At 58.5% G+C, this 70,744-nt stretch overlaps 2 long non-coding RNA genes across 3 annotated transcripts in view; both read right to left on the bottom strand.

Annotated features, from left to right (window-relative positions):
- The window catches only part of LOC140603443 (uncharacterized), a 7,000-nt gene extending 4,998 nt beyond the window's left edge, over positions 1 to 2,002 (bottom strand). Inside the window, exon 1 of the long non-coding RNA XR_012006430.1 lies at positions 1,481 to 2,002. This is a non-coding gene — a long non-coding RNA (uncharacterized lncRNA). The remainder of the gene's footprint in view (positions 1 to 1,480) is intronic.
- A 13,052-nt stretch (positions 2,003 to 15,054) lies between these two features.
- LOC140603920 (uncharacterized) lies at positions 15,055 to 34,173 on the bottom strand. Of its 2 annotated transcripts, XR_012006932.1 has the most exons (4): positions 33,316 to 34,173; positions 30,030 to 30,555; positions 16,247 to 19,736; positions 15,055 to 16,113 (listed from the first exon to the last, which is right to left on the bottom strand). It is a non-coding gene; the product is annotated as an uncharacterized lncRNA (long non-coding RNA). The 2 variants fall into 2 exon arrangements; XR_012006931.1 differs by having other exon boundaries at positions 15,055 to 19,736.
- Between the last annotated feature and the right edge of the window lie 36,571 nt (positions 34,174 to 70,744).

Here is a 70,744-nt window from a genome sequence, read left to right on the forward strand (position 1 = left end):
TGTCCCAACATCATATTTAATGATCACTTTAAGGGTTTTAATACTAAATAACATTAATTAAAATGTTTTATTTTATTTTTTAAGATTTTTAAAAAAAATTTATCTATTCATGAGAGACAGAGAGAGAGAGAGAGAGAGAGACAGAGGCTGAGACACAGGCAGAGGGAGAAGCAGGCTCCACGTGGGGAGCCTGACGTGGGACTCGATCCCAGGACCCCAGGATCACACCCTGGGCTGAAGGCAGTGCCCAACCGCTGAGCCACCAGGGATCCCTATTTCTTTAATTATTCACTGAGGTCCAGGCCCATGGGAAGGAGCCAGGCCTCAGCCAGGGACCTGTCCTGTCCCCTGTCTCGGTCACTGCTCCCGGGGTCACCCAGGCTCTGTGATAGGCGGCTGTCAGGACACCCCCAGAAACAGCACAAGCCAAAGCATAGTTCAGGAGGCTGGAAGTCTCACTCTTGATGCCTTGGATGTGATAAAGTAAAATAACATGCGCGGTGTTGTACTGTCCTAGTGCATAAAACCTGCCATGGTCCTCACAGGTCTCATTTATGCAAGGACCTAGGGCCATTTGTGCAGAATGAAAATATGTTAGCATACTGTTAGAAATAAAACTTTCCTTTTTTTTTTTTTTTTTTTTTTTTTGCTTATTTCAGCAAACAGACCTTAAGCTCCGGATTTGCCCTAATTTCTTCCTTCTGTAAAACCTTAAAGATGATGAACTCATTTATTTAAGAACTGTATTCAATTTCCTTATACTGGTCCGTCGGTACATTTTCCATAACCGTGAGGGTGTGCATCCCTGTGGTTCTGTCTCCTTTTCCTCTCCTTGTTTGTGTGGTGCTCCAAGACGCTCCCTTCCTCTCTTATGCCACAGGGTGATGCATTTTACGGTTAGAAATCATGATTTTGGGGCCCCTGGGTGGCTCAGTCGGTGAAACATCTACATTTGGCTCAGGTTGTGGTCCCAGGGTCCTGGGATCAAGCCCCACATCGGGCCCCCTGCTCAGTGGAGAGTCTGCTTCTCCCTCTGCCCCTCTCCTTGCTTATGCTCACTCTTTTTCTCTCTCTAATAAATAAATAAAAATCTTTACAGAAATCATGATTTTTGCTGAGCCTACTTGCAAAGTGCTCTGCAGTCCCACGGGCTTGCACTTGCCAAAACTTATTTGGTGCTTCTCAGTAAGTGCTTCTAGGGCAGGACGTGAAGCACACTCCCCGGAAGGGGAAGGAGCCCCGAGTCCCCCCAGCAGGTCCCAGGAGCCCTAGACAGCGGGGTCTGGAGCATGGGGTTCCTTCCAGCCAGCATGTGAAATGGACTGACCCACTAGAAGGGCACTAACTTCACAAGATCCTGGGACCAGCCCCCAGATGCCCAGAGCCCAGGTCCTACACGGTTGTGAAGACAGGGAGGGGTGGGGTGTGTGCGGCCAGCACCCGACGCGGGACCTCGGGACCCCAGGATTGTTGATCTCACCTCCTTGCTTCCTCTGCTTGTCTGCACGGGAGAGCAGGATCCAGCCCATCCATCCTGTCGTGCCCCCGGCGTGGCGGCTCACACGTTCAAGGCACTTAAGTCCTGTGCAATTACAGCTTAGAGTAGGAAACAGCCGCTTGGTGAGCTGACTAGTTACGGTTCTCCTTGTGCTGCGGTCTTTTCTCATCTTCCCTACTCAGTTCCCCGTGCATTAATTCATTGGCACGCCGCTCCTTTCTTAGCTCACTCTGTCTCCCAGCAGGAAGAGATGGCGAGATGGCTGGGGATCTGGATCCGGAGCCCCTGCATCCCCACCCGCCGCCCGCCGCGGTCCCCAGCAGACGTGCACAGCAGAGGGTCCCTCGAAACAGGTGCCCAAAGCATGTGTCCAGCTGGGACCCGACTCCAAGTGACCAGTGGAGTCTCGTTCTCTGGGTGATGGGAGGGCACCATCAAGGACCCCGTGTGACCCCTAACCCATCCTGCCTGAGTGACCTCAGTGGACGCGGCTGTGGGGCTCCCCAACCTCCCCCAGGTGCGGTCCCAGCCCTTCGCCTCAGGTTGTCCTACTCAGACGGTGAGCAGGCCAGGAGACTCTGAGCCAGAGGGGAATTTCCTCTCCAGGAAGTAGTGAATGTCCCCAAGGCCAGGGTGGAGCAGGGCTGGCCACCCCGGTGGCAGAGGCAGGGCCGTCTTACCGCAAGGCGTACACATTCAGTTTTATTAGAAGGGATTAGACGCTGAAACGGGTGAGCAGGTGCCGTGCAGGAGCTCGTGGACTTGACGGCTACCCCGTCCCATCTTTTGGGTCTACTATTGGGGTCCCCAGGGGTATTGCCGGGGTGGACAGGTGGAGAACTGATGGCAGGTCCCCATTTCCTGCTCGTCTCCATGCTAGCCCGGGCTCCCTTTCCCAGCACGCGCTGGGCTGTTCCCCATCTGTCTCCCAGCCTCCAGCGTCCACTCGGGGGTGGGCGCAGGGTGGATGCTCGGCAAGTGCTCGCTGACCAACGTCCATCCCAGGAGGTGCCCCTGGACTTGGCTCTCCCAGACCGCACCCCGCACAGCCCGGAGCGTAAGATGTCCACTGTGAGCCGCCCCCTCCCTCGATGCCCTCCTGTTGGGTCTGGAACCGTCCGTCATAGCTCGGGCTACCCGAGGCAGACTCATCTGTAATCTTTTGGATGCCGGCGGCCTCCGCAATTGAGCACACGTCACGGCAAAGGCCGTTTAAACCCACAGTTAGACGGCACGGTGGCGAGGAGGCCTGACGGCTCCTTTTATGCAATTGGCGCCGAATCGCTGTTGTCGTTCTGGGAGGCTCACTTCAGCTCTGTTCTTCCTTGAACTTTATAACCTACTCTGCAGACCGCGAACACCAGTCCACGGTTCTGGAAGCGTCTCCAGGGTTTCCGACCTGCGCCCCCCTTCCTGACCTGAGCTGACGGGGTGGCTGGGGGCGGCGGGGGAAGCATGGCCCCTCTGTGAGCGTGCCGTGGATGACACACGCCTTGTCCCCATGTGAAGCCTCCGAGCCCTCTCCACCCCCGCCTGCTCCTCCAGGCTGTTTGCAGAGCAGCCAGGTCCCAAGCCTGCCGCTTGTCAGTACATCCCACATGTCAGATTTTCTCCCCAGAGGCAGCTTGGCAGCGGGTCGGTGCCTCGGGATCATGATGAAAACCACCCCGGGGCTTTCCGTGGCTCATGAAGGCGTCGGTGGCGGAGAAGTTATAGCTGCTCTATGTGTGTGTCACCTGCGGAGGCCTCTAATTAGAGCCCCGTTGACAACCCAAGAGGTTGGGGAGCTGGGGAGGCTGGGACGGGGTTCTTCTCTGGGTTCAGGCCCAGACGGCGAGCAGGGGGGAGCGGGGGTCGTCCACAGGCGTGCTGTACCCTCCTGACTCCAAACCCTCAGCTCCGCCCTCGGCCCTGACGGCTGCCCGGCCCAGGGCGGACTCCACGCGGGCTCTGACCCCTGGTCCTGCGGCACCACCCGGGCCTGGCTGGACCCCTGGCTGCTGCCGCCTTGCTCAGGGTGAGCCGCTCCCCAGGCTTCCTGAGGAGGGCCAGGTCCTTAGACACCAGTTGCACCAGGCATTCCCGGCGCCGGGACGGCAGGTACTCTGCAGAGCGTTGCTAACGGTGCGCGTCCTTACGAAGCCAGGCAGCTGCAAGCTGCACCCGCGCCCTCCGTGTGAAGGCTCAGTGTGTCCCAGCGGCCACAGGTCCTCTCGAGGTGGGGGTGGGGGGAGTCACCTGCCCCCGATGGCGTTCCCACCCCTTCTCCGTGCACGGTGCTGCCCCTCCTGACCTGTGCCAGGCCCCAGCATCCATGTCCCTGACAGGGCTCCGCTGGTGCCAGCGAGGATGGCTGGGTGGGGGGCGGGGGGCAAAGGCAGCGGACAAAGGTTGCACTGGACCTCCGGGGACCCAGCTGAGCTTCTGTTTCTCGGGGGCCCACGTGTCCATCCGGCCCTTCTGTGAGGTCCAGATGTTGGTCCCAGAGGGTCCCCGTAGGAGTCAGGGAGCCAAGAGGCCTTGGCTTGTGGGCCAGGTGTGACAGCCCGGAGGGGACAGGCAAGGCCCAGGGCGCCCAAGGCCCTTGCGTCTCTCTGGCTCCACTCTGACACGGCCCCTCCTCTTTCCGTCCTGCTACCCGCCGTCCCCCACCTCAGGGCTTCCCGGCCCTGGCACCACTGTCTTCTGGGGCCACCCGGTGCGCGGCAGATGCTGAGCCACGGCGACCCTGATCCTGACCCGCTAGATGCTTGTAGCAAGCACTCGGCAGGACTGGGCCCGCAGAGGCGTCTCCAGACATGGCCTGGCGATCCCTGGGGGCGCAGTCATGCCATTGGGCACTCCTTGCCCCAACAGTTTAGGTGTCGGATGGTGCTCTCAGGGCCCAGGCGTGTGTGACCCTTGCACAGAGTCAGGGGCGGTGCGCCCGCCTGCTGATGACAGGAGTAAGCGTGCGGCCCATCCCACGAGCCGAAGCCTGTGCTGGGCGTTAACGGGCGTAGGCCTCACGCCACCCTGTGAGCTGGGCGTCACCGTCAGCCACTTCACAGAATTTGGAACCCATGAGCCATTTTGTGTGCTCTGTGATCTTAACTGCTGAGCTCCGCCAGCCTCACCCCCCGGCGTTCTGCTTCGCCGGGTCCTGGGGGGCCCAGTAGACCCCACTGCAGGGATCGGAAGCCCAGCTCCGAGAGTCACCATCCGGGGGAAGGCGCGGGGCTCCTCATGATGTCGCGGGTGAGGTGCCCTACCCCGTCCTCCCCAGGTCCGGCCTATTCCTCCCTCTGTAGAGACGCTCGAACCTGACCCGCTTTAAATAGACCTTCCCAGCCGTGCTGCATCTCCTCGAGCAGTCGTAAAGGGGAGGGGAAACCTATTTCAGCTAATTGTAGGTTCAGCGAAAGCCGAGTTGTAGCGCGCCACCGCCGAAACCAGCTTATTATCCGTCAGAACTCCACAGACCCCGGTCGGCAGCCAGACTGCGCCGGAGCCGTTGTCACACGGCACTGATGTCCCGGTGCTGGTTTTCAGCTGCTAATTCCTTAAAGACGGAGACAATAGGCATTTAATATCGTTTGCTCAAATGAACAGTTCCCAGAGCAAATAATAATAATAAAAAAAAGTCCCCGAGAAGCCAATTAGATGCTGCAGCTTGTACCAAGCGACGGCCTTCTTAATAGACGCCCTTTTTACATGTGCAGCTGTGTCACCGAGATGAAAACCCGGACCCTCCCCCCTTTGCCACTGATATGTAAATAAATGCGGGCGATTGCATATGTAACAGTCCTCTTCCATCAACGGGGCTTAGAGACCCGGTAGGAACACTTCAGATAAAGTGGCAATTTGTGGAAGAGACTTCTCTACAGACAATGAAGGATGTTGGGGGAGGGGGGCACATCCCAGAGACCTTCTGGGGTCGAGAAACACAGAGAAACCCCAAGGAAAAGCTCATGAATGAGGAAGAAAAGACCATCCATGGGCCTGTCCTGTCAAGGACCACCGGGGCCACATCGCGGGCAGCACTCCGCAGGTGCATCAACCACCATTACGGTCGGGGGCGGGGGGGGGGCACTGGCTCCCCTTTTAGGGTCATAAGCTCCGGTAACCTTCTCTCCAGACAGAGCCTGTATGTTCAGGGTTTACACACAGATCCGGGGTCCCCGGGAGCCGTGGTCAGGACCACAGGCCGTGTGGCGTGGGCATTCTCAAGCCGCGGTAGCCATGCCCCCAGCAGAGCCTGGCAGTGTTTGGAGGCATGTGTGGCTGTCACGGCTGCGGAAAGGGGTGGCTGGCATCTCACAGGTGGAGACCATGCTGCTCGGCGTCCCACGGTGCACAGGTCAGCTCTTCGTGGGCATGACCCCGGCCCGGAAGTCCCTGGATGGAGGCCAAGATTAAGAACCTCCACTGTGGGTTGACCTGCCTACAATGGAACCCATATATGTCCCCTCCAACCACCTTGCATTTGTAGATGGAGAAACTGAGGTCCCAAATGGGGAAGGAACTTGCCCGGAACAGTGGTGGAGACAGCCCAGAGTCTGAACAATTCACCGGACCCCTGCCCCAGCTGGACCCCGGACCCTGCTGGACCCCTGCCTCTGTCCCAGCTGGACCCTTACCCTGCTGGGCCCCTGCCCCTACCCCAGCTGGACCCCAGACCCTGCTGGACCCCTGTCCCTGCCCCTGTTGAACCCCTGTCCCTGCCCCAGCTGGACCCCATCCCCTGACATAGCTAGACCCCTGCCCCAGCTGGATCTCGGCCCCCACCCCAGTTGGACCCAGGCCCCACTTCTGCTGGACCCAGGCTCCTGCTCCCCCAGCTGGACCCCTGCCCTCCCAGCTGGACCCCTGCCTCTGCTGGACCACTGCCCCTTCCTCTGCAGATGTTGCAAAGCCGGGGTGACCTGTGGAGGACGCAGCTCAGTGGTTTTACAATGTCTGCCAAAGGGCCTTTGGCTGGAGATTTGCCCGTGTGTCCTGAAATGAGGTGAGAATAAGCCAATGACCCCCTTCTGACTTGGTGGCTGCAGCAAGACCAGCCTGGAGCAGGGACTGGATCTTCTTGGGGCAACTCTGGAAGGCTCCAGTGGGTCATGAACAGAGTCCACGAGAAGGCTCCACCGGGAGGGCCCTGCATGCGGAGCCCTGGCCCGTCCAGCAGCGGGCTCACAGCCCTGCCCACAGGCGGCATCCTGGCCCCGGGCGGCCCCCACCCGGTGGCCTGCGCGGTCTGGGCCCAGGTCCTCCACCCACGTGGCCCTGGGAGTCCCCCGATGCCCTCTGCATTCCTGCTCTGGGGCCACGGTTCCCAGTAGCCTCCTTCCAGCCCAGCCGGCAGTCTCCCGAGTGCCCAGCCTCCTGTCCCCGTGCTCTACCCTGGGCCCCGATGTCCCCCACAACGAACTCTGCCGTTCCTCTGCCCCTTGGTTGGCTTCTCTCTGACAAAGGTCATTTGCACTCGTAAGAATCCCGACACAACAGGCCTGTGTGCAGAGAAACCCGAATCTACTCCCCGTGCCGGCCCCGCCGGCCGCCTGCGGTGACGGAATGGCACCTCTCCAGCCTGATTTTCTCCAATCCTAGACAAACACAGCCAAGTATTTATGTTTTTATTTCATGCCGCTCCTTTTGCTTTAATAAAAAACAAAAACAAAAAAGCACACTTTTAACCTTTTTTTTTTTTTTTTAGATTTTTTAAAATTAATTTATTTATTCATGAGACACACAGAGAGAGAGAGACACAGGCAGAGGGACTGAAGCAGGCTCCATGCAGGGAGCCCGATGCGGAACTCGATCCCGGGACTCCAGGATCATGCCCTGGGCTGAAGGCAGACGCTCCACCGCTGAGCCCCCCAGGCTGCCCTCCTTTTGCTTTTTACCTGAAATGGAATCCACGCCTGTTTCCCCGACGCTTCCCTGGTGTGGTGACCGACGGTGCCGAGGCTCCGGGTGCGGCGGCCTCATCCATCCTCGCGGTGGCGGGGGAGCCCGAGCACCTGTTCCCGCAAACCCGACTCCCCCCACCTCGTGCTCCTGGAGGGAGGGGTGGGACCCCCGGGCTCCGTCACCCTGAGCACACGCACACACAGGTGCCCTCGCACACGCCCACAGATCTCACGTGAGGCCTGGGCATCTGACTGGTGGAGCAGAGCACAGAGGGACCACCCCCACCCCCACCCCCACCCCCGCCTTCCCGTCAGAGTGACCCTGAGCAAAGGGCGAGGTCAGGGTCCCAGGAACACGGATTTTTCTCTTTCCAAAACACCCAGTCAGGCTCCATCTGTCCTCTCATGGTACAGCTCAGTCGCAGCCCCCGGAGGGGAGGCGCCGTGGGGCTCACTGCCCGGGCGAGGGGGGCCCCTTGCAAAGGTCAGACCGCCCCCCAGAGCTGTCTCCAGCCTCTCCTCCCGACGACTGACAGCCCAGGTCCCCGGGGCCCAGCACTGCCGTCACTGGCTTCCAGAGTGTCGCTGGGAGCAGAACCTGCGGCACCCACGTCCAGCGTGGCTCCATCCCGCCCGCCCACTCTCATTTTCCAGACGGTGCCCCAGGGGCTTTCGGCCTTTCCGAGCCTGCCAGAGCCTTTGGGCCTCCGCTGCCAGGGGAGGGCGAGGATGCTGAGCCCACGTGGGGAGGATGCGTCCGGCCAGCGGAGCCGCTGTTCCTTGCAGCCAGGGAAACTGAGGCACAGTGGTGGGCAGGGGTTGCCTCCTCTCCTGCCCTTGGGACCCCGAGTCCTGCTGTGTCACCCACCACCCATCTGTATCTGCCGCCTGGAGTCTGCAGCCCACCCACAGCCCACTCCCCAACCTGCAGGGTGGGGTCCAGCCGTCCGTCTGCAGCCTCCACTCTGGACACCGTCCACCCGGATGGAGAGGGCCAGACACTGGCGGGAACCTGCTGTGGTCCCCTCATGGCCAGGACTGACCCGGAACGGAGGGTCATGAGCCCTGGGAGCCAAAACATGCCTGAGGTCCCGCAGCTCGGACCTGGCCTGACCTGTGACCACAGGAGGGGCCGTGCAGGTGACCCAGGGGCTGGGACCCTCCGCCTGGGGCTTGCACAGCGGGGCGCTGCTCTGGGCCGTGCATCTGTCCCCCTGTAGGGAGAGGCAGGACGTGGGGGCCTCAAGGGGGCCTCAAGGTCCAAGCCTTTAGGCTGCAGAGGACAGAGCCCGGGCCCCCGTGCTGCCCCGAGGTCTGGGCAAGCCGTGCCCCTCACCTTTGCCTGGCTCCAGGATTTGGAGGGGGCCCTTCCAGTTGCCAGGCCCAGAGCCCCCCCACCTGGCCTCTGTGGACGCGCCGGAGAGCCAGGGGCTGGACAAGAGCTCAGCGCCAGCCGGAGGCCCAGAGGTTGTAGGAAGCTCTGCACATCCCAGTGCGGCTGGGCCGCTCACCTCGCGGCTCCCATGCACATCGGGGAGGGCCTGACGGGTCCCCCTCACCAGCCTCCCTCCTGCCAAAGGAGACGCCCCTGGGAGGGGCAAGCCTGACTTCCTGTGCCTGGGGACTGGCCCCTCTGCCTCTGCCACAGCCACTGGCGGCGGGGAGAACCCTAACTGCCCTCAGCCCAGCGGCCGGCCTGAGTCTACACAGCAGGGCCCCAGCAGCCAGGGCTGGGTGGCAGGTGGAGGCGCTCAGCCCTCTCTCCCATCCTCCCTGCTCCCCCTGCCCCTCGGCTCCTCCACCCCTTGCCCACAGGGAGGACTCTCAGGCCCGAGGCAGCCCTTACAGTCACGTGGGGCTGGGGGGTAAGTGTGCATGGGGAGGGGGAGCACCAGGGGCCCCTCCCCCGGGTCCTGAGCTTGTGCCGCTTCCCCGGGGTCCTCGTGGGCCTACCACCCGGGCTCACTGCCCGGCTCTTTCCAGCACGTCTTTCCTGGCCTCATGCGGCCCCGGGCTCCATGGGCCTCCTGTCCCCACGCCGACCTCGTCACACCATCCCTCCAGCTGGACGTGCCCCCAGACACAGGGACCAGCTGGCCTCTGCGGAGCCCGCGCCCAGGGTCAGGCTGAGGGCCCCTTGCATGAACCCTCCACCGTCGCGCCGGCCCCGGGTCAGCAGGGGAGCCGACGCTCTTGGCGGTGCAGAGGACAGGCCCGAGGTCATGCAGCTTGGGAACTGCCCAACGAAGCCGCAAAGCCAAGCCGGTTGGACCCCAAAGCTTACGAAGAGGGGCCCTGGGTTAGGGGCAGGGTTCAGAGGTCAGCAAGTAAGTGAATGAAGGAAGGGGTGGGTAGGAATGAATGAGGCTCAGAGATGCATGCAAGGAAGGAGGGGGGCACCCCAAGCTGGTTCCCGGCCTCACCATCAGCTGCCCCCTGGGGCTCCTGGGTCCCTCGATGCTCATCAGGTCAGGGCAGCCACGGAACGTGCGCCGAGGCAAGGGCGTGGGTTCTGTGTGCTGGGCCGCCGAGGGGCCTGGACCTCTCAGGCCACCCGGCACCAACCACCCCCAGCCCTCAGGCCCAGCCGGTGATGACAGCAGAGAGCATCAGAGGTGGGAGGGGCAGACAGACGTGACCCCAGCCCCCCGACCCCCCCGGGGCCCTCAGCGTCCTCACCGGTGGGTCGGCGTCCCCACGATAGAGCCCGTGCTGCGTGGAGCGCCCACAGGACCTGCGGGCTTCCGGAAAGCACGGGCCTCTTTCCCCGGAGCCTGGAGGCTGCCCTCCCGGAAGGCACCTGTGCTCCTAGCTAGGAAGCCTTGTCCCCCAGAGATTTGAATACTTAATAACATGTTGAAGAGACTGAAGTGTTGGCTGCATACCCCACATCGGGGCTACGGACGTGGGCACCAGGCCAGCCCCAAGCGCCACCCCGGGGGAGGCCGCCGCTGCCCCAGGCCAAGGGCCCAGGCTGCTCGTGGGGTTGACTCAGTCGTCTGCTGTGGTCTGGCCACGCTGGCAGGAGGGCCAGGTCATGGGCTCCCTGTGCAATGGGCCCTTTCAGCCCCCAAATCCCCCCTTCCTTAGTGTCTGCAAGTCTGTGTTCTCAATAACAAACTCACCCCTGCCCAGAGCCATACAGGAAAGATCCAGAAGGTTCTGCAGTCGGGCACCTGGTGCTGGGAGGCGGTGCTTGGCTCCGAGGTGCCACGGAGGTAGCAGTACTGCGTTTGCACACTCACTGTGCCCTGCCGCTGCTGGGGCACCGCCGGGTGCTGGCGGGGGCAGCGGGGTGCGGGGTACTTGGCTGGAGACCTGCCCAGCCTCTGGGACTCACTGCAGGTCAGGCCAATCTATCCTCCCTTTTGTGTAAAAACAGGGAAACCGACACCAGGCAACAACATGCTGGAGATCACAGAGCGAGTCAGGGACCATCTGGACACCACCCTGGACTCGGAATGCGTCCAGCCTCAGGGCAGCCTTCTGGAAGCTCCAGCCCTCGGGACCATGAGCCCCTGGGGTATCGGTCTTGTTGTGGGGGCGCTGACCCCCCAGAGGGCTCCGAGAGCCCAGGAGAGCACGCAAGAGTGTGCTGACTCCACACCCAGAGTCAGCCCCCAACCCCATGACCATGCGTTGTGTCCTGTGCCCGGCACCAGGCATGTCAGGGGGACTCACATCACAGCGTCTCCTGCTGGAGGCGGGCGGCTCTGACTCCACCGGGGGACGCACAGAAGCCAGGGATCACCTGCCTGTCAGCCATGAGGACACTGGGGCTCCGGCCCCTGTTTTAACACACATGCATATACACATGCACACACATGCCCCTAAGTGTGCATACGGATGTGCACATGAGCACGCCTATGTGCATAAGCATGCATGCACATGTGGGCACGCACATGAACACACATGCACGCGTGTGCAATCCCATATGTGCACACATGCCCATGAACACACACATGCATGTGTGCATGCCCCACATGTACATGCACATGCACACACACATGTGTACATCCCCACAGGTGCACATATGTGCTCCCCACACATGGACACGAACACACACATGCACATGAGCGTGGGCGCACAGGCACACGCCTGCACACACATTCACTCCCTCAAGTATGCTCACGTCCCCCAGGGCCCCGGGGTTCCATCCTATACCCAGGATTCCTCTGATGTTAAACCCAGGCGCACACTCGGGGCTTCTCCCCGTCGGTCCCGCACACCTGCCTCCGACGGCTCAGGCGGGAGGGACCCCCGATGAGCTCCTGTTCCCTGAGGACCTGGTACCCGAGATGCCCACTCAGCCCCGCCTTCTGGATGTGCAGCAGCACCTGCGGCAGACACCCCCCGCCACCGCCCGCCCCAGGCAGTGGGAGCACAGGTGTTTGGGCATCCATCCGGGGCGAACGGGAGGATCTTAGAAAGTTCTGGACCGGAGTCCTGGCTTCTCCGCTTCTCTCTGTGACATTTATCATCTTGGAAGCAGGGCAACAATATGCTCTCACAGGAGAAGCAGACGCCCGCCCGCCGAGAGGTGCCGTGCGCGGATCAGGGCTGGCCGTTGATGCCACCGTCCCCCGCGCACACGCCCCTGCTCACCAGGACCCCCAGACCTGTCTCCAGAAGCCTGGGGGAGCCGTCACGGCAGGTGACGGGAGGGAGCCCGGGGGGCCTGCGCCCAGCTGTCCTCCGCCAAGCGCCCCGCCTGCCGGCCGCCCATCCACACACTTGGCCACACCAGCATTTTGTAAAATGCCAGCTCTGAGTGGGGACCCTCGTGGGCTGTCGTTGCTGCCAACTGTCTGATTGTGACATGTTCCTTTCCACCAGGGCGAGCACACGGGGACTTTATCGCGTGTACATGAACCCAGAAAACACACGGCTGGGGGACGTGCAAAATGCCCACTAAGCCACGCTGCCCCTGAGAACACACGAGCTGGGGGTGCTCAGGGGCCCTCATCCCCTCCCTCCCAGGGGTCCGGCTCCGCTTCCTGTCCCGACACACCCTCTGGCCCCCCTGGAGACCCCCCCCAGGGCGGGAGCCCAGCCGCCCCCCGGAGCAGCGCCACCTCCCTGGATTCCTTCTTTCTGCCAAACCTACGCCCTGCTGGCTGTTTCCCACGAGCACAGACCTGCCCTTCCTGCCTCGCGCACCCACATAAAGTAAGGGGCACATGGTGGGGGTGGTCAGAATGGGGCCCCGGACACCCCAGCACGGCCAGGAAATGCTCGGCCTGGGGAGGGGCGGTGTGGTTGGAGCCTCAACCAGGAGCCCGTGCCACAGTTGCTGTACTTACCAGGTGAACAAGTCAAGACTCCGTCTGCCGTAAGGGACAGTAATCAAAGTAAAACCGGCTTTCCTTGCTTCCTACACGAAGGATGAAAGGCAGGGAGGGAGGGACGGAGGGACACTGTGGCTCAGACAGTGGCTGAAAAGTCAAGGATGTCCCTCCTTCAGGCACAGCTGGCTCCAGGAGCTCAGATGATGTCATCTCCCCCGTCCCTGGTTTCGTCCTCCTCCGTGTTTGCTCCACTTTCAGGATCTACGAGCGCAAGGTGCCCCAGCAGCTCCCTCCAGGCTCACTCTTCTTCAGGTTCAGATTCAACAGGAAAATAAGTAAGAGTCTCTTCCTCTTGAATGTTTGCATCCTGAGCCTACGTCCCTGGGGCAGCACACCTAACCCATCCCTGGAGCAGCAGCAGGGGTGACGTCGGGGCTGGTCTTGTCCAAAGCCACGCAGACCACCCACAGGGCCCTGGTGCGGGCAAAGGGCGGATCCCAAGCTGGGCCCTTGGCAGGAGGAAACGGGAGGAGGCCGGAGGCTGTGAGCCCAGTGGGTCTAGGCGTCAGCCCCGAGCCCAGCACACCCCGATGTCACCTACGGGCGGTGGAGTCGGAGTGGCAGGATCCGTGCTCCCGAGGCATTCAAGTCCATGTCAGGTGTCACCAGCCCAGCCGGGTGTCATGTTGAGTCTCCAACCAGAAACGCTCCCTGACGCCTCCTGACCCGATGGCCGCGTGGCCGCCCTTCTGCACCTCCTGCCCCCAGACCCACCCTGTCCTCTGCCTCTTGCAAGAGGTCCCCTGGGACGCCCCAGCCTCCGAAGCGCCAGGCTGGAGGCAGAGCCAGAGGTAGGGCTGGTCTGCGGAGGCTCCCGGATGGCGCGGCTCAGTGAGGACGGCCTGGGACGCCCAGGGCCTGGCTCGGGCAGGTCCTGGCCTCGGAGAAGATCCCGCTGCCAGGCACGGGGGCGCAGCCTGCAACCAGAGCGGCCTGCACGGCCAGCGCCGGGGCTGAGCAGGCGGGCGACAAACAGGTCCCCAGACAAGCTGCCTGGGGCTCAGAGCCACCACCATCCCAACCATGCACTGTGAGGAAACTGAGGCAGGACTCCTCTGGTTGGCCCGGCAGGGCTCTGAAACACCCAGAGCGGGTGGGGGAGGGACACATGATCCCAGGCCCTCCTCCTGGCCTGCAGGGTGCAGGCTGGCCCGGAGAGGGACCATGTGACAGCAAGGGGCAGGGGGCGTTGACTCGGGCTGGACTGAAAGACCAAAGAAGTGGGCAAACAGGGGCACTGCCCCCCCCAGGACCCACTGAGGCAGCACCTTCTCCGGAGACCAAAGTCCTTTGGAGATCCCAGGTGGGTCCCCGGGCGCGTGTCTCAGAGCGGTTCCAGCTCTGGCCACGTCCCAGCGTTCCATCTGCTCAGCCGTTCCTCTAGGGGAGGGCACCCCAGTGCCCCCAGCCCCCGGCCACCCCTACAGGGTTCTCATGCAGCTGGGACGCCCGCTAGTGACGCCGACCAGGAACTGGGTGGCCGTGGCACACGCAGGCGGGTGAGCTCACAGGGAACATCCAGGTGGGTGTCGGGGCTCGGCCGGCCATGCCCCCCGCCCTGCGCACCCCTGCACACGCTCAGCCTCCGGGCTTACCAAGCCTCTGACTGTCACCTGGCGGCCGACGGGGTGGCACATATTCCAGTGTTTCTGGTTAGTGGCGCTCACTGCCCGTTCGTCCCCACCGCCCAGCAGCCCCCCAACCCCGCCCTGGGAGCATCCTCTCCATATCCGATGCCCATAGTCTCCTGCGTTTCCCATCCTTTGCTTCTCGCCCGTCGGGATGTCATAAAGCACCTTGACACCGCCCCGCGTGTGGCCCGTGCTCTGGGGCCGGCCTCGCCAGTGGCCGCCAGTGTCCCCGCTGTCGTTCAGGGCAGGAGGCAGTTCTGATGTGAGGGAGCTCATCAGTCACTTCCCTCACGGCTTCTGCTAGGCTGGCCTTGATTAAAAGCATGCTTCCGCCCCCCAAGGCCACAAAGATATTCTCCTGCATGTTTTAAAATCATCATTTTACTGTTCTTATTTATGTACTGAATTCATCTGGAGTTAATTTAGTTAATATGGCGGCAAGTGGGAGACCTAGCTTATGTTTCCCCATAAAGAACTCCCATATTTCTCATGCCATTTAGTAACCGACCTCCCCCTTCCCAAATATGCCGCCTCCGTCAGCAGCTCGCCCACGCTGGGGGTGTCCTCCGCAGCCCCCACGCCCCACACGCCACAGCCCTGCAGCCCACATGCCTCCCCCCTGCTCCGTACCCTGAGTGCCGGCAAGTGAGCTCCCCTCATGCTCAAAACTTCATCATCCTTTTCAAAATGTGTTAAGCTATTCATAGGGTTTATTTTTCTAAATTAAATTTAGAATCCATTTTCCAAGTTCCAAAAACTCCTATTGAGGGTTTTGATCAGATAATGTGTTGAATCCATAAATGAATTTAGGAAAAGTCGGCATCTGTGCAGTCTCTGGTTATCCCGCTCCCGAGAACGGCCGTATTGGTCAGCAAAGGCTACGGCAGGTGTGCATAACGAGCGGCCCCGGCAGCTCACAGCAACAGGCCCTTCACATCCTGCTCACGTGGGGAGCCCGGGGCTCTGCTGGGCTCACCCTGCCTGGGCAGCCTGGGCCTGGCCGCTGCTGCGTTCAGGGCTGTTTATGGGTCTCTTTGTTCTCTCCGCACCTGTGGACAGTCCTGGGAGGATGGAGAGAGGAGCAGGACCCCTGCGCTGCCTCTGGAGGCCTCGGCTCAGCAGGGCAGGTGCACCGTTGCTCTGCCCGCCGCTCCCGCCAGCCGAGTGGCCACGTCCACACCAGCCAGAGGGGGCGGTGACGGCAACCGTGTCCGATCTCACTGTAAGGAGCCAAGATCTGAAAACAGCCATTAATCTCCTACACAGATGCACCTCCTTATTTATCCAGATCATTTGCAAGTTAACCACGAGAGCCGCCCGTGACTCCTACCCTCCAGACCCTGCCCATTGCTGAAATGGCTCACCTGCTGTGGGCAGGGGCGGAAAAGCCAGCTGTCCCTGTTCCCGGCGGCTCCGGAGGCCACCTCACCTACACAGGGAAGTGAAACCCAGGTCCCTGCTCTGCTCCGTCAGCTCGGGGCCACGTTTTCAGGACCATGAAGTGAGCAGACTCGCATGGAGCTTGGTCCTGCAGTCAGGCCGCGCCCGTTCCAGGGCTCACTCTGCTCTGCTGTGCGTCCCCGCACATCCCACGTGAGCCCTGGGCCTCCAGCCCTCCTGCGTGTGAGTGCCAGCTCCAGACCCGGCGACTTCCAGAGGCCCTTCCCAAATCTAGGACACTTCATGCATCTGTGGTTTCTGAGTCTTTGGAAGGAGAGTCCCAGCGTGGAAAAGAGTGAGGAAACGTGCTGCTGTGGGGTGGGGGGTGCAGAGATGAGGGCCGGCGGGGGCCTGGTTGTGCATCCAGGGAATGGCGTGTGTGTGTGTGTGTGTGTGTGTGTGTGTGTGTGTGTTTGGGGGAGGTGGACAGGCAGGAAGGCTCACCGTGTTCAAGTTTTTAAGAGAAGTAATGGGGCGGAAAGAGCAGAACGGTCCTCTGTGGCTGGAAATGTCAGAACTCGGAACCAGTGTCTGGAAGACGTGCTGAACAGACTTCAAGTCAATCCGGGGAGCCAGTTCTCCCAGGCAGGGCTCCCCAGCGATGAAGCGGGCTCCCTCGGCGTGCGGTGAGGGCTCCGGGCCTGGTCAGGGCACCTGGGCACTGGCTCTGACCCGCAAGGTTGGTCTTATGACAAAATGCACCCTCTGGGTGACTCTTCTCCTTTTAAGATTGTACTTATTAGAGAGAGAGAGAGAGAGAGCACAGGCAGAGGGAGCAGCAGAGAGGGAGGGAGAAGCAGACCCGTCGCTGAGCAGGGAGCCCGATGATGCAGGACTCGATCCCAGGCCCCCGGGATCATGACCTGAGGGGAAGGCAGACGCTTCACCCACGGAGGCCCCCAGGCGCCCCAGGGTGACTCCTCCTTTAGGTCCAGCAGCAAAAGACATCCCGGCACCTCTCCTCACCCTTTCTCCCCTTGAATGCACCCCCAACCCTGCCAGAGGGGCCCCGCGGTGGAGTCAGCCTGATGGATCCCATGTCCCAGACACCTGGGCATCAGATTCCCCCGCACGGTCTGCCTCGAGGGGCTGCAGAGAGGAGCTCCAGGGCCAGGGCGGGCAGCAGGGGCAGGAGGGAGGTGGCAGAAAGGAGAGGGACGGAGGAGGAGACCCTCCAATCCTTCCAGCCCTTGCTGGGTTCTTGGATCTGAGCTTTTCCTTCTGGCAGGGACTCGAGGGCAGACGAGCTCTGGGGCCGACACCCTGGGACACACTAGGTGTCGGCGCAGGTGATCCGAGGAGATGCCACAGCACGAAGTAGACGCGGGGAGTGGGGGGGCGGGGAGGAAGAAGGCCTCTCCCCGGAGCCAGAGCTGGCGGGCAGAGTGTCCTAAGACCCCAGCCCGGGGCGCCTCCACGTCCTTCCCCGGCCCCGGGGTCTCCCAGGTGGGCTGGAGCCAACGGTGGGTGCGGGGCGGGGGACTCCCAGGACTTGGCCTCTGGGCCTTCCCTCTGCTCTCTGCTCCCTGCCCTCGCCGGCCCGGGCAGGTCAGTGAGCTGCGGACTGGCCTTCTGAAGGGCAATCAGCAGGGAGGGCTCAGGGCAGGTGCGCCGTGCTCACACTGCTCCATCCCCTGGACTCCCCACCCCAGCGCACGCCACTGGACTCCGCCACCTGTGCTGCCTTACCTGACCCCCCCTCTGGCGGCCAGGGGGTCCCGCCCACATGCACAGAGGCCAGAGGTGCTGAGGAACCAGCAGCCTGAGGACCAGCCCTGGGCGACTGGCCAGTGGCCGTTAGCATAGCAAAACCCCGATTCTCTGGCCCTTATGCTGAGCTGATGTCACAGTGTGTGCAGGATACCGTGGCCCAGAGTCGCGACTTCCACGGCCCCTTGCGTGGAAACACACCCTTGGCTGGCCGCTTCCTTCCCTGCCTCCGATCCCCTCTCCCAAGCTGGTTCCCAGACTGTCTCCCAAAGAAGGAGTGTGCACCCGGAGTCCTCGTCTTGGGCTCTGCTTCGGTGGAACCCCAACCAGGACACGGGCTGCCCGTGCACGAGTGTGGGTTGGACATGGACCAGTGCCCCCGCCTCGAGGGCAGCGACCCCTCCTGCCTCCTTACAGTGCCAAGGACAGAGCAGAGGAGTGACGCCAGTCCAGGGGCCCCTGAGCCTTGCTCCTGGCCCAGCACGTTCTCCTGAGCAGGAAACCAAGTGCTCTCTCACTCATGCTAAATGCTCAGGCCCCAGGACCCCCTGTAGGGTGCACCTCTGGGGCAGAGCCTGGGGGATGCCGCCCCCTTGGGAACACTGGGGTCTGATGCCAGTGTCATTGCTCTGGCCAGCCCCTCACCAGCCACAGCTACTGGCGTGGCCCCTGGGGAACCTGGGGAGGACGGGGTCAGGCTTACGGCTCTCTCTTCTGGCCCAAGGAGTTAAGGTGGTCCCATGAGAGCAACCCTGAGCGCCACGAGAACTCTCCACGCCCGCCCCCACGGAGCTCCCCGCCTGCCTCTGCTCACGGGGGCCCAAGCACAGCACGGCCTGGAGGACCCCATCCTGACCCTGAAGGAGTTCAGAGCCCCTCCCCACTGGCAGGGGGAGGTCGTGGGCCAGAAGAGGGGAGCCCTGGGGCTGCGGGTGTGTTTGTGCGCGGGGTGGGGGAGCCAGGGCAGTGTCCCCTGGGCTGGTAATGACAATGAGAAAGGGATAATGATTCTTCATAAGAAAGATACCCAGCTTGTACTGAGGAGCCTGCGTGCCAAGTCTCCTTCGACTCCCTTAGCAACCCTCAGGAGCGCGTGCGAGTACCCGCCCGGCGTTCTCCACAAGAGACCGGAGGGTAAGGGATGAATTCCGAAGCTCAAGATCCCCTAAATAGCGTCAAGAGGCCAGCATTGTGTGGAAGACAGAAGGGACGTGGGACGCGCGCCGTCCTCCGGTGGCTGGCCTGGGACTTGGGGCTGCGGGCCGGTGCTCACACCTGAGGTTCTCGTGGGCTCTGCTTACCCGCGACTGGCGCTCACGTCCTCTCTTGATTCTCAGAGAAACCCCTCCGGATGGATGCCCACCCACCGCAGCGGGGATGTTCCCCTTCCGCCGCCCAAAGGTCAGTGCCCCCCCCCAGCACCACTCATGTTTCCATGGTAACCACATTTCCCTGGGAGGACTCACGGGCCTTTGTCCATCGCCTCTTGCATGCCTGCAGCCCAGCGCGGGGAAGGTGCCCGCCGACGGCCACAGCCCAGCCATGTGCACAAACAAGGTCGCTCTCGCCCCGCAGCTGCACGAGCACCTCCTCCGCGCCAGGCCCCCCGGCTGAGGTTGGATTGGCCCAGCCCCTGCCAGCAAGACAAGGACGGGCCCGTGAAAGCAGCTAGGGAGAGAGAAGGGAGGGGAACTGGCACCTGGGTTGTGCTGGTCACGCCTTATGCTTTGCTCATGGTCCATTTTATCTCCATGACCAGCATCCGAGGTGGGGACAGTCATTCTTCAAGGAACCAATAAATAAACGGGCACCTGGAGACGTTTGGTGGCTTCTGCAGAGCCTCTCAGGTCAGGACGGGAATTCAAACCAAGTGTGTCCCACCTCCAAGCACCTGATGGCCTTGATGAGGCTGGAAGGACAGGCCCATCGTGTGATATCAGCAGCACTTGGCTGTCTCACGAGCCCATTCACTCACCTTGGATGGTGACGCTCCTGCTTCTCGTCAGAGCCACCTCCTGGGACTCCCAGCATGGGGTGCACCGGAGCTTGGAGAGCCTGGGGTGCCCACACACGGGGACGCTCATCTTCCCGTGAAGAACAGAGCCAGCCAAGTGGAGCTCGTGTGCTGTTGGCCGTGATGGAAACTGAAAACATTTGTGTGTTGTCCGCACTCCAGGCTGCTGCCAAACGAGTCCTCACTTTCTCTGCACTTGATGCAGGCAGCCTGGATAAACACGACCCAGACGACTTTTACTGAAATTATCCAAGTAATTGCTCTCGTTTTTGTTTTCTACATAAAATCATGTTTGCTGGACCCCAAGAGGGTGCTCAGGACCAAACTAGGTTGTGTGAAATTGAAAATATGGGAAAAACCAGACCATGGAAGCATGTAGGCTGGTTATGGGGAAACGTCAATTATAGGAAACAGATGCCCTCTACTTACAGAATATGTTATGCCAGACCAACTCCCACAAATAATGGCCATTAGGGCTGGATGAGAGGAAGATAAACTGCTGTTTGAAGGCACTGGCACATGACCAAGACGGCCAAGATCTCGTCTCCACGAGGAGGAGCAGAGCAGGTAAGGGAAAGCTGCCCCTCCGGGGACATTGGCGATTTGCTGGGCAGGGAGCTGTGGAAGGGGGTCTTGTGGGTCTGGAAAGGTCAGAGAGGAGTCGAGGACTTTCCAGGCCATCGTCTCTGGAGGAGCCAAGGTCCACGAGAAAAGAGAAGCTCACAGAAGTAAGCCCACCACTTTGAACAAATGTTTCCCTTGGAGAATTTGCAAAACCCCAGCCTCACAAGGTCGTGAGAGGGCACAAAGCAGTGGCTCCGGGCCAAGAAGCCAAGGAGCAGAGTCCCCTAGAGCATAGGAGAAAACGCCAGAGGGAAGAGCCCGCCAAGCACCCCACGTTTTCTATAGGGGCCCCTACGGTGCAGGCTGGGACCAAGGACCAATTAGAACGAGGCCACCTTGCAACACCTGAGATCCAGCCTCGTGTCCCTGCTTGGCCAGCACGGCATCCTGCTCCCACAGCTGGGAAGGAGGACATTACATCCACTCGGGTAGAAGACGGCCTCACCCAGACCCCGCAACGATGTTGCAATGTGTCAGGCATGACAACACAACTGGAAAGAAATACAAGGCCGTAGACACTGACCTACGTGTGGTCCGTGGTCCGGACACCAGTGTTCCCAGATGCTCAGTGGGGAGTCTGCTTCAGAGATTCTCTGCCCCTCTCCCTCTGCCCCTCCCCCTGCTCATGCACACACTCTCTCTCACATAAATATTTTAAGATTTTATTTATTTATTCATGAGAGACACAGAAAGAGGCAGAGACACAGGCAGAAGGAGAAGCAAGCTCCCTGCGGGGAGCCCGATGCAGGACTTGATCCCAGGACCCCAGGATCACGAACTGAGCCAAAGGCAGATACTCAACCACAGAGCCACCCAGGTGCCCCATCAAATAAATAAATAAATAAATAAATAAATAAATAAATCTTAAAAAAAAGAGAACTCTAGAAGTTGAGGCTCAGTCAGGAGACATAAACCATGAATCAGAACCGAGAAATCTTAATATAGACAGTTATTCATTGTTTCCAGGGGACTAGCCACCAAGATGCCCAGAGAACACTAAAGAATAGGGAGGAAGCTCTGGGGACGAGGACATGAAGGAGCGGCCTGCCAGCCTGTGGCCCCGAGCACCCTGGAGAGGCCGCGGCCGAGGTGTAGACGTCCACGGAGGGGCCACAGCCACCACCGCGAACCACCAGCACCCACTGAGCTACCAACAAAGCCGCCGCGGAGCTTCACGCCAGGAGTTCTAAATTCAGAAGGAAAGGTTCTGAAGTGGAAACCTGGTAACTCAGGAAGGGAAACAGCGACACGGAGGAGAAACGTGTGGGGGGCAATCATGAAAACTGTGTGCCTAGTATGTACGGGAAATAAAAATAGGAGGACTTCCCAACTTCCCCCAATGGCAGGATAGCTCCAGTTTGACTAACCCTTCTGTCCTAACAATGATAAATCTTAGAGAAAATATGTAAACAACTGTTTCTCTAAAAGTAAAAATAAATAAATAAAATCAACACACAAAACCCAGTTTCATTTCCATACACGATGAACAATCTGAAAAGAACGTCACACAAACAATCCCACTTAAAATGGCATCAAAAGAATTAAAACCCTTGGAATTGACTTAACCAAGGAGGTGAAAGTTATGTACAATGAAAACTTTGGAACTCTGCTGAAAGGAATTAAAGATCCAAATAAGTGGGAACACATCCCTAGGTCATAGGATCACAAGACTAAGTACGGCTGAAATGTCCGTATTACCCAAAGTGATCTGCAGATCGGGTGCAAAGCCTACCAAAATCCCAATGACTTTTTTTTTTCCAGAAATAGGAAATCTAATCCTAGAATTCATACAGAATCTCAGTCAAAACAATCCTTAACAGAAAAAACAAAACTGGAGACTCAGACTCCCTGATTTCAAAACTTGTTGTAAAGCTACAATAATCAAAACAGCGTGGTGTTGGCATAAAGACAGATGTATAGACCCACGGGATGGGTCAGCAACAATGATTAAATCCAGGGAAAATACAGAAACCACTGTTGGAGGGCACTGGAGAGGCACCCAAAGCAGAACCGACCAGACACAGCCCACAGTAAGGGCATCTGCCTGGACAGGCTCACAGTCCATCTGGCTCTTCTCCTGCGGGAATGAATCCCCAGCCCTCAGGGCACAATCACAATCGGATTAGAGCTCAAGAGGAAATCCTAGGTCTTACTGGGCTGGGAAGTCAGACGTCAACATTTAGGCCTGCCAGGGAGGCTGGAAATTGAAGGAGAAAATCCTAATTGATTTTCTCTGTATGCAAACTCCCATCAAATCCTTGACTCCTTCACCGCATGTCGAAGGAGCACCACCTAAACCAGAGGTGCAAGGCTGGAGGGACTGAGCGCCCGGCGCTGGACAAGAACCCTCTGAGGGTCTTGATGAGCATCTTGAGCTCTCGCCCGAGACCCCAGCAGGGGCTTGGGCTTCAGGACCACATCTTACACTGACGTCTGTACCCAACGGCACAACCATAGGACCAAGATGGTATACCAGTAATTTGATTACCTTCCAGAAGAAAATTTAACACTCTTAGACGAGATAACAGAATCTGGAGAATCTACGGCTCATCATCCATAGTGTCAATTATGAAAACAGATTACCAAAGTGGGGGGCAGGGGAGTTGCGGAAATGGGGGAGCTGTTGTTTAAAGGCACACACACCTGGAGTTGGTAGATGAGTAGTCCCAGAGCTCAAATGCAGAGCACAGGGGTCACAGTCAACAATACTGTATCTTAAGCTTCAAAGTTGCTAAGAGACTAGATCTTAATTGTTCCTGGCACAAAAAAAGAAATGATAATTACGTGACATGATAGAGGTGTTAGCTAATGCTATGGTGGTAATCATATTGCAAAGCATACATGCATCAAGCCAAGAGGTTGCACACTTCAAACGTACGCAGTGTCACGTGTCAATTGTATTTCAATTAAAAAACAAAAGCAAACCAAAGTGATCAGACATGAGATGAAGCAGGATTTTGTCATACGAGGTCAAAAGGAAAAAATCGTTAATAAAAACAGATCCATGCGTGGTCTATATGTTGAAGCTAGAAAGAAAGAGCTTTAAAATATCTGTGATAACTGTTAAAATATCTGTAGGTAAAAGTGTATCTAATGAGTGAAGAGATTGGGAGTTTTTAGGAGAGCTATCGAAACTCTACAAGCCCATGGAAAAGTTCACCTGACTCTAAAAACGGAGCAGGGGGGATGGGGGGAAGACCATCAAACTTGAAGTCGGGTTATTGTTTGGAATTTTGTTGTCGTTGTTCAGAATTGCTATGGGTTTGAATACACTAAAGTATGGTGGAAAACAAAAATCGGACCACCATTCACCTACAGGGCAGCAGGAAGTGAGGCAGTGTGGGTGACTGAGAGTGGAGAAGAAGGCATATTGGGTCCCTAGTATCTGAAATTTTCTAAATGCAATTAAGACATCATTCTATCCAACCAAGAAGCTGCTCAAAACCAAGCAAATTAAACACAAAGGAAAACGCAGTCGGGCACGCTGTGGCGAAGAGCATCATGGCAGAAGGGAAGGTGGGGAAGGTGCCCGACAGGAGACAGTGACACTAGAGACAAAGGCAAAGACAAAAATGCTGCTGGAGCATCAGCAGAAACACTGGGGCCAGAGTTCATGGGGATGCCACCTTTGAGTGGCAACCAAGAATTCCAAAGCTTTCCAAGGTGGGGGTCAGAGAAAGATACGTTCATACAGGTGAAAGCTGAGCGTCTCCACCGGAACGAAGAGAAGCTGTCCTCCCGCTACAGGAAAGGAGGTCACGCTGCAAGTGGTCAGCGTGTAGGTAAATAAGGCGACTGTTTCCTTAAATCCTTGGAACGTCAGTTGGCAGATAGTAAGCAAAAGAGACAACAGAATTAAAATATTATCCTTTGCAACTCAAAATGAATTACTGGGCACAGGCATTAAGCATCTGTGGCCGCTGACGTGGCGAAGGGAGATACCATCAGAAATCATGGACCTTGTGTCTGTCCAAACACCAAATAATGTCTTCAGACAGAGATTAAGCCTGAGTCTGACCCCATCTCTGAGTCCAGCAGTCAATATGCAGCACGTACAAAGGGCAGGGCCACGTGCTGGGGATGCTATCAGCAAAATCCAGACTGCGGGAGAGTCTGGAAGTCAAAGGGAGGGGAATGAGAAAAATAGGAGGGACTCACGGAATAAAAGGAACACAAAGGACATGTCACATTTTAAAAATTCAGCAAGACTCAGCTATAACATGCAGGGTTTCACCTTGAATGATAAAACTGGGTTTTATAAAAGATGTCATTACTATGAAAATCAGGGTAGTGGTTACTTGTGGGAGCAGGAGACGTGGCTGAGGCGGGGCTCAGGGACCGGGCTCCCTGCGGCTGACCACGTTCCGTCTCTCAGCCTGGCAGGCGGTGGTGACCGGGGCGCTTATCTAGGAACGCGTTGTGAACTATGCATTTCTTTTGTGTGATGTTCTGTATCTGTATTTTGTTTGACAATAAAACTACCTTTATAAAAGTACTAACAGGGGATCCCTAGGTGGCTCAGCGGTTTAGTGCCTGCTTTCAGCCCAGGGTGTGATCCTGGAGTCCCAGGATCGAGTCCCATAGCGGGCTCCCTGCATGGAGCCTGCTTCTCCCTCTGCCTGTGTCTCTCTGCCTCTCTCTCTCTCTCTCATGAATAAATAAATAAAATCTTTAAAAAAATAAAAATAGAAGTACTAACAATCTAGTGCAGGTTTAAACCCTGTGTACAAGTAAGATGACATGCATGCATGCAATTAGGGGAAATGACCGAAATGCAGGCTGAGGCAAGAATGGGAATTAGAACAGCTCCTAGGGCTCACCCAGGGCAGGGGAAGTTGGGCGTCTTTCTTGTTCCAACAGTCAGCCTGCAAGACCTCGTGGTTCATCGGTGTCCAGAAATCTGACCTCAGTCACGGAGAATGATTATCTCTAGACCAGATGTGACCGACTGGTCCAGACTAACAAAATAAAAAACCCGAAAGTATGAAACTACTTCTGATAATGCAACAAGGACAAAGCTCAAAAATGTTTATAGAAACACCAAAATATTCAGCACCCAAAACCTGAAATCCACAGTGAGACCAGGAGAAGATTGAACACAGCAAGTCGTGATGTAGACGATATGGAAGGACCACACTGAGCCTCTAGAGGTGTAAACCGCTGCGTCGAATGAGGGTGGGAGAGGGGACACAGAAAGCAACTGCAGAGAGACAGCATCCTTCAAAAGGCAGATTAAACCTAATATTATCAATAACTAAATGTCCTCAACACCCCCATGAAAAGGCAAGGATTTTCAGATTGGATAAAGAAACAGACCCAACCTCATGCTGCCCGCAACATGCTGCCCGGTCTAAGTAGAAAGAAGCAAAAGGACGAACAAGGTGATGGAAGATGGCATGCCGCGCTGGCACCCGTCCAAACAAACGAGCTGCAGTAGCCGCCAGCGTCAGACGGAGCAGATTTCAGAGCAAAGAGTGTTGCTAGCGATTTAAAACCTCATTTCAAATGATAAAGGGGTCAGCTCATCAAGAGGACATAACAGTCCTGCATGTTTATGCACTTACTCACAGAGGTTCAGAGTGCACAGAGCAGAAACCGTTAGAAACACGGGGAAAATAGACAAATCCACAAAAACGGTGCATTTTAAACACCTGCCTTTCAATTACTGGTGGAAGGAGCACAGTGAATCGGTAAGGACACGGAAGACTTGCAAAGCGAAAGACTTGGCCTGAGTGACATTTATCAAATACATTCTCAAGTGCGCATGGAATGTTTTTACCAAGACGGACCGCATTCCGGGCCGTTAAAACAAGACCTCGATGCATTAAGAGGGTTCGGGTCATATAAAGTATGTGCTGTGACCACAATGGACTTAAATTAGAAATCGATAGTAAAAAGATTTCTGGAACGTGCCCAAATATTTGGAAAGCCAAATAACACACTTGCAAATAACCCGTACATCAGCGGAGAAACCCAAAGGGAAATTAGGAAGTATTTTGAACTGAATGAAAGCTAAAACAGAGCACATCAGAATCTGTAAAATGCCACTAACATGTTAGGAGGAGGGAAATTTATAGCTTACAGACCAACATTAGAAGAGGAGAGGGCTTTCGAATCAAAGCTCTCTGTTTTCACCTGAAAGAGCCAGCAGATGAGCGTGGAGGAGACTGGGAATTAGGGAGAAGTCAGGCAGTGAGGTACGAAAAGGAATCAACCAAGTTGGGGGCAGGAAGAGGGTAGAGAGTGTCCATGGGACCAAACACTGATTTTTTTTTTAAAAGAAGATTATTAAAATCGGCAAGGCTCTAACCAGACCGATCAGGAAAATAGAGAAGGCAATTATCGATACGGGAAATGAGAAAGAGGACATCACTACAGATGTCACAGATATGAAAGGGATGATCAAAAAATACTGTGAACAGGATGCCAATAAATGTGACCACTTGGATAAAATGCACAAATTCTTTAAATACACAAATCACACAAGTTCTCTGAAGAGAAAATAACTGGCACAGCCCTTTATCTCTTTCTTTAAAAAATGAATTTGCAGGTCAAAAGTCTTTTCACAAAGAAAACTTATCATTTTGGACCAAGTGCCACATTCGGTGTGGGAAACACAGTCTTTTTAAGAAATGATGCTGGGCCAATTGGATGCCTATATTGGGCGAAAACGCTGGCCCTCCCCTGACATCGTTTTGAACATTGTTTACAAACTGCATCAGAACACCAGCTCCAGTGGTATCTCGGGCATAAATGTGAAGAATGAAGCAGTAAAACTTCCAGAAAGTGACATAGGGCACTTTCTTCATGACCCCGAGCAGCCACTAACCATAAAAGAAAAGATGAATGCATTATATTCTGTTAGAATGAAGAATTTACGTCCATCAAGAGACTTATATTCAGAATATATTTAAAAAAGAACGTCTATAAATCAAGTGGAAAAACACAAACCGCCCAATTTTTCCTTTAAAAAAATGGCACAAATAGCTCCAACAGGAACTTCACAGAGATAGTACTGAACTGGACAGTAAACCAGTATACTCGGTCTCATTAGTCATCAGGAAAATGTACGTTAAAATCACAAAATAGTACCACTACACAAGATGGCCAATTTTTTTAAAAAAGATTTTTATTCATTTATTTGGGAGAGAGAGCACAAGCAGGGGGAGGGGCAGAGGGAGAGGGAGAAGAGGTTCCATGCGGAACAGGGATCCCGACCTGGGGATCCACCCCAGGACCCTGAGATCATGACCCGAGCCGAAGGCAGACGACACTTCACCCCCTGAGCCACCCAGGCGCCCCTGAGAATGGTCAAATTTTTAAATACTAAATGTTGGCAATGATGTGAAGTAACTAAAAATACACAGCCCGTTGGAGGGTAAATCAGTACAGCCACTTTGAAGAAGTATCTGCTGGTGCCTACGGCAGCTGAGCCTACATCCTCTGTGACCACACTTCCAGTCCTTGATATCTACCCAGCAGAGACGTTGTGTATATTTATCGGAAGATATGCACATGAAGATTTATAGCAGTTCTAATTATAATAACCACAAAATAGAAATGATAATATTGTCCAACAGTAGGCTGGATAAATAACCCTCTGTGTAGTCATATATGAGTAACACAGTGAAACAAGGAAGAGCGTCTGAATGCACGGATGACTCACAAACATAATGTCGGGAGAAAGAAGCCAGTACAAAAGGCTACATACTATAGGATTCAATTTATGGGAAGTTCCGAAGTTCTAACTTAGTATGTGATGCCGGCGTGGTGGCTGCCTTTGGGGCGGTAATGGGAAGGAAGCCTTCCGGGTGCTGGTGAAGCTCTATTTCTCCATCTGGCTGGTGGTTACCTGCATGAATTTGCTTTGTGAAGTCTTACCAACCTGTGACTCACTTGTGATTCACGCATTTCTTTTTTTCTGAATGTGTGTGTATTCCACTTACATAAAATGCCAGGTAGGTGTGCGAAATAGACGACCGTGGAAATCCCATCTGGGCAGCGCTGGTGCCGCACCAGGGGCTGCGTACTGCCATCTGGAGATTTGAGTTCAAACTCTGGTTCTGCAGTCGCTAGCCCCAAACTGTGGGGACGCCATGGGGGCTTCCTTGATCTCAGGGGCCCGTCTTCCTGCCCCATTTCAAGGTGGTTTGAGGTTGAGTAGATAACCTTCAGTTTTGCTCCAAATGCAACGCCTGGTGTTTAGACGTGCTAAAATAACAGCGGGGCCAAGACGCACCCAGGTCGGGTGGCTCCTTCTCTGCTCCCTGAGCACCTGGAGCCAGCCCCCTGCACCTGGAGCCAGCCCCCCGCTCCCAGCCTGGACAGAAGCTGCTGCCTGGAGAGTCCTGTTTCCTCAGTTTGCTATAAATGCCTTGGAGCAGATACTGGTCTCCTCGCCAGGTGCAGCATCCCACCTCGCGGAGGCCCCCTGATATGTGGGGTCAGTGCATGCAGGTGACAGGATAGATCCCAACCACTTAAACCCAGACGACGTGTCTCCTCCACCCGAAAACATCGATCCTCACCCGCCTCCCCGAGACTCCTCTTTTCCACTCAACTTTGCAGCAGAGAGCATGGGAGCTAATGGGCTTTTGCAGCTTCACATCCAACATACTAATTATAGTTCAAAGAACCACGTGCCGATTTAAGCATTTTTCTTTTACCACGTTTCCTGATCTTCAGGAAGGACTAATTAAAAACTTTTTTCTGTTGTTGCTTGTCTGACAGTTTTGCCAATTTGCAGTCTGACGTACGGAGCTAATCAGAAGAGAAGGCCGTCAGCAGATCCCCTCTGTCTGAAGTTCTGGGGCCCGGGGATGCCAGGAGGACGTGGTGCATCAGAGATAAATCAGCCCGTAGGAAAAGATTCAGTAAACATCGACAGGGCCACTCACTGCTGGGCAGGGTGCCAGCCGTAGACAGGGAACGAGACGTGGTCTAACCAGTGACGCCTCACTTACCGTCTGCAGGCAACGTGCACCAGCAGGTGTGAGTGTGATGGGCCTCACCCGCCCCTGCCCCCAGGACACGGAGGCCCTCTGAATCTAGGGACTCAGACTCAGTCTCTCCAGCACCTTGCAGCGAACCTCATTTCCTACACGGAGAACCAAAAGCCCAGAGCTCAGGTGGCACATGGGGCCCTCGCGGCCACAGAGAGCAGAGGTAGATCGGACTCTGCTCAAATTGGAGCTCAAACTCCATGATGCAACATCCAATGAAGTCATAAGGCTGGGGAAGGGGTCACAGATGTTTATCACAGGAGCACCAGATGCGGTTCTTTCTACCCAAGGACGGTGTCCTCTCCCTATAAGTAGGGTATGCATGCACACACACACCTCCCAACTCTCTGCACACACACACACACACACACACACACACACACACACACACACAGACCTCCCATCTCCCTACAGAAGACTGATTCTGACCACAATACGAGAAGAAAGGAACAGAGTGCAAGCCCTTCCTCTACGAAACATTTCCAACCACATAGTCAGCCCCAGCCTAACCCTCAGTTAACAGATTCTAGGCTGATTTGGAGGGTTCAGAGCCCCTATGAATCCCTCCTGCAGCTGACACCTGATGCCCGACTCTGTGCCATCTGCCATGTACTCCTGTAGCTTCCCCTCCCCTCGGTCACCTGCACGTCCACGAGAAGGGCTGTGCTGGGAAGGCGGCCACTGGCTCTGCAGTGCTGGGGGCGCAGCCGGGGAGCCACGGTCTTAGGGCCGGGGCAACGACACAATAATACCCACTCACAGCATAATTTCTGGAAGAGCTCGTCTGTGCTTCTGCCACTGAAAGAGCTTCTAGAAGCACAAAGGCTGTAAGAATGGCCCTTGCCCTCAGTGTTTGTTCAAGAAGGGAAGCACTTACATGGACACAATGATGACGGGTCGTGTGGAATCGGGTTCGAGATGCGGGAGCCTGAAATGCCTTCGTGGGGAAGTCCTAAAGGACGAATGAGAGCCAGCCAAGGAAAGTGAGGGAGAGAAAGAGTTCTTTGGGAAGAGGGATCAGTGGTCCCAGGAAGGCAGGGAGGCAGGAGAGCGCACGGTGCCCAAGAGCTGGGGCGGGTGAGACGGGAGGCCGGAGAGCAGGGCCACAGCTGCCATCAGGGTCCACGACTTAGCCTTTGTTCTGGAAGCAGGAAAAACTGTAGGCGTTCATCGGTGTGAGGGCACAGTCAGAATTACCACTTGACGGCCGCACTGGCCTTGGTGTGGGGAGTACTCTTCTTGGGAATAAAACTTGAGGAGGAGCGGTGAGCAGGCCGTCGCTGTCATCAGGACGGGGGTCAGTGGTGGCCTTGCCCACAGTGGAGGCAGAGGGTGGAGACAAGCAGACAGATTCCGTGCACAGTTCAGAGGTCGATGTGATGGAATCTGGGTGAGAAGCCGACCTGGGGATGAGGGAGAAGGAAGAGACTTGGGTTTCTGACTTGACAAGTGGGTGCGTGCGTGGGAGGGGATGAGATTGGGATTCAAGAGGAAGAATGGATTCAGGGGCTTCTGGGGACTCGGTGGACACAGGAGGAGTGGTTTGGGGGAGCAATCCTGGCCCCTGGGGCGAGGGGCATGTGTATGCAGTTGATCCTTCCCCACCTCGCCCAGGCTCCTCCCTTTTATTCCTCTGAATCGAGGCTTGCCTTTGTCCCTTTGGGTACCGCCTTCTGGCATAGTTAGGAACGTCCTCAGGAGTCTCACAAATGCCCTTTTATTTTAGAAAACATCTGGTCTTTTTTCTGATTGGAATTTAGGAATACAGTGAATGCTGAGTCTTCACCGCAGTGGGTGAGTAGGATTTGTGCAAACCTGGTTGGGAAAAGATTGATTTGGATGATATTTGCCGGTATTAGGGCCAGAGACCCAAGAGTGTCTGAATCTTGCCATGCCAACCTCCTCCTCAGTTCATTCCCCCAACAAGATTCTCGAGGAAGACACCACAGTGAGCCACAGGAAACCACTGCATGGACTGCAGCCTAATATATGCGAGGAAACAAAGTGATTTCTTATAATTTATAATTAACTGAAGCCACTGCAGATTCTCTGGTAAAAGGCAGATATAGAACATCACACAGGACCAGATGCTGACGCCAGGCTCCTTCTCGTCCTAAGCTCTTGGGGCCTCATCCCTGTGTCCAGCCACATGGTACGGTATGCTTGCAAAGAGAGGGAGCTGGTCAGGTGACGTTCAACATTCTGCACATGTTAGGCCCGACCCTGAGAAGTAGAGACCTCTGAGTGACATTTTTAAAAAATATTTTATTTATTTATTCATGAGAGACAGAGAGAGAGAAACAGAGACACAGGCAGAGGAAGAAGCAGGCCTGGAGGGAGCCCGACATGGGACTCAATCCCGGGTTTCCAGGATCATGCCCTGGGCCAAAGGCAGGCATAGATGGGGTGGTAAGAGGTCTCTTTCCTTATGATCACCCAATTATTGCTGCCATATAATGGGGAGACCCATTTTGGTAATTAGTGGGATGCTTGCAACACAGATGCTGAAAGAACCTTGATCTAGAATGGGAGTCCCTGATTGATCAGGGGTGTGTATGTGCACACATGCACAACACGACACACAGAGAAAAAGCCATCGAGACCTTGATAACAAGCATCTCTGGGGTAGCAGCCCCACTTAAAGGTTAGCTCTACTTGTCAGAGCTTGTTTGGATCCATTAAGCAACAGGCACCAAGATGGGGTTAGATGTGCAGGACATTTATTGGGGGAAACATCTGTGAAAGATCTTTTTGTTGGCCAAGGAAAGGTTAGAGAAGGGGTACAGAAGCTCTTTTGCAGATTTGTCACCTGTAAAGGAAAAGAGAGATGTGAAAGGATAGGGCGCCTCGGTGCAAATGCAGTGGGAAGAGGGAAATTGCCGGATGCATCACTCATGCTTCATGCAGCAGGACATCTGAGCAGCACAGTTTATGGCCATCACCCCATCTCCCCTGAAGAAGTTCACTGGTCCCCACAGAGGATGTGAGTGGCTGATGAAAAAGCATTCAGCTGGGGGAAAGCTATTGATGATGTTTAATGTGCAAAGGGACTGAGCACATTTGCACTTTATGAAAATTGATTCTTTCGAGGTGAATTTGAGGCCCTGCATTAAACCTCCTTCCATGGCACCCAACACAAAATGGAGCTTCCCCACGTCTCTTCCAGCTGGGCGGACTGACCCCTGTAGTTATCTTGTTCCCTGCAGAGCTCAGGAAAGCCATTAAGGAAGGGGGCGGGAGAAGCGACCTTCCTGTAGCGGGTGGTTAAGGTCTTGAAGTGCAGAAGGGCACGAAGGAGACCTGGATTCTAATCCTGACTCAGCCCCTTCCCCTCACGGACTGCTCACACCTGTATGCACCAAACTCCCCTGAGTCACGTGGAAAGAATGGCATTCCCAGCACTCACCTCCAGGGTGGCCCTGATCACTAGACCCAATGACCTATGAGCACTGCCTCGCAGCGCACCTGGCGTGTTGTGAGCTCTGCGTGGAGAGAACTGACCTCTCCCGTCCTCCCATTCTCCTTTCCCCTATATTCCATTCTGCCCAGTATAGACGACATCCAATAAATCAGGTGATGTTCATGATTTAATGGGTGATAAAATAGCAATTAAATATACAGACTGATGTAGTTAAATGCCAAGCCATAAATCGTGAGTTGAACACCTCCTCTGGGCACAGGAGTGTGGAGTGTAATCTCAGCGGGAGCCAAGTCGCGTCAGCACCATGGACAGCGCGCCCGGGCGGTGTCAAGGCCCAGGTGTGCGACCGGGGGCCAAGGCAGGGCTACATTTGACTGTCCTTGAGCACCAGCCCTCTGTTTCTTGGGGCCACCCGGCCATATCTTGCCTCTATCCTACCGCCATCATCATCATCACATTTCTGCACCCGACTGAATCACAAGATTCTGTTATAAACGTCTTTCTTATACACGGAATGAGTGTGTGAATGTGGAATACATAGGAATATCCCCGTGCACGTGCACACCGAGATGGGCCCTCCCTCCCTCCATGTCCAGGACGCCCCTCGCCGATCACCTCTATTTGTTTCCACTCCTCCTCCTTCCGTTATCACCTGGAATCCCCCCGGAGTTTGCTCCCCCCATTGGGCCAGAGCAGCCCCTGTGACGTCTTCATGTGGCGAAATGCAAGGATGGTTTCTCACCTCCGCTGCAGGCAGCCCGCCTCTTCTCCTCCTATGGCGGCCAGGGCACCACGCAGACTTGCCCTCCTCCTCCTTCCTTGGTCTCTCTCTCACACCGTCCTCTCCTGCTTTCCCTCCACTCTCCTGCCTGTAGGTACTGCCATTCTCCTGGATTCACCGTCAGGTCGGTTCTTTTCTCCAAACTCACTTCCTAACCAAAATCATCGCCCCAGCCCAGTTTTGTTTTGCTTTTTTTTTCTCTAAATGCGATTCCTATGTCCAGATGTCTAACACTTCGGTGTCTTAAAAGACACTCAAACCCAAAGTGACCGTGGCCACACAGTGTGTCTCCATCACCAAAATATCTGTTCTACATTCTTTCCCATCTTTGTAAAGGGCAGCTATGTTCAACATTTTCTTATCTTAAACACTGTAGAGGTGGTTTTGATTCCTCTCTTCACATCACACCTTATATCCAACTCAGAAAAAAATGTTTCCACCTTACTTTTAAAATAGATCCCAAATGTGAAATCACTGCCCATTACTTGTCTGCCAGCACATTTGCCCATCCCACCATCACTTCACCTGGATTATGGCATCTGCATCCCCTCCTCCCATCAGTCTATTCTCCACACAGGATGATCACGTCTCATCTCACTCTACTCAAACCCTCCAATGGCTCCCATTTCACTCACAATAAGACCCTAACTCCCTACAACTACTTAAGAAGTTCTACATGGTCTGAAATGCCGGCTCCTGCACATGTAATTTCTCCAAAATCATATCCTATCACTCTTTCTGTTGCCCTCTCCTCTCCAGCCACACTCCCACCTCAGGGCCTTTTCCTTGCTGGCCTCTGTCTTGAACGTCCATGGCTCCCTCTCTTGTCTCCAGAGACAATGTTCAAACGTTCTCTCCTCAGATGCCTTGCCTGAGCACCGTATTGTGACATAGCACCTTCCACAATTATTCTCTTTACCTTATAGCATTTGTCACCTGGCATATTCTTTACTTACCTTTTGCTCTCCCCACTTGAACGCAAACCCCATGAGGGCAAAGACTGTCTTCCTTGTTCACTATCCTGGGCTCAGTACTTGGTCCATAACACTTGTTGGAGGAGAAAAAAAGAAAGAGAGAGAGAGAGAGAGAAAGGGGGAGGGAAGAAGGAAGGAAGGAAGGAAGGAAGGAAGGAAGGAAGGAAGGAAGGAAGGAAGGAAGGAAAGAAGGAAGAGGAATAAATGAATTTTGGCATAGGTCGACTCCGATATTTGGTATCAAATACCAGGAAATCAGAGACCAATTCTGACTTATTTTCACATCCCCTTGGGACCTGCTACATGATATACAGTATAGATTTGGAAATGATTGCTCAGTGAGCAGACTGTGGGATGGATGGATGGATGGATGGATGGATCGCCAACCCAAACAGCCAGGATGGGGAGGGGGGGTCTAGCTCAGGTCCTTCTCAGGATCAATTAAGAGGTCAGAAAGCACAACCAGGTAATGCACGGGTCATGGGTCCAGGTTCCCACAGAAGAGTGTTGATGTCTAGGGGCCCCTGAGCCTCTCCACAACCGCCCCCCACCCCCGGCCCAGAACAGCATCCGGCAGGAGGCAGTCAATAGAGCCACAGGCAGGGTCTCGTTCTGTCCGAGGCTCTCATTCCTCTCAGTGTGGAAAGAGTGTGTGGAACAGAAGTGATCTCTGGCTGATGCCAGAGCGGGATTTCTCTACTGGTTTTCCAGAGCAGAATCATGGCATGGGGTGGGGGCATCCCCCACTTGGGTCCCTGCCTGGGGCCCTTGTTTCTGAGCTCTGGGCGCCCATTCATGACCAATGGGGTGTCGTTTATGGAAGTCATTACACAGAAGCTGCCGTCCGCAGAAAGGAGACCGCTGCTGGGGGTTCCCGCTGGTCGTTAAGTGCCCAGAGAGCCCTGATGGAGTTATCAGCCAGACAGCAACTGCACGGGTGTATTAGTTTGATCAGAGGGCAAATGCGTGGGCGCGCACACACACACGTACACACACACACACGTTCTAAGTGGTCGTAAACAACCAGTAAACCCACACACGGACACACCGTCATCCAGACCTGGAAATGCAGTCAGATGTCGGCAGTGGCAACCACGTGTGAGAGGAGTGCAAGGAGCGCAGGGCGCGCGTGCGACAGCCCGCAGCCCCGGGCCCGCCCGCCCCCCCACGGAGACGCACTCGGTCACCATTAATCGTGAGCAGGATATTTATGAGTTTGCTTGGCTGCTAACAACTTGGCCCTGTGGCGATTAATATTTATATTTGCAATCCCCGGCACCGATAATGGACAGCTAACAGGCTCGGTTAATTGGTTTGCCACCCCCACCTCTTCCTGTGTCTTCCTGACCAGTGGAGGCGTCCTTCCCAGGGAATCTTATAATGGGCTTTTCATGTGTTGGTGATTTTAATTACCTTTTTATTGCTATGCAAATCTCCCTTCATTTAATCTGCCAACTAACAGAAGAGGCCAAAGTAACCAGGGCAAGGGGAGACAGAGACAGAAGCAGGTTGGGGTGCCCAGGTGTGCAGGAAAAGGCAGGCTGGTCCTGCTGGAAATGGGGAGCGTCCACACCCCGCCGTGTGCCAGTTGTTCTGGAAGTAGCAGCAGCGTCCTGAGTCAGGCCAAGAGGTCTCCAGGCCGTCTGTCCAGTGCTGCCGGGGACTCTCCTGGGCCAGCCCTCCCACACCGCCCTGACCTCAGTGGGGCCGTGGAGGCCAGGACAGGGCAGCAGCCAGGGCCGTGGCTGTCTACTGCGACCCTTGCTTGGGCCCCGGCTTGATGCTGTGCAGGCTTGCTCCTTCCAAGGTACTGGGGCCACCGTCAGGCTTGGAGCTGGGGAAGGTCCTAGGCCGACATGCGCCTATCCTAGGCCCACCTCCTCTGGCTCAAGAGAGCACCCCCGGACTGCTATATAGGGGCAGATGTGCCTTCCTGACCACTCAGGGCAGCAGGAGGGGTGGCCTGCCAGCAGGGGTGTGTCCTTCTGCAGGAGGGCCGAGGGGCTCCCCAGAAACCTCGGGCAGGGGCAGGAGCCCTGGTGTCTCCACGGTCCTGCCAGGAAGGCTTCAGGTGTGGGAGGAACTTGGGAGATCCTAAAATGAGGAAGCTGAGGGGCGCCTGGGTGGCTCAGTGGGTTAAGGATCTGAGCCTTCATTCTGGCTCAGGTCATGATCTCAGGGTCTTGACCTCAAGGTCGTGAAATCGAGCCCTGCATCAGGCTCTGCGCTCAGCACGGAGCCTGCCTGTGCCCCTCTCTCTGCCCCTCTGCCTCCCCAAATGAGCACTCACACTAGCTCTCTCTCAAATAAATAAGTAAAAAAAAAAAAATCTTCTTTAGAAAATAATAAGACAAGAAAGCTGAAGGTACAACAGAAGCACAGAGAATCCACCTGTCAGGGCAAGAAGGATGGGGTTCGGGAACTGGACGAGCCGGGCGGGCCCCTGAGCCAGCCTCTCTGCCCTGGTCGCCCCAAGCTTCCTGCTTCAACAACTGTGTCCACTGCTGTCCTGTCCTGTCCCCAGTGTCAGGAGGGTCGGGGGACAGGTTCACGCCTTTCAGTGAATGGTTACACGATCATTTTAATGCATCCAATCTAAGACTTAACAGATTTTTTTTTTTTTTAGTAAATATGGCATCTCTACATACTTAATATAAACAAGAACTAGGGGTGGTGGAAGGGGAGGAGGGCGGGGGGTGGGGGTGACTGGGTGGCGGGCACTGAGAGGGGCACTTGATGGGATGAGCGTTGGGTGTTATTCTGTATGTTGGCAAATCGAACACCAATAAAAAATAAATTTATTATTAAAAAAAAAAAGAACTACAAACAAATTTAAATAAAACTAAGGGGATCCCTGGGTGGCTCAGCAGTTTAGCGCCTGCCTTCAGCCCAGGGCGTGCCCCTGGGTCCCGGGATCAAGTCCCATGTCTGGCTCCCTGCATGGATCCTGCTTCTCCCTCTGCCTGGGCCTCTGCCTCTGTGTGTGTGTGTGTGTGTGTTTCTCTCATGAATAAATAAATAAAAATCTTTAAAAAAAAAAAAAAAAAACTAAGGGTCTGGATACAGCAGTGCTCCCTGAGATGACATGGGACTGAGGTTTGAGCAGCACGGAGGAGGTGCCGGATGGGGCCAAGGCCACGGTGTTTGTGGGCGAGCTCACACGCGTGCACCCCGTGGCCCCCTGGATGGGCCTCAGCTTTCCATCCAAGGACGACACCCGCCCGCCCTCCCTGCCCAGCCCTGCAGACCGGCCCGGCCCAGGCCGCCAGCAGCCACTCCTCTCCTCCTCCCCAGCACGAAGCAAAAATCCACAGAGCGTGAGCACCCACACACACACTCCCCCTTCCACCCAAAGATCAGTGAGCTCCTCCCACGGTGGGAGCCGTGGGGACACATCCAGCAGCTCCCCCAGCCGCGCCATCCGGGCCCTGGACGGCTCATTAGATCATACAAGGTACGGCTAATTATCCGGAAAAGCAACACTACTTGCCCATGATGCCTGATTTCCCACCACCCTCTTAGCTTCCCCTTGTGGCAAAGGGAAGGATCTGGGCCCCAGGGCCCAGGGTAGCGGCGCGTGTGCTGGGGGAGAGCTGGCTCTGGGGCTCGGGGGCCCTGTGTCACACGGATGGAGGGATTTCGACCACGCTTGGGAAGAGAGCCAAAGCAGGATCCGCCCTGCAGGAACCGCCTGGCCTGGGGGACACCCCACCCCGGCCGGCTTTGCTTCCCCTTCGTCAGCCCGAGTGCGGCCTGGCCCGGCCCACGGCCAGTGAGTTCTCAAGGTCCTGGGACAGGACAGGGCTGCCCCCCTGCCCGGATTTCCTGACGGTGTCTCCATGGCAGAGCTGAGGAAAGGCCAACGAGCCAACAGGACAGCCACGAGGTTTCCGGGCGTCATGAGACTCCGCGCTGACGTCAGGGCACACTCCGCGACTGTCCTCTTCACGCTGGGAAGCCAGGGAGGGCTGGTGTCCCCCAGCGGCCACAACCTTCACTGACGGCTCACCCACCCCAGGGGCCCCGTGAGCCACCCCACACTTGCGTCACTGGGCTCTGAGGACCGGAGCTGAGAAAGATGGGAGCCCCATTTGGCAAGTGGGTAAAGGAGGCTTGGTCGGCCCGGCCACCTGCCGGTTGTCCAGCTCACGGGGTGTTCAGGGACACCCAGCGCCACACGGCTCTCCGCCCTTTTCCCATGGCCCCTCTCTTCCTGCCTCCTGTCTGACTGCCCGTCTGTCCAGGGAGCCTGAGAGCGTTCGGACCCTCTCCAAGCCCCCTGGATGATGCAGAGGCACGCAGCACTTCTCCGGGGCCTCGGCCGTGGGCCCTTGCTGACTGCTGGGGGTGGTGCATGGGAGCTGGGAGGCTGCTGCCCGGAGTGGGTGCGGGCTGGGCTGGGCTGGGCTGGGCTGGCCCGGGTGCCTGTGCTGGCATCTGCAGGGCTCCCTCGAGCCCAGCTGGTGGGGCCCACAGGCAGGGGCTCAGATACTTGCATTAAAACCACAAGGCCACTGGGCTGCGTGTGGGGTGCACGCACATGGGCCCATGCAGGGGCTCCACAGGGGAGTCTCAGTAAAGGGGTTCCCAGGCGCTGTGCCTGCTGTGGAGCAAGGGGGACAGGTCGCCGAGGAAGGGGGCGTGGGTGCACGAGGGCAGCTCGCTCTGGGAGGCCAGGGAAGGGCTTCTCTCACCTCGGGCTCTGTCCATGGAGGAGGAGCGCACACCCTCTGTGGGAGACGCAGCCCCTCTGAGCTCGTCGTGCCTGAGCAGCCGGCTGTGTCTCCACGCTACTCAGCAGACTGTGAGGAGACCTCGTTACTTGGACGGTAGGTCCCTTCTCCGAAGCAGGGACGCGGAGGGCATAAGCAGAGTGTGGAAGTTTCCAGACTAAGGGGTAAGAGACTCAGGGCTGTCCCAGGGCTGCCACGATGGTGGGGACAGTCCCTTTCCGGGGCCCAGCCCCTTGAGGGTGTCCAGGACTGAAGGACGTCCCCCCAAACGCATGTCCCCTCAGACCTTCAGAATGTGACCTTGTTTGGCAACAGGGATGTACTGAGCTCAGGTGAGGACACCCTGCACTAAGGTGGGCCTGGGTCCCGCCACTGGTATCCTAGGGCGGCCATGGGAAGACACGTGGGGAAGGCCGCCGCCAGTGGGGGCGGAGGTCACAGGGCTGCGCACCCCAGACCAGCAATGCCAAGGACTCCCGGCCACCGACGGAGCCGTGGGGGCTGAGCCCCGGGAAGGAGCCGGCCCTGCCGACCCACGGGCTTCCCGAGCCACGACAGGACACGTGTTGGTGCCTGCAAGCCGCCAACTTTGTGGACCTTTGCAAGGGCAGCTGCGGGAGACAGCACAGGAGGCCGAGGGGATGGGGTCCTGCTCCCTCCTTTGCCTCGGATTTCAGGGGAGGGCCTCAGGCACCTTTGAGGTGAAGGAAAGATTTGGGGTCCAGAGAAATCTTCCGGCCACTCGGCTCTGCCCCCTGCACCCAGGTTTGCAGCATATGCTCATCCCTGCACGTTCAGGACACGTGTGCGGTGGGGCCGGTTCAACGAAGCCAGAGAGAGAGGTGGGGTGAGCCTGCGTTGGGCCCCCAAGGTGGTAGGGCTGGGCGGTGGGCACCCCTGGTACCCAAGTGCAGGTGGAGCCGGGCACCCGAGGCCCTGAGAGGGCAGCAGGTCCAGCCAGTGATGCCCCCGCCGAGGCCTGGGACGCTGCGTGCACACCCACCTGCTGGGAGAGGCTGCGGCTGGTTCATCAGGCCTCACACAGGGGACTGGGCAGCAGGCAAGTGTCTGGGCTTGGAGCGGGAACACGAGCAGGGCAGGGGTCAGGACAGGGCTGTCAAGTCCCACTATGTGACCCCTCGAGGCCTGGCTTCCTGGTTTGTGTGATAAGAATTCTCCTTTCCCCTCACAGCCGCGCCTTAGACCCCACGTGCGGGTGTGCCCCGGGCGCCTTGCATTGGAGCTGGCCCACAGCAGGGGTTCCTGGGAGAAAGGTGGTGGCTGTTGCCTCATGTCCAAAGGGGTGGTAACAAGTCCCGCAGAAGCTGGGGACCGCCGGCATAGACGGGGATGAGACCAGAGACGGGCATACAGCGACGAGGAACAGCGCCTGGGTGCCGGGGAGGAAACGTGGGCTGGCGCAGGAGAGCGGCTGAGGTCAGGTGCCCGGTGGGGATGGGACGAGGCCGATGGCCAGAGGGGTCCAGCAGCTCTGCTGTGACCTCAGCCGGGCTTGGGCAGACGGGGCACCAGGGGGGTGGTCTGGCCGCCCCGTCCAACACTCAGGTGAGCGAGGGCCTCGGGAGTCCAGTAGCGCCATCCGACTCCCTTGGGTGTGGCCCTGCAGGCTGCCAGCTGGGGCCCGTGGGTGCCAGTTGTCTCTTTGGAGGGCAGCAGGCTCCAGCACCTCCGAGAAAGGCCCCGTGTTGCTCCTTCACCAGCCACCACCCACTGAGCAAAAAAAAAAAAAAAAAAAAGCAAGAGAAACAAAGGATGCTGGAAGGTGGAAGGTAGCCCTGGGCTCCGGGGCCTCCAGCTGAGACGGACCCAGAGGCCATCTGGTGGACCCGCGCCCCCTGCACGCAGGCGGGTGTGTCTCCAGGGAACCGATCCGGAGAAGGAAGGGCATTGAAGGGTGCTCTGGGAGCCTCTGTCTGGCTGGTGGGCTGCTTGGACTCTGCTGAGCCTAACTTGAACACCCCCGGGGGCTGGGGAGCTCACTCCCTTGCTGGATGTGCTCCTCCACACCGAGCTGCTCGGCGCCCGATACCTTCAGCCCACATTCGCTCCTCGCCCATCAGACCCTGCTTTGGAGACTAAGGCATTTACCGAGTCCCCAGTCAGTCCATCGAAGGGGCACATGTGTTCCCATCTGAACAGCTCTGAAACCAGGGTGCATCCACCATCAACGGTGTCTTTCGAGATAAATGGCAATCTTTTTTTTTTTCTTCTTTTTAGTAATGCCCCAAAAATAACAGTGGGTATTAAAATTGACAGTGTCTTAGATTAGATGCAACGCAGCCTGTGCTGGCAGCTGGCCTCCGTGATGTCATGCACAGCTGCACACCCCCAGGTGGGAAACAGCAGCCCCCAAAGCCAGAGAGGTTGAGCATGTGCCCAAGGGCACACAGCTGAGATGCCACAGACACCGTGTGCGACCCCCGCCCCCACCGGACTGCGAACCCGCGCCTCCCACTGAACCTGAGCTGCTCACTGTGCGTTCGGCCAGGACCCCCCAGGCTGGGGTTCAGGCGCTGCTCACCGTGGGCCCCGGCCAAGCCTTCACACCCTGACCTGCCCCCCACCCTGTCCTCAGCTGCTGCGGACGCACCAGGCGGGCAGCAGGCTCTGCCCCCCTCAGAGGCCAGGAGAGGCCAGTACGGCTCTGAGGCTCCCGTCGGCCCCTCATTGTCCCCGTCATCTGCTTCTGCGTGAGGTGAGATCTGGGAGCAGGCATGTCCTGCAGGTTCATCCATCGCAGGCTGCAGGCTTGCTGGGCTGTCCGTGTTCCCGCCACTGAGCTGCAGGGCCCAAGGCGGCGGCCGTCCCCAGGGGCCAGATCACAGCACCCCTCGGGGGACCTCAGGGAGGGACTTCCGGTCCTCGAAGGGGTCTCCCTCCAGAGGCTGAGGACACGGGCCAAGGTCGAGGCACCCCTCCTCCCCCGCAGAGCTCTCACGATGTCCTCCCAGCAGCGAGCCTGTGGCCTCTCTCCGCTCAGCCTGCACTTCTGTCCCACGTGAGCATCACAGGTGCCGCCCGCCTTCCTGGGGCTCTTGTGAGGCCCAGACACAGGGCAGGTGGAAAGGGGCCCCGAGACCCTGGGAGCTCTGTGACTCGCCCCAGGTCGTCACTCAGGGTGGTCAGTGTGCAGCTGCTCGTCCCCAGGCTTCAGGGGACTGACTCCCCTTCGGGCCTGGGCCCCGGCTCCGGGCACCCCTCACACCTGACACCAGGCCTCCCCCGGAGGTGCGGGCAGTGGCGGAGGCCTCAGTGGGTGAGCCGCGACACCCATGCCGCATGCACCCACCCTCCACGTGCCACACGTGGATGGAACGGCGAGCGGCGTCCAGGATCCCACGGCCTGCTGCCAACTCCCACGGTGGGCCGGTCGCTGCAACATCCTGAGCCGCCCCCGCGTCCAGCTCACGGGGCTGGGGTGACGTCTGAGTCAGGCACCCCGGTCGCGGTCCTGCCCCGTGCCTGGCATGTCACGGAGTAACTGGAAGCCACTGCCGTGACCTTCCCGCCAGGCTACTCCGTGTCCTAGTGAGACTTTCTCTCGCCGTTCTGTGTCCCCCCAACAAGAAGGGGCCGCAGGGAGATTACACGGGGTCCCCTTGCAGTACTGGGCCTGGGGCACAGGGCGGGGGGTATTCCGGGGACCTGTTTGCACACCAGACGAAGGAGGTGTGCTCTTCTCCTGGTGACCTTTCACCTCGCCCCAAGAGAAGCAGGCATCTGTCCACGACCCCCACGTGCCGCCGGCTGGAAATGCTGGCAACACGCGTGGACTCGTGACAGGACTTGAAGATTGAGGAAAGAAGGTGAGGTCTCCCCAGGGCCACATGCACAGGGACAATGGTCAGACACAGGACCCTATTCTCTGCGGGGCGTGGGCAGGAGGGGCCACTACGGGAGCCTGGGCTGCAGGTGCACAGCGGCTTCTGCGCCCCCGGAGGCCAAACCAGGATACGAGCCACCGTCACGGTCAGGCCAGAGGAGGTGAGAAGCCGGAACCCTGCCGCATGGTGAGCCCTGCCCAGGGGCTCCATCCGTGACATGGGGCCACTCGGGCCTGGGGCAGGGTCAGGGCCCATCCACTGTCTGCCCGCGTGCACACCTTGGCCGCCCCAGGCTCGCTCGTCTCCATCTGCCTCGACACCTGGGCCTCTCCCTCATCCAAGCCACAGCCAACCAGCTGCACCCCTGATGCTCCCAGAGTTGTTGAGATGCCACAGCATGGGGGTGGGCAGGACTGTGCCTGGGCCCTGAGGGGGACGATGCCCCAGGTGTGCACCTGCACCAACCAATGGGAGGCAGGACCCAAGAGAGACATGGGCACCCCTCTCCCTTCCTCCCAAGGGCCCTGGCTCATGGCTTCCCCAGACGAGCTGACTGGAGGTGCCCCTGGCTGGCTGGGCTGCCTGTAGACCGACCCACCCAGCCTCCTTGCAGCTTGTCCTGGAGCCATGGCAGGGGGACAGCCCAGCACCACGTGTTCCTTCCCATCTCGTGCTGACTCACATCCCTTTTCCCTCACCCTGGCTGCCTTAAGATTGCAACTGCCCAAAAAAGCAATAGTACGTAACCCTTGCCTCAGGCTCTGTTTTCTGAGAAACAGGACCAAGGGCCCTGAGAGTCCTATCTGATGACCTTCATCTTAGACACTAAGATGTTTCTATGGTACAGAAACAAAGGGAAATTCCTTTTTTCCATTTTGTCCTCTAAAAAAGGGAACAGAAAGCAGACACAAAACCTTAGGAACATTTGTTCACGAAGGAGGTTTTGAGATGAGATGCAGAAGGGGCGTTTAAAGAGTTTTCACACTTGAGGGAGAGCTAGGAGCTCTGCAGGGCAGGGCGGTCCCAGAGTGAAGAGGGGAACCCAAGAAGGTGCAGGAGGCACAACCCAGGGTTTGCACGCGCACGCCCAGGAACATTTTCCAGAGGGGGAAGCCGATGGCTCCGCTGTGTTTCGAGGCATAGGCGGTAGCTCCTCTGGGTTAGAGGAGGAACGTCAGGAGAGGCAAATGGAAGACCAGGTCTGAGAGCAGGAAGGCGGGCTTCATCCTTGCCCGCAGGAAGCCTCAGGCCTTGAGGCAGAGCTGGGACGTGTTCGGAGACAGGAGGGTCAGCTCAGTGGGTGCTGGGGTCCTGGGTCAGTGTAGACACCCAGGAGAGTGAGGGCGGCCAAACGCAGGAGGGCATGGCCGTGGGAGGGCAGGCGAGCAGGTGCAGGAGGAAGGAGGCAAGGACGCACCCGCCTGGCCCCCGTCGCCGCATGGAGGGGCTGTGGGTGATGCACAGCGCGGGGCTGCGTGTGACTCCAGACTCCGGCTCGTGGTGCAGGGATGGATCATGCGGCCCTCCCGGAGGTGGTGCCTCTGGGAGAGGAGCAGATTTAGGGCGACTAATACTACAGTTTGGACACTTCAATTTTTGTTTAAAGATTTTATTTATTTATTCCTGAGAGACACAGAGAGAGAGAGAGGCAGAGACACAGGCAGAGGGAGAAGCAGGCTCCATGCAGGGAGCCCGATACGGGACTCGATCCTGGGTCTCCAGGATCATGCCCTGGGCAGAAGGCAGGCCCTAAACCGCTGATCCACCCAGGGATCCCCTGGGCACTTCAATTTTTGATGCCCTTGTGACATCTAAGAGAAGACACCCGACAGGCGGCAGCTCCGGGCTGTGGTGGGCACAGCCTGGAAGAGAGGCTGAGGCCGCAGGGAGGAATCCTTAACAAACAGATCGACCGAATTCATGGGCAAGAGGATGCAAAAACGATGAGCAGAGACTCACGGCGAAGAGAGGAGAGGGCGGGAGGGGGAGGCAGAAGGAGTAAGGACAGAACAGTAGCAGCGCCAGAGGGGTAGGCGAGCGGGGAAAGACTCAGATCCTTTTAGTTCCAGAATTTTAAAAACTTTCTTTAGAAATGTTCAACATTTGTTTTCTGTATAGAAATGTCTTCAGCAACCCCGTGTTTCTGTAGCTTCTGCTTGAACACCTCCAGCGATGAGGAGCTCACTCCCACGACTCAGGATGGCTCTTGTGCTAGAATGCTGTTCTGTATATTGTGACCAAGTTTGCCTTGCTGGGTTCCCATCCTCTGGGGCTGGGTTTGCCCTGATGCCCTAAGATGCGTCTCTTTTCTCCAGCAAAGGATTGACTCTAGAGTTCAGAGGCAGTGACCATGTCCCCCATGACTTCCCTCTTCATATTGATGGACCACGGTGCACAGTGACCGTCCATACTGGCTATCCGTAGTCTTTAGGGATCCCACTGACTGTCCCTCCCAGGGCCACACTGACCATCCACACTGACAATACATAGTTCATATGGACCATCCATGGTCCACAGTGACTGTCCACTGTGGACAGTCTGCTCCATCCTGGATCTGCATTGATCTTCTACGGTCCACATGGACCACCCATGGTCCACATGGACCATCCACCACCCACGTGAATCATCCATAGTCCACATGAACCATCCACAGCTCATGTGGACCACCCACGGCCCACATGGACCACCCACAGCCCACATGAACCACCCATGGCCCACATGGACCACCCACGGCCCACATGGACCACCCACGGCCCACATGGACCACCCATGGCCCACATAGACCACCCACGGCCCACACGGACCACCCACGGCCCACATGAACCATCCATGGCCCACATAGACCACCCATGGCCCACATGGACCACCCACGGCCCACATGGAGTCCCATGGCCCACATAGACCACCCATGGCCCACATGGACCACCCACGGCCCACATGAACCATCCATGGCCCACATAGACCACCCATGGCCCACATGGACCACCCACGGCCCACATGAACCATCCATGGCCCACATGAACCATCCATGGCCCACATAGACCACCCATGGCCCACATGGACCACCCACGGCCCACATGAACCATCCATGGCCCACATAGACCACCCATGGCCCACATGAACCATCCATGGCCCACATAGACCACCCATGGCCCACATGGACCATCCACGGCCCACATAGACCACCCACGGCCCACATGGACCATCCACGGTCCACATGGACCACCCATGGTCCACATGGACCATCCACCACCCATGTGAATCATCCACAGTCCACATGGACCATCCACGGCCCATGTGGACCTCCCATGGCCTACATAGACCACCCATGGCCCACATGGACCACCCACAGCCCGCATGGACCACTCACAGCCCTCATGGACCATCCACAGTCCAAATCTCTTATCTTGATTGTTTATGGAAAAATCCAGCTTGCTTGGTCAACCTCATAGCTAGTGACTTTCCCCGGCAGGTCAGAAGTGCAGAAGGTCAAGTCCCGCCCCGTGTTCGTGTCTGGGGCTGTGGGGTAAGGCTATGACTGCCATCCTGCTGATGGCAGCAGACAGCATCTGCTTCCGTGTTCCCACAGATGGGGCCTGGGGAGGAGACCAGCCCCTCAAGGCTGGTCTGGGGCCTCACCTGACTCCCCAAGATCCTCCAATGAAACGGTGGCACCTAACCAGGCTCAATACCAAATTCCCACTCTTCACTGTGCTAAGTACCCTTTTCAACAAAGGGGGGAATTGGGCCCAAAGTCCTTTCCCGGTCTGACTCATGAATTGTCTGCTGTCGTGAGCAGAGGGGCAGAAGGGGAGGGGATCCTGCGGTCAGGTGTTGGGCTGGGGTCACTCACTCATGGATCCATCTAGTTCAGGGCAGCTGCCCCACCCGCCTGCCCTCCAGCCCACCAGGCACACATCACCTGCCCCTTCCTCTGGGCGCCGACTCCAACGCTGGCCCATCCTCAACCGGGTGCCTCATCTCTACCATGAGCAGCCAGGTTTGAGCCGTATGCTTGTGCAGGGATGTGTGACATGTCTGGTGGCTGTGTCTACAGGAGGCCAAAGCACAGAGCACCCGGCGCTGTGCTCTAGACAGGGCTTCCTCCTGCTCTGGCTCGACAGCCCCAGGGGAGGGGAGGCTGGGGGACGAGAGAAGCCCTCAGGTCTGGGCCGAGTTGCCGAGCCAGACCCAGGAGGGCAGAACAGGATCTGCTGGAAGGAACAGCCTCAGCCAGGGCGCCGTGTCCAGGGCTCCACACCCATGATGTCAGGTGCTCCCAGCCAGCCCGTAAGTGAGGAGGCTCATCCCGTTTTCACGAAGACACTGAGGTCCAGAAAGGTGAGGTGACCAGAATCCAGGACTCCGGTCAGGAAAAAGAGGGTCCCCAGTAAGTGACTGGTGCGAGGCCACGGCTGGACTTGCCAGCTGGGGCCGGGAGGAGGTTGGAACTGCCAGTCTGGACACACAGGAAGCGTCGCCTGGATGGGACATCCGCCAAGTCCCCTCTTCTGCTCCTCCCTTCCGGCCAGCACCAGGGCCCTAGAGCTGCCCCTCTCTGCCCCCCGCCTCTCTCCACTCCACGTGGCCAGCCCCTCCAGAGCCCCCTAACTCCGCTTGGAGCACGGTCCCTCACGAAACCATGACCATGGCCAGGTGGAGGTGGCCACTGGTTCTGCAGCAGGGGGCGTGTGGGGCCTTATAACTGGGTCCGATCAGCACCTCCTGTACTTCAAACACACAACGTCGTGTCAGTTGCATCTCAGTGAAGCTGGAAGACATCCCTGCAAAGTGTCCTTGCTGCGCTGCGTGTGCCTGCCTGGATGAGCAGAGCTGATCACCGCCTCCATGAAGCCTCCCCTCTGACCTCCAGCCCCCCGCAGCATCCTGTACCTCTCTCCCGGGGCCTATCACGGTGATGCGGGCCAGGGCTCTCGAGCTGGCCTTTTCCTTTTTTTTTTTTTTTTTTTTTTTAATTTTTTTTTTAATTTTTTATTTATTTATGATAGGCACACAGTGAGAGAGAGAGAGAGGCAGAGACACAGGCAGAGGGAGAAGCAGGCTCCATGCACCGGAAGCCCGACGTGGGATTCGATCCCGGGTCTCCAGGATCACGCCCTGGGCCAAAGGCAGGCGCCAAACCGCTGCGCCACCCAGGGATCCTGAGCTGGCCTTTTCCTAGAGGACCCGGGAGCGTCCCTTCGCTGGAGCAAGAGCAGCTGCATGCACGGAGCCCTGCTCCCGACAGCGCATCCCGCGCCCGGCCAAGCGGTCCTCCCCCCGGGACTCTCCCCGCTTCCCGGGAGCCAAACGGGATTTTTGGCCGGCCTGATGGAGGAGACATTCAAAAGCCCGGGCTGCCGCGTGAAATCTTCGCCTGGCACCTCCTTTGTGATTTTCAGGCTAAAAATAAAACACCCGGGGACCCCGATGGCTGCCATTGTTGCTGCTATTGAAACGTGATGAGCGCCTGATCAGAATTATTATGCATTGTTGACAGGGAGGCAACCGGCACTTATCTCCCAGTGTCTTTAAAAATAGAGCCTCTTCCTTTTGTGCCAGGGCAAAGCAATAATTTAGATAATTGAAACTCTGAAATGAGTTGGAGACGAATCACTGTGGCTTTGGGCCTTTTATGATACTTTTTCTTTGTATAAAAAAGAATGGAATCAGAAGAAGAAGTCTTGGCGCGCACAAAGACCCCGAGAGGACGAATGTCGGCGGCGTGGAGATCCCCGGCTCTGAGTCGGGATTACTGTCCTCCCCGGGCCACCAGAGCAGCCACCGCTCTCGGAGTCCAGGGTTGGCAAGCTTCTGGCTCTGCCGGGGCAGCGCTCGGGGGAGGAGGGCGCTCCCAGGGGCAAGGGCTCCCTGTGGGCAGGAGCTGCCCCTGGTGGGGAGGGGGCCGTCACCTGGACCAGCCCTTCTGCTCTCAGCCCTGGCGCGTGGCCGCCTGGCACTCGTGATGACAGGGCTGGCTTTGTTAGGGTTTGAATCCCACTTCAGTCACCAATCAGCTGTGTGACCCTGGAAACACGTTGGACATCACCAGGTCAGCTTCCTTAACTGTAAATTAGGAACCACAATGACAGGTGGGGCGCAAGGAGTAAAGCTGTTCATTTATATAAAGCATCTGGTTCACAGCAAAGTTGTCAGTAAATCTATTCATCATCCAGCCGCCCAGCCACCCAGCCATCCACCTACCTACCCATCTATCCACCCACACATCTACCATCCAACCATCCATCTATCCACCCCCTCCCCACCCATCCATCCATCCATCCATCCACCCAACTATCCATCCCCTACCCACCCATCTATCCACCCAACCACCATCCATCCACCATCTACAATCCATCCATCCATTCATCCACCCACCCACCCACCCATTGATCCACCCATCCACCTGCCCATTCATACATCTACCCAACTGCCCACCCACCCATCTATCAAATCACCCACTTATAAATCTCTCCCCCACACATCTGTCTACTTATCTTTCTTCCCCTCCTCAATCTCTTCATGGATCAGACCTAGGCCAATTTGCACCAAAGGTTGTGACAAAGTTCATTAGAACCAGGATTAAAGTCATCTGACTCTAACCCCATGCTCTTCCCACAGTCCTGAGCTGAGACACACAGGTGAAAGTGGCTCAGGGCTGAGTGGTCCTGAGACCAGGCTGGGGTTATGGTGATTCAGTCCTCATCAGGGATTCCCAGGTGTTCTCTCCTTCTGGGCACAAAGGAGATCTGCCTTTTTCCTATCCCCTCGTGTCTGGCTAGAGCCACGCAGGTGGGGTATAGACTGGAACATGGACCTGCTGGTGTGAGACACCCTCCTTGCCTTCCTCCAGCTGGAGTAGGCAGGATCTCGGAGGCGGTGGCTCTTCTGTCAGCTGGGGTACCAAGCTACTATGGTGAGCAAAGCACCCTGCTGGCCTACGCGGGCATGAGAAGGAAGCCGTCGTGACGTTAAGCCGCGGAGATGTGGGAGCCGTGGCACAGCACAGCTCAGCCTGTCCTGACCAAACTTCCATCTGCAGGTCTCGGCCTCCACTTACCCTCTGTACTAGTCTCCTGGGGCTGCTGTCACAAGAGGTCACAGGCGGGTCACCTAAAGCCACCGAAATGCATTCTCTCATAGTTCTGGAGGCCAGAAGCCTGAAATGTGTTGTCTGTGTTAAATCTGGTCAAATCTGTGGATTCTCCTAGCTTCGGGGGTGGCCCCACAGTCCTTGGTGATCCTTGGTTCGTGGCCACACGGCCCCGATCTCTTCCTCGGTCTTCACACGGTCTTCATTCCTCTTCTCACAAGGACACCAGTGACTGGATTAAGGGTCTGCTCACTCTAGTTGTCCTCATCTTCAGGAATTGGCAAAGATCCTATTTCCAAATAAGACCACATTTTGAGGTTCCAAGCGGACATGACTTTGGGAGACACCATTTGACCCCACACACCACCCCCACCACCTTTAAAGAAGACTCTTTATGTGCCAGCACTTCAGTGGCATTCGCCGAGGAGACAGGGATGAAGCATTCCGTGACAGGCGGAATGCTGGAGATGATGGGCTTGGATGAGTTCATAGTCTGACGGCAGAGGCAGGAGAGCCCCCAGACACTCTCTAAGGGTGGAGAGTGGGCATGGGTGAACCACCGGCTGCTGCTGGTGCCTCTTGAGCCTGGGGGTACGTGTGTCTTGCCCACCTCTCAGCCTCCAGCACCCAGTTCGGGGCTGGCATGAGTGGGTGCTTGGGTTCTGTTGGGGGATCCATCCCCCCCTCACACACATCACCCGCTTGCCTCCTGCCACCCTCACTATTTGCAGACCATCTGTGAGTGATAATGCGCCAGGCCAGTGTGGCGGCAGCCCAACTGGAAAGGCCCTGGATCTGCTCAGGAAGGCTGGCCCAGGCCCCTGGCTCTCTCGCAGTCATGGCTCTGAAAAGGCACCCACAGGCCCGTGCATCATGCCAATTCCCCGGGCAGGTGTCAGCCCCACTGAGCAGGAGACTGCACAGAGCTTACAGTTCTTCTGATTTCCAACCTGATTTTCAGGGTGATGGCTTCAACCCACCACCCACAGTTCTTGATGGGCCAGAGCTGGGGGCTGCGGCCCCTGCCCCACCTGGACCGCACACACTCTCCCCTCCACTCCTCCTGGCGATCGCCACTGTCCACCCTCCCGTGACCTCCCAGAGGAGGTGCCAGCCTCTTCCTGTCCAAGTAGAGACCATGGCTGACCCCCAAACTGCCCAGGCCACTTCTGAGACCCAGCACTTGGTCCTGGGACCCAGAGTTTAGGGGGGACATGAACAAATGGGTGTGTGTAGAGGACACTGACCAGAATGCCGAGGGGCCTGTGAAGCATCACTGGACACTAAGGGGAGGTGGCAGGAAGAAAGGCAAGGAAGCTACATCACAAGGCAGGGGTTCCTGGGCCCTCGGGAGCGGGGAGGGTGAGGACCACTTCGCTTAGGTTCACCACTGGCCACTGTGTCCGCGTCTGCGGGATAGAACATGACATGCGGTCCTGGTGCCCTGGGAACCAACACACATGGCGCGGCCCTCAGGTGCACCCGGGCTCCTCAAGGGCTGAGGGTTCCAGGGGGACCTAGGGCAAGCAGGCGGCCGTTACAGAGACGTGAATGCAGGACCCACTGGGGACGGGCTGTGATGGCTGCTCATGGGCAGAGCCGGGGATGCTCGGCCCCTGTGACGTGCTGCAGTGTGCCTCACAGGGCTTGGGCCTCGTGGCTATTTTCCTGGTGAGCTCCTGATTATTTAGAGGATTCTCTGCTTTTATTCCCAGTTCACAAAACTAACGCTGCCATCCACCAATCAGTTAGAAACAAGTGGGTTTCCACCTGCTACTCTCAGGGGACCTGGGAGCCCCGGCTCCTTCCTGAGGGGCAGTGAGAGGGGTGACTAAGGTCACCTAGGATTTGCTCCTTCTCCAGAGCCTCTGGTCCTCGGGGAGTCCACGGTCCCCACTCCCCTAGGGCCCCCGCTGGAGGCCCGTACTTTGGGGGATGGAGGCTGGGGGCTTCGAAGCCTGATTCTCCAGGGCACTTGCGAGCAGCAAAGCAATCGATGCTGCTGGGGCCTCTGGGTCTCTGGCGAGCCTCGGGGGTGTGAGTGCAGGGTGAGCGGGGTGGCCTGCCTGGCCCCCCAGGGACCCAGCGGGCCTGTTGGCCCACCCCCGGAAGGTGGAAGGTGTCGACGGGAGGCGAGAAGGGCACGCGGGACTCTGGGGAACAAAATCACAGCTTCCCCTCCAGCCTTGGCTCGGGTGCACATCAGCTGTGTGACCCGAGCCAGCAAATTGACCTCTCTGAGCCTGTTTTCTAAGGGGCAGATTAGGGATAATAACGGGAGTCAGGCACAGAGCAAGGATTAAGTGGGATCATTCATTTGGCAGAGTTCCTGACTCAGCAAGGGGAACAGTCATTGCCGAGGCCCGAACCGCCGGCCTCACGAGGCCACTCCTCACTCCCAAGGTCCCCCTGGATCCCCTGCGAGCCAGCGTGTCACCTGGGCCCTCCCTGGCCTAGCCTCTCGCCCATGCGCTGCCCACGCCAGGCCCACGGCGCTCAGGCTTGCTCAGAGGCCTCCCGGGCACGGGGGCTGGCCTCTCCTGGCCTCTCCTGCAGCCTACAGGTGGACTCCCAGCCAGGAACCGCGGGGCCTGTTTGCACCCTAGGTCAGCATCCGGAACGCGTGACCACAGTGGGGGGCTCACAGCAACACCCCGGTCACCATTCTGCAGGCCAGAAGCCTGGGATCAAGGCGCTGCGGGGCCGCACCTGCTCTGAGGGCTGTAGGGGAGGCTCCAGGGTCCCCGCGCCTCTGCCTCCACGTCCCCCAGGCCATTCCTCTCCAGCCCTCTGCTCTTCCGCCTCCTGTAAGGACGCTTGCCATTGGGTCAGGGTCCCCCGAGGCGCTCAGAATGATCTCACGTGGAGGCCCTGACCCTAATTCCACCTGCAAGGACACTTTGTCCAAACAAGGCCTCGTCCACGGGCTCCTGTGCCGCCGTTCCTGCCTCCTCCGCCTGCCCACTGTCCAGCCAGTTCACACCCAACCCGGGTGGGGCCAGGCCTCGAGTGAGAATCTGCCCAAAAGGGGGCTGAGGGCTGCCCATGGCTGCCTCCGCTCAGACACCAAGGAAGCAACAACACACCGGAGCCTGGTCCAGGTCCTGTTCGACAGTGCATCATGCCTCCTGGACCCTCAAAGTCCTTAGATTCTCTTAAATGGTCAGAGAATAAATTGCCTCCAAGAGGGTCCTCCCAAGGCCAAGATGCACGGCCATCAAACAGTTGCCATGGGGCCTCCTTCCTTCCTTCAGGAGCTTCTGGGGTCACGGCTCTGCCTCCAGGATGACACGGCAGGTGGGTCTGGGCCCGGGGTCCCTCTACATCTCCGGGTCCTGCACAAACATCTAAGACAACAAAACCATTCGGAGGAATTTACGCCGCGGGCCTTCCCATGAGGACCTCTGTCCCCAGCACAGATGAGGTTCTAGGTTACATTTTTGCAAAGCATAGAGGGACAGCCTTCAGATGGGTCTTTCTTATTACATTCCTCTATGAAAGCTGGGGACGGCCGTAGCGGGGAGCGCCGGCGTGGTGACCGCAGGGTGTCCTGCAGCTCGGGCCCGACCCCGGGACCCGGGCACCAGCACCGGGCGAGATGGAGGCTTGCGGGGGCGTGCACACGACCCGTGTCAGGTTTTACAGCACTTCCTACGAGGAAAGGGACTGGGTGATTTGGTCTAAGGGCTGTATTCACTTGACGTTGAAATAAAAATAAAAGCATTTTTTTTTTTACTGTTAGGATTTTTTAATTGAAGAATAATTACTGCACAATGTTGTGCTAGTGTCAGGTGTACGACACAAAGCATCCTACGCCCAGACCCAATCCTCCGGAGCCTGCCCCACCAGGCAGCGTGACAGGTACAGTGACCCGTCGCACAGCCTGTGGGGAGGAGCACACCCCGTTAAGAGGAAAGGGGAGCCATCCATCCCCACATGCTCACTCCTCCGCCCACTCGGGGAGACACCCGAAGGCCCTGGCGAGGACGTGCCTGACGGACACGGGGCCTGTGGGCACCCATGAGGACACCAGAGCGCAGGGGGGCAGCAGCTGCTATGCCGACCACGGGCCTCGGGACCTGGTGCCATGGCTCGGCCCCCAGAGAAGCCCCGCGAGCATCCCGCATGCAGCACAGTGGCTCCCGCAGACGGAGACAGTGACCCAAGTGCCCACCGCCTGGCCTTTCTGGGGCACTGGCAGCGGTGGTGGCGGAAGCGGCCGGTCCTGGGCTCCACGGGAATGGGCCGGGGGACACGAGGACGGCGCTCTGGACGGGGGCCTCGCGGCCAGAGCATGGGGCCGCACTTTATCCAGGAGCTTGGAGTGACTCTCGGGGAGATGGTGCCCCGGGGACGCAGGCCGCAGGGAGCCTGAGGGTGTAAAGGAAAAGGAAGCGCTGGGTATTTCCGGAACACCTGCCCGATGCCGTGTCCTCGTCGTGCTGGATCTTACCCTGCAACGCCCTGGACGCGGACCCTGGGGCCCAGTTTACAGGAAGAGGCCCTGGAGCACATACGGGCCAAAGACACTCCAAGGTCACACGTCGCGTGGAGCACAGAGCCTTCGCCAGGCAGGGCCTTGGCCTCTCGCATCCGTACCTTTCCTCCATAACAAGTCCATTGTTATTCCAAGGAACTGAAATCCCCCCCGCCCCCCTGCACACGTGCCCACACGCTCACACACGTGCACACGCGCCAGAGCTCTGGACTAGCTACAGGAACCGGGAGGCCAATGCCAGGCCTAATACAAATTTGGAAAGCGGAGTGACCTGGACAAACGCGCCTTGGACTGTCGGCCTCCCAAACACCACATGTCCCAGGCGGACTTGTGGCAAACGCCAGATGACTGTCGGCGTGTGGCCGGGCTCCCTGCTGAACGCAGGGGTGTCGCCTCTCTCCGCAGCTGATCAAAGGGCGCGATGATCTGGGTTAATGACAGAGCAATTGCCTGAACTATCAGAATCAGTTAGAAGATACAGGAACTGACCCAATTCCTTCAACCGCTCTAACCACAAGTCGCAAGTGCGATGACAGGGAAGCAGGGGAGGGGGGGGCGCGGGGCCCCGACTGCGCGCTGGGCGTCTGGCAGCCGTCCCGTCCGTTCTTGGAAGCAGTGACAATAAAACACCAGCAGTGAGGAGCCACGCTGAGCCTGCGTGGGCCCCGGGCCCGTGCGGCTCTCGGCCCCCCCCACCTGGGGACGCAAGCACTCCACGCTGGCTCCCAAGGGGCCCCGAATTCTCAGGGGTGAGGCACGGCCAGGTCCCGAGGGCCCTGGGACCCTCCCCCTTGCTGGAACCGGGAGGGAGATGAGTGGAGGCTGTCAGTGCCCTGCCGCCGCCCTTAGACTCCTACAGCATCTTGCACACGGGAGGGTGCCCCCCCCCAGACGCGCCCCCCACCCACAGCCTCTCTCTATTCAAGTCCACAGGCCCCATGGCAGCCTGACCCTGCGGGGCTCTTGCAAACATCTCATGACCCAGAAGCACATGAAAAGAGGCTCCGATTCTCTATTAACAGGATGCATTTGCTTTTAAATGAGATATTGATACCAATATTCACTTAGTAAATCCTGGTTTGGGTGAAGATAAGTCAAGATTAGCATTTGTGTCTGTTGACTGGCAGTAAATGTGCTTCAAAGTGACCACAGGGGTCGCCGCGACATCCGCTGGGCTGGGCCGGGCTGCAGGGCCCGGACGCATGTTCCAACACCGGCGTCAACACCGCGGTGAAGATGCCCTGAAGGTAAGACCGAGTCCACAGCTGGTGGGCTCTCAGGAAAGCGGGTTGCCCTCTGGGGTGTGGTGGGCCTGGTCTCATCAGGAGGTGGCCCTACGAGTGAAAGGGAAGTCTCGTGGGGAAGACACGAGACCTCAAGACTGTAATGGAAGCCCTGCCCGGGTTTCCAGCCCGCCGACCTGCCCTGCTGATGCCAGAGCCAACAGCTCTATGGCCCTAGAGCCCGGGACCCAGCCGCCCGCGGCCCTGGCACTCACATCCCATGCCTGGCATCCTGCGGTTACGTGTCCAGCAGTCCGCCTGTGCAACCGCGAGGGAGGTGCAAGCAGTGCAGAGACGCGTGTCAGCACGGAAGTCACAGAGACTGGCGCCTGGAGACAAGGCGGTGCCTGAGCGCAGGCGGGCGGTGGGCACGCCGCGGGGCGTCCTCCTGGACAGCAGTCACCCACGTGCCCTCCGACCCCCAGGTCTGGATACAGCCCTCCTCGGGTCGTGCGGCCTCGTGAGGGCACCACAGGCTGAAAGTGCCTCCTCTCGCAGCCCCTTTGAGCCGTGGGCAACATGCACAGCTGTACGGGGCGGCCTAAGGTACTAACGCCAAGCTGGGGTGGGTTATGAGTCATTGCTGTGCTTTTACTTACACTCACAACGTTTTCTAGGATTTATGTCCTGTTTGCTAATTTCTTATCAGAGAAAAAATTAACAGCACGGAAAGCAAACCGGCACCCCTGGCTCGCACTGCCCCTGGCTGCGGCTAGAGGGCGGGTCAGGGCTTCCCCCGCCCAGCCTGTGAATGGCCAAGTGCCCCTCGCTGCCCCTCTGCCATCCGCCCCCAGGCTCTACGGCGTCTCTGAAGCCAAAGATTCTAGTGCCCTGAACCCACGACCAGGGCTGTTCCTTCACGGGGCGCTGAGCCCGGACGGCTCCCCGAGGACGACAAGGGCCCAGGGTGATGCGTCTCCCAGTCCAGCTCGGGGCGGAGGGGGCCGACCTCACTCCCGGCTTCCGGCGGAGGAAGCCCCGTGGACCCGGCTGTGAGCGTCCAGCAGCAGCACACACATCGCACACGCACATGGGTGCACAGCACCCACGGCCCAGACGCACAACACACACACATGTACTGTAACCCAGACGCGCACATGCCTGATGCACACGTGCACACACATGTTTACACACATGCTGGGCCTAATTCCACTGCTACCTTCATTAGGAAGCTCTGCTTTGACTGTAGCATAAGTGCCCCCACCGCCGCACACCGCCCCCGCCCGATCTTGCCTCTCCATCTTCTGGATGCTCAAGGACACTGTGCACTCCCTGTCACCTGACAAAACTCCCTCTTTCCCAGAAGAATCAAGTAGTTTTGAGTTTAAATAACTCATTCACTCACTCCTTTGTTCCTGAGTTTGTACTGAGTAGTGCCCAGTGCCTGACCCCTGGGATGTCCTGCAAGCAGGATGGACATGGAGCCTGCTCCTTTGGTTTATGATCTCTCTGGGAGGACCCAACAGAAGGACAGTGTGATAAAGTATGATAATTGTGATGATCGGAGACTCTCAGACTCATCCATTCAAATGACAGTATGAGATACCACTCATAGGTAGCCCCGGTCTCGAAACCAGAGGACCTCAGAATGGCCAGACCAGGAGGGGACTGTGGTATCCACGACAAAGTTCTCGTTTTGGAGGATTAGGGCTCAGGGTGCAACCAGGGTCAGGGCTCAGAGTGTGACCAGGGTCAGGGCTCAGAGTGGGACCACGGTCAGGGTTCAGGGTGTGACCAGGTCAGGGTTCAGGCTGTGACCAGGGTCAGGATTCAGTGTGTGGCCAGGGTCAAGGCTCAGAGTGTGACCAGGGTCAGGGCTCAGAGGGTGACCGGGGTCAGGGCTCAGTCTGGAACCACCATGAGACTGAGTAAGTGGCCAGGATGAAGGCTCAATCTTTAAGAGGTCAGCCCTCCAGCTGTGAGTAGGATGTGCCCTCCATCTCAGACCACCCAGTGACCAGCTCAGGGATCCATGTGTGGCCGTAATCAGGGCTCAGTGTGTGGCAAGGATTCTGGAACTTGAGCTCAGTGTGCAGCCTTGGTCCGGGCTCAGTATGTACTTGGGATCAGGGCTCAGTGTCAGCCATGGGCGGGCGCTCCGGCCCTCCCTGCTGTAGCCCTGCTCGTCCCCCTGAGAACGGCCTCGCATCTTGCCCCGGCCTCAGGGTGGCCTGGCCTCCAGACCTGTGCACATTTTCCTGTGGAAATCCCCTTAGGTTCCAGCATAATCATGTTTAAAACCCCCATTTTGTCTGGGGGATTTCATCAGAGAGCGGGAGCTCAGAGCCAGGGTGCTGTGGAGAAACTGAGGGCTGGCGCCCGGACAGCTCCCCCGCAACCCAATCAGGGCGCCTGCACACTCGGATTTGCATAAATCTCTAAGCCGATTAGAGGGACATTCAGAGCAAGCGGCGCAGGTACTGAGCCAGCAAAGCAGCAAAGCGCCCGCCCTCTCCGCGTGGATTAATTGCTCCCACCCCAGCTGGCTCCAAAGCCAAGTTCATTATCTCCCCCAAGCCCGATCCTCCACGAAGCTCCTTCCCTGCTTCACTTAGTGGCACTAACTTGGAATCTGTGTCACCCCAAATGCCTCCTGTGTCCTCCATGTCCGTCCCCTTGGCCCTGTCCCCACCCTGCCGGCCACAGGCCAGCCTCTCCAGCCCAGTGTCTGCCTCACCTCATCCCTGATCCAACCCTCCCCTTCATCCCTTCCGGCTCTGAATCCTCATGACAAATGCCCTGTGGCGCCTGGCTCCCCAGGTCCTTGCACCCTCTAGAAGCAGTCACTGTGCTCTCAGCCCTCCCCCCGCTCATCAGAGGGAACCCTGAGGCCTGAGGCACACGGTCAGTGACAGCCATGGTCCACTCCTGGTCTCCCTGTCTGTGACTCCCGTCTCCTGCAGGACGGGGTCCCCTGGCTCCTCAGCCCTTCATGCAGCCTCCCGACAGGCAGGAGCACACCAGCCCGAGCCAGCTTCTACTCTGTACCCCTGCCCCCTGCACCTGCTCTTCCATCCTCAGGTGCTGGGGAGAATGCCCAGCGGGACAGGCATCACTCACATATAGAACATGGTTACCCCAGAGGCTGGTCCCGTGGCACCTGGCCTGCAGCTGGCACCCTCTCTCCCTTCTCCCCTGGCCCCTGAGAAATGCGCCGTAAGGGGGCTTACATCCCCTTAGCTCTCCCTAAGCAGCAACAGCAGAAACAGTAGGTGGGAGGGAGGTTGCCTGGGACCTCTGTGCTGGGCCTTGCTGGGCCCCAGTTGGCTGTGTGACTGGGTCAAGCCTGTCCCTCACTGAAGAGTAAGAGGTTACTTTGACTGATTTCTGAGCTTTGTCCTGGGTGCAACACCTTCTGTCTGTGAATAAAGGATGACAGCTTCAAATGAAATGATGCGTTCACGGGCGGTCCACAGAAATTCAGGTGGAGGAGTGGGTCCCTGCTCCAGGCCAGCTCTGGTTTGAGCACACGGTGTGAGTGAAGGCTTGTGGGGCACTGGGATCCCTCACACATAACAAAACCCTGCTGGATGTAAGGGATTTGGGGGTTGCCCTCATCACCATCACCCCCACCACTATCACTACCATCATCACTATCATCACCATCACCATCATCATCAACACCATCACCATCACCATCATCCCGATCATCATTGTCAACACCATCATAATACCACCATCTATACCATCACCACCACCAGCACCATCAGTACCATCACTATTATCACCATCACCATCATCACCATCATCACTATCAGCATCACTCCCATGACCGTTACCACTATCATCATTATCAACACCATCACCACCACCACCATCACCCCATCATCACCATCATAAACACCACCATCTACATTATCAACACCATCATTACCACCATTACCACCACCATCATCATCACCATCATCACCATTGCCACCATCTGCACCATCCCCCATCACTACCATCATCACCATTATCATCACCACCATCGCCATCACCATCAGAACCACCGTGGGCATCACACTATGATGCCATCATCAATGTCTGCCCCAACTCTCCTAGGTTCTCCTAAAAGAAGAACAGAGAAGCTGACTCCCCTGCCTGGGGCTTCTGAGCGCTAAGGACACGGTTCTGGGCAGGCTGTTCCAAGTGGTACCAGATGCCTCATGTCCCACATTAGAATCTGCATGTTGAATGGACCCTGCTTCAGTCTCTGCCCTGCAAAGGTGCAGATCTCAGACATCTCAATTCCCTTGATGGGGGCGACAGAACCAAACTTCCAAGTGCAGGGCCTCTCAGGGGCACAGAGCAAGAGGTAAAGCTCACACCTAAGCCAGGTCTCCGTGTGTCTGGAGTCCAGGCTCATGGCATGTCCCCCAGTCTCCAGGAAGCCCTGCTGTCCCTGTCTTGGGGTCACAGGGCAGCTCAGAGCCTTGAGAGTGTTGGACGTTGGAGAGCCTGGCTCCTCCCCACTGTAGGGTGGGTGTGGGTCAGGGTGGGGAGGCCCTGCTTCTGGCCCCAGGGCTAAGCCTCTCGCAGTGCATCCCTGGGCACACCCCTGGGCACACCCCTCAACCCTCTGGGCCTCTGATGGGTCCTCTGAAAAGGGGAAGAGAGAGTTCCTCCCTCCTTCATGAGACCCTGGGTTTAAAAGGAGGGTGTGAAGGGCCCCCAGAGGGAAGAGGGGGAGCACAGGCTTGGGGCTCAGCCAGCGGTCTAGGAGAAGCCTGGGCCCCCAGGGCTACTGATGAGGCCAGAGCGAGCGGCTACCAGCCAGGGGTCAGCTTGGCCTTCCTTGAGTCGCCAGAGCTGAGTCCAGCACGTGGCCGAACTCCTCACGCTCTGGCCTCTCCATCCTGCTCCAGCACCTGCCACCTCCAGCCCACCCACCCGGGCGCCCGTCCGGCAACCTGCCGGAGCCCGGTCTGCCCAGATACCCATCCAGCACCTCCCATCAGAGCCTGGTCCACGCGACGCCCGTCCAGCACCACCCGCGGGAGCCCTGTCCCCCCGGACACCCGTCCAACAACCCGCTGGAGCCCAGTCCACCCGACACCCGTCCAGCACCTGCCTCCTCCAGCCCCGTCCACCCGGCCACCCATCCAGCATGACCCGCCTGGGCCGCACACCTCTGGGGTGCTCTCCCTCCCAGACAGCCGCCTTCTGCTTCCATCGGGCAGCAGGGAGCCCAACCGTGGGGGCCACCCAAGTTCCTGAGCCGGGACAGAGCAGGCCCTGGCCACAGCCCATGCCCCTCCCCGGGGTGAGTACCCACACAAGCACTTAATACCGCCCCCCCCCCACTGCCCCTGCCGCCCGGGACCCTTGGCAGGGGGCACGCCTCCGATTTCCAGGCCTACATGGCAACTGGCTGTGGCTCCCGCGCCCCGGGCCTGGCTCTGGCAGCTCTCGGGCTGCTGACAGCTGTCGCCCGCTGTGGCAGGCATATGCTTGCCCAGGCTCACCCGCCAGCCAGAGCCGTCTGGAGCCGTTGACAGGAAAGGAAGCCCCGAAGCCCTGAGCTGTGCCCGCCGTGTGTCTCCCACAGGCCCGCTGACACCCGGGGCGGCTTGGCCAGCTCCGCACTCAGGGACTATGGCCTACGTGGCACCGACGGGCCCTTCTCTCGGGGGCTCAGTTTCTCCTCTGCTCACAGGCTCGGCCTGGTGGCCCCTAAACCCCTCTCAACTCTGTCCCAGCAGAGACACACGAGGCCCCCCCGGGACGGTGGGTACAGACGAGGACGGGGCCCTCACTTCCACAGGGACACCCCCAGTCTTGAGCATGTTTGGGTTTGAAAAACCCTAGTCCCACAGAAAGATGCTCCCTCCGATCCTGGCTGAGCAGGCTCAGGTCTGAACCCAGGCCTGAAGGGGGACCAGGCCAGGCTGGGTCACCACCAGGTCAGGTGGCCGGCAGGTGACCCTGGGTGACATGACACCCGAGGCCATCACTACCCACATCTCCTCTGGGCCTCGGGGAACAGACTTCCATGGGGGGATTTTGTGATTTGGGGGACAAGTGTGCAGGGTCGCAGGGGGCACCATGGCCATGAGGGTCAGAGGACCAGACTCGACTGGCTGTGGCTCGCTGGGGAGCTGACCAGGCCAGGGAACGTGGCCAAGTGGTGAGGGACACAGGCAGCCCTGCCGGGACCCTCCCCCAGTGGACAGAGGGGAGTGTCTGGGGTCAGCACGGGTGGCGCGGTCCAGAGAGGGCTGGGGCAGCCTCCACGTGTGGTGGGAGGGGGCAGGGGAGGGGCTCGGACAGGGCGGCTGGTGGTAGCATGGAAGGGACATTGGGGCTGGAGCAATGTGACCGGCCCCTTGCTAGGCTGGGGGCAGTTGGAGGGGGGCGGAGAGCAGGGGAGAGGCCCCCAAGTGAGGCAGGCACAGAGCAGGGGAGCCGGGGGTTACCGGAACAGTGTTGATGTCCCTCTGCCCCCAATACCAGCAAGTCAGGGAATCACAGGGGATCCTTGACATTTTTAGAGATGACCTTGACCTTGACGTCCAGGGTCCTGAACGGCTCCCGAGGGCCTGCAGATCTCAGTTAACATTTGTGCTGGGAATTAACTGGGTCACATCGGAGGCCAGAACCGTGCCTCAGAGAACTCTTCTTGGAGGTCACCGCAGGACATTTCCTCCCCGCAGACCTCACGACTGACCTCCTGGCGTGGACCTCGGGGGGGCCCCAGGCACCCCCATGCTGCCCCTCTGAGTCCCCAGCATGTCCCCAGCAGTGCAGGGGCCGTGCGGGGCCTTCCCCAGGCTGGCCTGCCCACCGAGGCCCGCCCGGGTTTCGACCACCAAGAGCCTTGCAAACTTTGCCCCCAGGCAGCAGGCATCACTTGCCCTGTCCCTGGAAGGTGAGAGGAGGAGCTATGACAACTCACAGGAGCCACCAGAGACCCTGAGGCCCCTGAGACCCCGCATTGGACCCTCGTCTCTCGGCCACACAATGAGCAGCCCCCACCATGAGCCTCCTCTGCTGCAGGCACCTGAGCAGGGTCCCTCCACTGCCAGAGTCGGGGTGCTGGACACTGCCCTACCCGACCCCATGCAGGCCATGGCTCGGGAGCACCCCTGGCACCTGGCCAAGCAGCATGTCAACCCACGGAGAGCCTATGCCTGTGTTGGCATTTCCAAGTCCCTACCATGCAAACCCAAGGGGCAGCTCATCAGTTACCCCTCAGACACCCCTTGAGCAGAGCATGCAGCCTGGGCCCACTGGCACCCCTCTGGCCTGGGTGCCCCCATCCAGCCTAAGGAGCAGGTGGGAGCTTGGGACCCCTGGGTTCCAGGTCCTGGAGAAACAAAGGCAGCATCCATCTGCCCACCCCAGCCCTCCCCCCATGTCATCTCCAGCTTCACGCAGGTGTCACTTGGAACCTGCCCCACCTCCACAGTCCCCCCCTCACCCTTCCCGCCCTGGGAGGCTGAGGCACAGCCCAGGGTGCCCAAGGGGCACACCCAGCACTTGGCACACACAAGTTGGACGTGCCCGGGAGTGGGGCAGCCTCCAGCCATGAGGACAGGCTACTGGGTCTCCCATCCCTTGTGGGCCATGGGGGCGCCTGACCCCGGGCTCCTCGGAGGGAGCCCCACTGCCCACAACACAAGCTGTCGTGATGGCGCATCCACATGAGCTTTTCTTTCCTCTCTGCTCTTTTCTCCCCAACCTCTGATGTCTGTGCTTCTGGAATCACCTGCCAACATAAGCTACCCCCATGCAGCCCTCTGTCCCAAGCTGTGTTCAGGCGACATTTTATAGACGCACTCCAAAGATGGCCCCAGTGCATCTGTCTCTTGGAGTGCGCATACCCCTGCCCTTCCCATCCTGGGCTCCTGCATGTCCCCGCAGGGACCGCCCACCCCACCTGCCCAGTGTGGGTGGCCTAGTGACTCGCCATGACTAAGGAGCAGGGCAACGGGGATGGGACGTCATTTGTGATTAGCTTACAAGAGAGCAGGACTCCCACTTTTCTGGAAGACCTCTCCCTTCTGGCTCCGATAACACGGGCTGCCATGCTGGAGAAGAGGTCCACATCTCAAGGGCCGGAGGTGGCCTCCGTATGGGTCGGCAGCAAGGAGGCGCTCACTGAACAGCCTTGTCCAACAACCAGGTGAGCGTGATGTCGCCCTTCCCCATCGAGCCTCGGAGGAGACCTCTGCCCCCACCTCGATGGAGCCGGAGGGACCCTGAGTGGAGGCCCCCGCTGGGCCACGCCGGGCTGCAGAGCACAGACTCTGTGCTTCGTCCCACTGTAGTGACAGCCGTGGCTACAGCTGCGGGTAACTGAGACGGGACCTCAGGCCGAGCCACCTGCCCCGCCCGCCGGCTTCATACCTCATCCCCTCTCTGCCTGGACCACCATGGCCTTGGCACGCTCTCACGAGCGGCACGCGCCTTAGCTCTGTGAAGCAGGGGTCTCCACAGATGGAGCCCGAGGGCCTAGAGCAGTGCCTGGCACACATGGGCTCACTCACTGCTGGACATGGGAACTGAGCCCAGCAGCCCAGCAGAGGCGGTGGTCACCACGGAGCCGTCCTGCCGGGCGCTGACGGTGTGACTGTCACCAGATGGAGGCCCTTGAGAGCCCCGGGGACCAGGCAGGGTGCAGTGGGGAGCATCTGGCCGAGCCACCAGGGAGCTCACGGGAGCAGGGATGGAGGTGGGGGGGGGGGGGGGGGGCGGGGGACTCTGACCAGGGGAGGGAGTGCGGTTACGGCCAGCCCTCTGGTGGGGGGTGCCCCAAGGGCCCGCCTGGGACTCGGGGCCGCCCCCAGGAGGGTCGGCTTGTCACAGGAGATGCCCTTGCGTGCATTTCCTGGACCATCGCAACCTCTGCTCCCCGGGTCTGAAACTTGCTTCTGCTCTCTCCTGCCCTTCTGGGGACAAGCAGTCCTGGTGTGGAGGGACGTGCTGACAGCCAGCTTTCCATTCATCCCTTTGAGATGCAAATTTCCTGACCCGAGGCTCCCAAGCTGCCTTCTCCCCAGGCGAGCCTGCTGGTCTCCGAGCAGCCTGGGGGTGCCACCGGCCTGGTGGCCCTGATCACCTGGTTGTGGGGCCCAGGAGCCCGCTGCCCTCCCCCGCCATGGGATCGCTAGCACAGCCCTGGTGCTCAGAGCAGGTGGGCAGCTGGGCCCCCCTCCCACCCACCCGCTGCTGATGCTCCCGTCTTTGTCAGGGAGGCGCCCAGAGGACTCGGACCCCTTCTGAGCTTTTCCTGAAATGTGCTCTGGGCTCCTCTCAGTCTCTGTTCAGAGGTCCCCTTCCTGGCCCAGGCAAATGCGGGGAGTCAGGTGCTGGCCTGGGGGTACCCTCCACCAGCCTCCCTCCCAGACCACGTCCCTCCTCGGAGGTACATGGAAAGCCAAAGTGACAATCAAGCCACCTGTCATTTAAGTGAGACATGACGTGTCACCTTTGGTCGGAAGGAGAGAAGGTGCCGCAGTGCCCATGAGGGAGAGGTGTCTCGTGGGCTTATGAGGCATCGGGGTCTTGAGGGACATGTGACGGCCCCACACCTGCCCTTAGGAGCAGCTTGGGAACGTGACGGGAGCCATGCCACGTGTGACGGGGGATCCAGGCTACAGGCCCAATCCCAGCATCTGCAGCCAGGTTCCTCCTTTGGCCACATCCCTGCCGCCAAGTAGAGCCTCCCAGTGGCCGGGGCGTTCACTTGGGGTCCGTCCACAACACAGTGCAGCGGTCCCTGGGACTCAGCGAGACAGAGGCCGCCAGTGGCTTGTGTCCAGACTTGAAGCAAAAGGGAAAGTTAGGGTCGCCAGCTGCCGCTGTGACCTCAGCTGGCACTCTGCTGTGGGAGAAGGGAAGAAGCCTGGGACCAGAGCCAACTGGGAACATGACCTCCATGGGCCGGCCTTCCTTGACCCTCAGTTGGGGGTGGGGAGAGTCCAGCGTTCAAGGCAAAGTTGCCACACCATTCCTGAAGTCCAGGGTGCCACAGGCCATCGTGTGCGTGTGTGTGTGTGTGTGTGTGTGTGTGCACGTACACGTGTAAGTATGGTCTATGCACATGTGCGGTTATACGTGTCATGTGTATGTACACAGATGTGAGTACATACATCTGTCAGTACATTGCGCAAGTATGAGTGTGGACACATGTGTCATGTGCATGTGCACAGGTGTGTCATGTGAATATATGTGAGCGCATACACGTATGCACGCATGTAAGTATGATATGCACTGTGTATATCACGTGCATGTGTCATGTGCATGTACATAGGTGACTGTACATGTGTCTGTCACATGCATATGCACAGATGTGATTGTGTCCAAGTGTGCCGTGTGCATGTGCGAACGTGTACATGTGCGTCATGTGCATGTGCATAGGTGTACATATGTGCTATGTGCACATGTGTGAGTGTGCGCATGTGCCTACATGCATGCGTGTACATGTGTTTATGCATATGTGTGCATTTACATGCAGGCGCATCACGGGTGTTCTGTGTGCGGGCACATCCCCATCTGCAGGCATGTGCATTCGTGCGTGTGCCTGTGTGCACTGCACTTGTGGACACATGTGCATGCGTGTATATGCGTGTGTGCCTGCACGTACCTGGGCGTGCACACTGCGGTGTGTGAGGTGGCCTTGCCCGGTAGGGTCGGGTTCAGCCTGTGCGCGCCTCCCGCCTCAGCTCCCCTCCCCGTCCTGATGCTCCCCAACGCCATACCCAGCTGGCCTTCTTCTCAAGCATCAAATATGACCGTGCACATGGAGCACACGGACCCCCGTGCATTTGTTCACGTGCTCGTTTATTCCTCACGGCCCCCTTCCTCTGCCATCTCGCCCAGGGCGGCCATCGCGCCTCGCCCCGAGGGTCCGACACCGAGCTCCTCCTCCTCTGGGCGCCCAGTCCCCGCCCTGGGCTGCCTGTTTGTGGACGAGGCCCCATTCACCCAGTTTCCCTGGCCGAGTCGTCCCCCGCACCTCCCGTACGCGGGCCCACCGCCCCCGTGCGGACACACCCCTTGCAGGGCCAGCCCAGGCGAGGCCGGGCCCACAGAGCGGGTGTGACCGAGTCCCACAGGTCTAAGTCCAGGTCTCCTATAGCCAGGGGCACTCGAGGCCGTGAGCCCCCTGAGCCCACTGCTCCCGGCACCCACCCGCTCCCCTCCCTGGCATCTGTAAGGTGGGCGGGCAGGGTGTGGGCTGGGGGGCTAGGACCCCACGGAGCCTGGAGGAAGGACTGTCCCTCACTCTGGAGACCAGAAGGGAGGCTGGGGGCTGAGAGGTGGGGCTGCAGAACTCGAGGCTCGAGCTGCAGGCAGGGTCCCAAGCCATCGGGGGAGCGGAGGCAAAGCCAGGGGCAGGGAGTAACGGGGAGGCTGGGACAAGCCCTCCACCAACAGCTATTGATCGAGGACACAAAACTCGCGTCTAAATGTCCAGGTACCAGATGTGTCCTGCTTCACGGTGCTCAGACTCTGGGGGGAGGGGAGGATTCTAAATGAGTAATGACTTCAGGGGGAGCTGTGCTCTGGGGACAGAGAAAGTGGGTGGGACGGAGGCCAGCGGCCGGGAAGGAGGCCCTGACCCGCGGCCTGGAGGGCAAAGGGCCCGGCGGGGAGAGGACACTCCGGGGCGGCGGGAGCTGGCGTCCAGGCAGGGAGGGCTCAGCGTGGGGGGCCGAGGACGGAGGGAGGGCAGCCCAGACTGCGTCTGCTCACCCAGACCCCAAGGCTGCCCCCCGCCCCCACCAGCCACCCCCGGAGCCCGGATACCCCAACCTTCCGACCCTGACATACGAGGCAGACATGCTGCCCACCCCCCAGGTCGGGCCTGGTGCCCTGGCAGCCCCCGCACTCACCCCTCCCAGCCAAGAGCGCCAGGCAGCCGTGCCCACGCCTGGTCCTGCACCCCCCAGCGTGCAGGAAGGCAGGGTGGAGCCTCTCCCCAGAGACACTGCCGTGGGGGCCACCCCACTTCTGCTGCCCGGGTCGAGGCCCCCGCCCGCCCCCGCCCCCGTGAGGAGCCCCCCTGCCCGCGGATCCATGGCAGGTCCCTCACTGCCAGCTCAGCCACCCGCAGCTCGCTGCCAGGGTGAGGAGAGGCTGAAGGGTGCCCCAGAGCAGCATCTCCAGGCGTCACTGGTGGCAGCTGTCGGAGGCCCAGGGCCTGACATGACAATTATTTCCTCGGCGCTTGGACTCGAGTGGGCTCCGGGTCGCAGCCTGGCGGGTGGGGGCTGACAGGAACGCGGTGTGGGCCGCAGCACCGCAGTGCAGAGGGACGCAGGAGCGAGGCCAAGGCCCTGCCCCCCCAGCCAGGCTCTCGGAGCCCATGCCAGCGCGCCGGCTCGGTGTCCATCTCGGGCAGGCACCGTCTGCTCCGGCTGGCAGGTGGCACGGCGCCCTCCGTGCCCGACAGCAGAGCCTTGCCCTCAGCAGCCACTGTGACAGACACCGCATCCCAGGTGTGGATGTGGCCCCGGTCCTCCCGGGGCTCCAGCCGCACACGCGCATGACCTGGGGCATCCCTGGGCCGCGGACCCCCCCCCCCCGGGGGCCCTCGCTCCTGACCCGTGCCGTATGCCCAGAGCCCCGAGGTCACGGTCTCCGCCCCTGAGAAACGGGGCTATAGGGGTCGTGGGGTCCAGTCTGCTCCCTCGTTCATTCATCAGGCCCCACGCCCAGTGGTCAGACAGGGTCGGGACGTGCGGCTGACAAGACGCGGGTCTTGAGCCTCCCAAGGGTCCGGGCAAGTCGCCCAGGCAACGGGGGGGCAGCCGGGCTCTCAGCAGGTAGGAAAGCCACCCTCCCTGAGACCCTTCCCTCTCGTCACTCTTACACTGCGTCTCATCATCGGCAACGGGGCGACGGGTCTGCAAACAGCTCCTGGGCCTCTTGTGCGTGGCGGGACTCGGGCCTCACAGCCTCCACGGGATGAGGCAAGAGGGAAGGCTCAGGGTCAGGCCACAGCCCACACAGTGTCTCGAACCCTGGGATCCACTAACGTGCTCCTTTCGATCTCATCGCCATTTGGTTTCCTGCCCTAAATCCCATGCGAACACTTGTGAGGTGCAGCCTGGGCCTCGCGGAATCATCAGGAGGCCCACTTAGCGTCCTGGCCACGCTGAGGGCCTCAGGCAGTCCGAGTCCCGCAGCACTTTCTAGACAAATGTGACTCAGAGTCAGCGGGTCCCCCAACTCCTGACCTCACCCCCAAGCCAGAGCCCTGTGGCTGCCCCGTGCTGCTCTCCTGTGACTGGAGCCCTGTGTGGACTCTCTGGATCCGACTTCCTCCCTCACCCTCTTCCTCCTCTGCCCAGAATCCTGCTGGCCCCACGTCGCAGCAGGATGTCGGGGCAGCCTTCCCCTGTCCCTCCAGGCCTCTCTTGCTGGGGTCCTGCTGCAGGCCCTCTCCCGCACCCCCACCCCCTGACATCACTCTGAACCTCCGGAGGCATCCAGTGACGCCCTCACCCTCCAGCCAAAAGCAACTGCAACGCTCGGCCGGGTGCCGGGCTGCTCCCCGGGGCTGGACTGCAGGCCGTGCAAGGCTGCGCCCTGACCCACTCCTGGAGCCCAACGCCGCGATGCCCGAGGCGAACAGCACACCGGAGTGGGGGCTAGTGGCAGGTCAGAGGTGCAGAGGCAGAGACCAGCAATCCTGAGGGCACAGCAGTAGAAATCCGCTGCCCGAAAGGAAACACAGAGAAACTAAAACCAGGCTCAAGACACACGGGGGCACACGCACCACGACTCACCGTGATCGAATCGCTCACAGGCAAGATGCCGAAGGGAAAGGCAAGGCCGCGTTTGACACATGGGAGCAGAGAGACGGCGGACAGTAGGCTTCGTGCTGGAAACAGCGCCCACGAGGATCCCCACAGTGACACCTTCAGATCCCGCGAGAGGACGGACACCCGCCAGCCGAACATTCTGTCCCCAGCGCACGTAGCTGGCCAGAGCAAAGGCAGGAGGAAGACGTCAGACAGAAAAGGTGTCACGTGCGCCCACGTAAGGGGAGCCGTGTCCACAGACGGACAGGACGTCTTCATGACTCTTCCAGCCTCTCTAAAGGACTCAACCTTCCAAGGTTGTGGCATCTGTGCGGGGGGGAGGGGCTGCACCGCCAGCTGCATCGGGCCTCCGACCAGGGCCAGTGTCTGGAGGTCAGTCCCGGCTTCAGGGGTGGCGTCGACGATTGTTTGGGGTCAGTCGCGCGGCTGCCGTAGCAAACCACCCCAGACAGGGGGCTGAGCAACAGGAAGGCGTTTGCTCACAGCTCCGGGGGCCGGGGGCCGAGATCCAGGCGCAGGCAGGGCTGGCCCACCCGAGGCTGCTCCCCGACATGTGGATGCCGTCCCCTCCCCGTGTCCTCACCCAGCCGTCCCCCCATGGCACGTCGGCGTCCGGGTCTCCTCCTCTTACAAAGGATCACACTGGATTAGGGCCCCCGTATGACCTCATTTGACTTTAACCACCTCTTTAAAGCCCTGGTTTCTGAACACAGTCCCTTTCGGAGGTCCTGGGGTGAGGACTCGGCCGATGAGTTCAGCCCTAGCCGTTGGTGGTCAGGGCCCTGGCAGGCGGGCGATTGCCTCGGGGCGATCTCTGGCTCTAGGAGGAGGGGACAGAGGATGCCTGGAGGTACAGTGGGCCCCGCGCGGGCTCTGGGGAAGGACAGTGACCACCTGTACCTGGGGGGTCCTGGGGGCCTTCAGCCGGTGCCGGATGACTTCCCGGGGACAGGAAGCAAGATGCGTCCCCCACGCGGGCCGGGAGTCCCTGGAGAGCCTGGGACACCTGCGACCCTCTCTGCAGGCCACGCCACGCAGGAGACTGTGGACGCTCACTGGCTCCTGCTCCCCTTCACTGCCAGCCTCGGTGGGCAGGCCCAATATTAAATGTCACCTGGGTTTTATTTACTCAGCTCTGACAACCACGGAAATCGATGCCGCAACTGAACCCCTGACAGCTTCTTTTATGAATTCTTTTAATGTCTGA

The sequence above is a fragment of the Canis lupus genome, chromosome 14, assembly GCF_048164855.1.
Source record: "Canis lupus baileyi chromosome 14, mCanLup2.hap1, whole genome shotgun sequence".
Lineage (NCBI taxonomy): Eukaryota > Metazoa > Chordata > Mammalia > Carnivora > Canidae > Canis > Canis lupus.